The sequence below is a fragment of the Sesamum indicum genome, linkage group LG1, assembly GCF_000512975.1.
Source record: "Sesamum indicum cultivar Zhongzhi No. 13 linkage group LG1, S_indicum_v1.0, whole genome shotgun sequence".
NCBI lineage: Eukaryota > Viridiplantae > Streptophyta > Magnoliopsida > Lamiales > Pedaliaceae > Sesamum > Sesamum indicum.
Window position 1 is genome coordinate 3,890,722 of NC_026145.1, and position 72,089 is coordinate 3,962,810.

At 37.1% G+C, this 72,089-nt stretch overlaps 5 protein-coding genes across 9 annotated transcripts; 1 reads left to right on the forward strand and 4 right to left on the reverse strand.

The window, feature by feature from the left end:
- Window positions 8,536-10,963, reverse strand: LOC105156892. The gene is made up of 2 exons (XM_011073147.1): window positions 10,797-10,963; window positions 8,536-9,949 (listed from the first exon to the last, which is right to left on the reverse strand). Exons 1-2 carry the CDS (start codon window positions 10,961-10,963, stop codon window positions 8,536-8,538), a joined length of 1,581 nt encoding a protein of 526 aa, XP_011071449.1.
- On the reverse strand, window positions 17,988-26,145 carry LOC105156622. 5 transcript variants are annotated; one of them, XM_020694298.1, is made up of 8 exons: window positions 25,996-26,145; window positions 24,497-24,603; window positions 23,938-23,997; window positions 20,441-22,089; window positions 20,208-20,358; window positions 19,965-20,112; window positions 19,640-19,885; window positions 17,988-19,305 (listed from the first exon to the last, which is right to left on the reverse strand). In XM_020694298.1, the coding sequence occupies exons 4-8, from the start codon at window positions 22,074-22,076 to the stop codon at window positions 19,039-19,041; spliced, it is 2,448 nt and encodes an 815-aa protein (XP_020549957.1). In that variant the 5' UTR covers window positions 22,077-22,089; window positions 23,938-23,997; window positions 24,497-24,603; window positions 25,996-26,145; the 3' UTR covers window positions 17,988-19,038. The 5 variants fall into 5 exon arrangements, with proteins under 5 accessions (XP_020549957.1, XP_020549955.1, XP_011071112.1 ...); XM_020694296.1 differs by having other exon boundaries at window positions 24,481-24,603; XM_011072810.1 differs by lacking the exon at window positions 23,938-23,997.
- LOC110012583 (basic blue protein-like) lies at window positions 34,207-35,815 on the forward strand. The gene is made up of 2 exons (XM_020696777.1): window positions 34,207-34,453; window positions 35,309-35,815. Exons 1-2 carry the CDS (start codon window positions 34,291-34,293, stop codon window positions 35,656-35,658), a joined length of 513 nt encoding a protein of 170 aa, XP_020552436.1. The 5' UTR covers window positions 34,207-34,290; the 3' UTR covers window positions 35,659-35,815.
- LOC105156650 (probable sugar phosphate/phosphate translocator At1g12500) lies at window positions 37,917-39,856 on the reverse strand. Its single transcript, XM_011072855.2, has one exon. It carries the CDS (start codon window positions 39,386-39,388, stop codon window positions 38,333-38,335), a length of 1,056 nt encoding a protein of 351 aa, XP_011071157.1. The 5' UTR covers window positions 39,389-39,856; the 3' UTR covers window positions 37,917-38,332.
- LOC105156901 lies at window positions 48,181-49,613 on the reverse strand. The gene is made up of 2 exons (XM_011073161.1): window positions 49,218-49,613; window positions 48,181-48,918 (listed from the first exon to the last, which is right to left on the reverse strand). The coding sequence occupies exons 1-2, from the start codon at window positions 49,611-49,613 to the stop codon at window positions 48,181-48,183; spliced, it is 1,134 nt and encodes a 377-aa protein (XP_011071463.1).

The window sequence follows — 72,089 nt, forward strand, 5'->3', positions numbered from 1 at the left end:
TTGAGTTAATTATCCAATTAAATCAATTCATTTCTTCTCAAATTAAATCCAAATTAATTCCACCAATTCCATAGTGATTTGTATGTCCAACACAAATAATTAATTAAATCTAATTTAATTAATTATTTTTAATTAACTATTAATCGAAAACACCTGTAACCATAGGTGGCCATCTAGAAACGGTTCGTGGCACTAGAGATTAGGTAAAGCTAGCGTGAACATTTAGGCTCTCGAGTTTCATACAGGTCCGGCCCTTCCGTCGACCATTTCCCGACCTTAGTTTAGGGCATGAAATTGAGCATCAGTTCTCATCCTAGACCAAGCAACTATGTTGAATACTTAAGATGCATTTACTCTTTTGATCGATAAAGGAAACCATTTCCTATTCGACCAATCGCTATGACCATAGACTTAGAGAGTCTAAACCATCTCAGAACACATAGGAGATATATCCATCATATACTGATAGGGGACGGATTCTATCTTGAAATCCACCGTCCTCAATATATAATCCGACTACACTGGACAAGGCTTATAAGGACCACATCGAAGACACAGTCATCTCTCGCTAGATCCAAGATATAACCATCATATGCACGTGACTATCATGATTCGTCAAGTCTAAAGACTAATCCTGTAGTATCGGAGCCGGGAATTCAAGTCATACCGACCATGCCTCCAAGGCTTCCATGTGACGATTCCTGCAAGTCAGTTCAATCAGTTAACAACCTTGTCAACTAATCTACTAAAATTGCATAGACATTCCATGTCTGTCGTCGATGAAACACTGCACTCATCCAATGAATGCAATACTTAGTGTAAGTCGCTATAGGACTCTCGATTCCCAGTCTCGAGATCCTTGAGTTGGAACGTTTCAGACCAACCCTCAGAAGTTGGTTTCATAGCTGTCATCCAATGCGCAACCCAACTACATAGTTTATTCAATTGGTTTGTAGGTATTTGTTGTGATGTTAAAACACCGCTCAACTTAAATAATAAGCATAACAAACACATAGTGCTACAGATGAATGCTTATTACATTCAATAAGATAATATAACATTTATAAAGATTGCTAAATGGTTCCCAAAATCGTCAATCCAATTGGCTTTCTGGTCACCCATATTCTAACAATAGCATTAACGTACTCCTGCACCCTCTCTTCGTCATGCGAAGTCTAATTATAATATTTTGGTACAAACCCTTGCAAAAATAAGTGATAAATGACATCTTGGGGTGTTCTGAACTTTTTATTTTTGCACTTACGGTAGGGGAATATTTTCTCCACCCATATGTCTACGCTAACACTTGACCGAGTCTGTGAGAGTCTTAACCTCATCCTCAAATTCTGGTCTAAGACCCGCCTTTCCCTAGAGGTTCTTATCATACATCTATCTCTTCAATTGTTGTAATATATCACTACATATTCACACGCATATATATATATATATATATTTATATTTTGACCTATAAATTTATAAATATTACATTACACTAAGAATACATAACATAAGATAAAAAAATTAGAAAATTAAAATAATTAAACTATAATTTAATTAACAAAAATGGTTAAAGCCGTTGTTACTTCATCAACCAACTCAAGAGATCAGTCATTGCCTATCCAAAAATTAAGCAATTCTACCTAATCAAGTGCATATGCACGAAAATTAGAGAGATATTGAAAGTGTTTGTGGTAATAATCAATTCTAAAATAAATAAAATAAAATAAAAACAACTTGAAACACACATATAAATAAGCTATTTTGTAGCGGCTTTTGTAACAGCCTTTTGAGTGAAAATATAGCCCTTATAATGTCCGCATTTGGAACGACTTTTGTAATATCCGCATAACTCATAACATAGTTTCTACATAGAATTTTTCACGGTACTTTATACGGTTTTTGTAATGGTGCCACCAATGTTTTTCCACGGACCATTACAAATTTATTTGGTCGTCCCAAAAACTATATAAAATTAAAAACAACAAAAAATCATTATCAATTTTTGTAACGATCGTCAATGTTTACAAATTTATATCGACTTCTCATACATCCTTTGGAACAACTAACATTATAAGAAATGTTGGTTGTATCTAATTTAGAAAACAATTTGAAAACCCGTTACAAATTGTAACGGTCAATTACTTGTAATGGAATTTGGGATATTAGTAACGACTTCTTCAACGGTTTTCGCCGTTACAAATAACTGAAATTGTTATTAGCCCCAATATGGCGTTCACAACTTATCTGACCTATGCATATTCGAACTGCTGTAAGCCATTACAAATCTATCATTTTTTTTTTGTAATGTTTTGCCTATAACTAAAATACTACCATAAGTTTTAAGTGTAGCAAGATTTTGTTCTGGTTTGCAAAAACAACATCTAATAATAGCCATTCTGCAACTATAGTTAATTAATATCTGCCATGATTATTTATGTTTAACCATAATAATTAACCATACATAGTATAAAGCCATATTTGTTCTAGTGTTTGAACTTGTCATCTCATTATGTATTATAATATAGGATTATTATACTTAGACCCCATTTAAAAATACAAAACTACACTTTTCTCTAAAGATGTTTTGGAATTATACTTGGACCCGCTCCGAAATTCTCCTGACCTCCTTCCGATAAAGTTTGGACAAAAGATGCTGACGTTAGAAAAAAAATTACGTAAATATTCATATTTGTCCCTCATTTAATATTTTAAGTATATTTTTTATACTTATAAAAATATATATTAGGGAGTGAGGTTAACATCATTAATTATATTTTTTTCTTATAAATACATACATAGAAATATTAAATGAGGGGTAAGATTAAAGTTTATGTATTCTTTTTGCTAGTGTCAACAATTTTCATTCAAATCCTAATGAAAGAAGGTCAGGTGTGAAATAATAAATTTTTAACGGGGGTATAAGTGTATAATTTTGGAACTTATTTGGGGTAAGTATAATTTTCCACTTTCAAAGGGGGTCTAAGTGTAATTAATCCTATAATATTGATAAGTTTCTTATATTTATTATTAGCTAATATCTTGATATGCCAGTATAATTATCACTTATTTAACAAAAGAAAAAAAAAACTTTAAAGTGTTATATATCACCATGAGAAAATATGATATTAGTGATAAAATATTAAATGATAATTTTTTTAGCTGTAACTATATATATATAAAGTGATAATAATATTTATCTTATAACTACATAATTATTAGTGACAAAAATTATTTAAATAGTTGTCTCTACGGATAATTAATGACACATTTATAACAATAATTTTATGCTCAATTTTTCCTCACTAATTCTTGTTGATAGCAACTTTTTACAAAATAATAGTAACTATTAAAATCATAAAATTTATTTTTATTAGAAAATAAAATTATTTATCATTAAATATATATAATTAGTGACAATATTAAAATTATAACTTGATTTTTTGGTCATTGATCTTCTCCTTTTTGAAGTGTACTCAAAGTTGTGTAGTTTCATTGTATTAGAAAATTAATCCCACACGTTTCCCAATTCTTTATTTATTGATACTTTTATTACTAAGATTTAGTTTAATTGACAAAATCCATGTTTCATGACTATAAGGTTGATCCGGGTTGATCACGTTTGGTCACGATCGACGACCACGACCTTCCTATGTCACCAATCCGAACTTGATATCTAAAGATAAAACAAGAAAATTAAGCTAGTTGGGTGCGTCCCGACGATGACACTCTGATGCTTAAGTAAGATTTGAGGTCGAAGGAAAATGTAGCGATCTATGTATATGAGTAAAATAGTTGGGTATCAAGTATCTTTTCCCTTCGTGAGTTGGAGTATTTATAGGAGAAGAATTGGGGCCCACCAATGGGTATGTGTTTCGTAGCCACGTATGCAATGACTAAGCAGCTTAAAGGGGCAACACCTGTCTGGGTCAATCCGCGGGTCGAACCCGGGTTATTCTGACCCGATAGAGACGTCATCAAGCCACAATGGGTGACAAACGACCCAATGACCTCACCATGCGACCTCTTTAATGTCTTCTGTTCACCCTAATTTGCGATCACACATGCGACCACACTCTTCGACCTTCGTGCCTTAATAATGTCCTCATGATAATTCCCCCACTTCTTCCAAATATAATTAATTGCTTTAGGAGAAGTTAAAACATCTTTAGCGAAGGTTGTTTGACAGCTCGCTTGGTCGCTCCTTCCATCTCCCTACATGTCATCTATGCCGAGATTTGAAGTTGTAACGGTCACTTGGCAATCAAAACGTCACCCCTGGTAATCTAAATGTCGCATTAATGAGGGGGTACACGTGTCAAGAATCCGACGGCTAGCTCAAATGTCGAAACGATGCGTGCCACCCATCCGTTCGCTATTCAGGGCACGTCTTTTCATATAGTTGCCTATATTAACCCCTCACTTTCAAAACCGACTCACCCACTTCACTTGCAATCGAGATCGTTGCCAGAACTTCAGCGACCTACCTCTTCGACCTCCACAAGGTACCATGTCTTCTATTAATTCTAGCTTTTCTTTTTCTATTTCTACGACCTCCCCTTTGCATGAGGATCCGCCTCGTTTAGACGATGGACCCTCTAAATTTTGGTTTGGGTCGAGATCGAGATCGAGGTATAGGTCTAACCATTCTGCTAATTTATCTGACGACAAACCTCTAGGCATATTAAATTTCAACAGATGTTAGATCATGGCCCTTGGATTGGTATAGGAAGTAAAGTAAAACACACCATTCACCAAATAAAAGAGAAATATTTTATTCCTCATGACTTTGAAGTCCTTATTTCCCGCTCTTTTGATCGCATGCATACACCTCCTAGAGGTTTCTGTACACTATCAACCGGCCATTTCGAGGCCGGTCTGAGGTTGCCTTTAGCTCTCCATCTCGACCCCACCTTTGACAACTTCTGGTCGCTCTATTCTTTCACTACCTCCACAAGATCGGCCGATAGAGGTTTTTTCTATCTTTCAGCTTGCAAGCACTGTAGGTATCTAGAACCCCTTAAATCTAACGTTAGTCCCTAGAAAGATAGATTTATTTTTGTGCGACCCCCACCTGGCCAAAGATGGCCCTTCCAACTTAAATAGTCAGTAGATAAACCTGAGCCAGTTACTGAGGGAGAGGGCTGGATAAGGACTTAATAAATAGCCTCACTTCTAATCTGTTTTTCCCAAAAAAGTTGCTGGTCGAAGAAATTTTCTGTCTCGCGCGCCTCTCTCAAGCATTTGTCCCAGTTTTTGGGTCATTAGGTGATTGTCACTTCCTTTTTTATCGCATACTTTTTACTCTTTTTTCTCTAACTTTTTTATGGTCGCATGTCCACAGAGAACAAAGTCATGCAAGCTCGCATGATTCAACGCCTTCAAGCTCGCGAGGCACGAGCTGCAAGAGAGCGAGCCCTTAAGAGACCCTCAGCCACACCAACTGCTGAAATACCAAGGGCTGAGGTTCCCATTGAGATTGGCAGCGAGGACACGCATCCTCATGATCTCATTCCTCAACCCACACAAGGTACTTCCCCCAGCATTGACGTGGTCGGGTCATAGGTCGGGGAAGGTGATGTTAGTCCCAGCTGGCCGAGGAAGTGTAAGCAAAGGAGCAAGTGTTTTCATAGGTCGAGGCACGGATAATTGCATTTCACTCGGCGATCTGAGGAGGAAGAGGCAGCTGCTCGTGCTGCAGAAGATCAGAACCTGAGCTACCTCAGGGAGATTGAGGAGTGGGAACGGACTACAAAGGGCGAGCTTCAACTGAAAGTCAGGTGTCTGCTGAACTAACTGGAGAAAAGCTCGTCCCCAACTAGAGGGTCTCCAATCTGAGTACAGTGCTCAACACTGAAGTGTGTCAGGAATCTTTGGAGCTTTATAGGGCTAGCTGTCTACCTCGCGACCAGGCAGCAATTTTGAAGACCCCATACCCAAGATTGGAGCAGTTTGGGGCTCATTCTCTTATGTAGGTAACTTCGCAATCTCGATCGTTTTAGTACTTGATTTCTCTGTGTATATGTTTACTCACGCGACCACTCGATCCTATCAGACTACAGCTTTCATGTGAGCTCTGTTTATCAAATGCACGGCTCTTTGCAGGCGTCAGAAAGAGAGCAGCCAAAAAGTTCGCAACCTTCGTGCCCAACTAAACGAGCTGTGAGCTAAGGAGAGGAGTTGGGATGAAGAACGCGCAAGATGGAATGAAGAACGTGCTGCTCTCGAGGCCAAACTCAAGGAGGTAGAAGAGTCTAAGGCTGCTGAGGTCGCGCGAGCACTGGAAGAGGATTCTCTGTAGGGCAAAGGACAGGATTCTCTGCAGGGCACGAATCAGGTCGTGTCCAGGGTACCATGGAGGGTCCCGAGGAGTTCTTGAGCTCCCAAGAATTTGCTAACAGAGCTCGCGACTGCGACTGGAAGGAGCTCGTGACTTCATCAAGACCCCGGTCTTCCAGGTCGCGATAGAGATCAAGGCTACGACCCATATGAGCTAGGGATTCAACAAATGCAAGGCCCAGGCCAACAATTTGAACGCGTTCGCTGAAGGGTTCAATCAAAGCTGTCTCAAACCTTACCTGGATGAGAATTTCCAGCCTTATGCCTCTGAGCCTCCCTTAGAGATCGAAGGTACTGAGTTCGCGAGCTTGCTGGATGATGTGGAGGCCATGAATGACTGAGCTCAACCTACACACCTGCAAATACTTGGAAGCATTTTTTGTATAAACTTAAGATCATTCAAGGAACAATCCTATTTTTTGTCAAACAGTTGTAATGCGGTTGATCCCCCCTTTTGATGGTTGTACAAACTTTTGATTAACTTGTCAGTTGTTACATTTCTTTAATTTAGATCGAATGTTCCATACATGCAAAAATATCAACTTTTTCAGATCGAATTCGCATGCGTAAGTTCAATAACTATGAACTGAACTCCTGAATCCCTTTGATCTCGTGAACTTACTATCTGTTAAGTCGTGACCTTTCACAGGTTTTGCGGTCTTTTTCAGATCCTGCGATCTTTCTCAGATCGAATGATCTTTCCTAGATCCTACGATCTTTTTCAGATCGAATGATCTTCCACAAATCTTGTGATCTTTCCCAGATCCTGCGATCTTTCCTAGATTGAATGATCTTTCACAGATCTTGTGATCATTTCCAGATCCTGCCTTGTTAGATTGTGCGATCCTTTGGAACAACCAGATTAAATTGCAAGTAAATAATTTAAATCATAGACAGATCATGAAAAAAGGTCGTTATGGTATATAGATGATCTTTTTTAGATACACTTTACATTTGGCCTTTTGCAAGCTCAAAATCTGACCTTCACAGGTACAACCAGCAAGAAAGGGAAAAAAAGTCGCATCTTCGCTATAATTTACATGAGATGGCCTTTTACAGGCTCGAAATTAAGCGTAGAACTTCTTTAGATTTTGGATGTTCTAGGGTCGGGGTAGATCTCGACCTTGCATGTCCTGAAGGCGATATGTGCCCCTTCTCTATATCTCCATTATTTTGTAGGGTCCTTCCCACCCTGGATCGAGCTTCCCAACGTGCTTCGATACCTAAACTCTTTTTAGGACAAGATCACCAACTTGGAGTTGTTTGGGTTTGATCCTTTTATGGTAGCTTTTCAGCACCAACCCTTTATGGTGTAGTATCTTCGCATAAGCGACCTCTCTCTTCTCTTCTATCACCTCCAGGTCGAATGCTCGTTCTTCCTGATTTGTTTCTAGGTCGTACGCAGTTACCCGATGAGATTCTTCCCCTATGTCTGCAGGAATGAGTGCTTCAGTACCAAATACAAGGCAATAAGGAGTTTCACCTGTGGAAGATCGAGGAGTTGTTTGGTAAGCCCATAATACTCCGGATAGTTCATCCAACCATCACACTTTGGAGCTTATTCTCATTTTCAGGTGTTGAAGGATTATTCTGTTCGCTACATCGACCTGCCCGTTTGCCTGTGGATGACCTACAGCCGTAAAGTTCTGTTGAAATTTCAACTCCTTGCACCAATCTGTGATCTTTTTCCCTTGGAACTGAGTGCCATTATCTGAATCAGAATCCTGGGAACTCCAAATCGACATATAATGTTCTTCCATATGAAATCTATCACAACCCCTTCTGTCATCTTAGCTACAGCTTCTGCCTCAACCCCCTTAGAGAAGTATTCCACTACAACTACAATAAATTTTTCTGAGATCGCGCAGGAGGAAAGGGTCCTAAGATATCCACCCTCCATTGATCAAATGGACAAGCAATCTTAATTGGTTCCAACGAGATTGCAGGCGCGTAAATTTGGGCTGCAAATCTCTGGCAGGCTTCACATTTTCTTACTAACTCCTTTGTGTCTTTCACCACTGTGGGCCAAAAGAATCCTTGTCTAATCACTTTTTGGGCTAGTGATACACCACCCGAGTGATTTCCACAACTCCGTTCATAGATCTCCCTCATCACATACTTAGCTCTCTTTGCATCCAAACATTTCAACAAATGACCTTCTATAGTTCGTTAGTATAGTTGCATGCCAACCAGCGTAAACTAAGCCGCATTCATTTTAAGTCTGCGCGCATGTATGGGATCATCTGGTAGAACACCATCTCTTAAGTATTGAATGATCTCATCTTTCCAAGATGGTGTTTCATCAACAGCATTCACCTCTATCTCCTTAGTGATCACAGATCTATCTTGGATCATTACTGTTACCTTGCGATCTCGAACACCAGACAAGGTAGCTCTAAATTTCGATAAAGAATCCGGCTTATCATTCTCACATCTCGTAATCTGATGTACTTGACATCTATCAAACTTAGACATTAAGGATTTAGCTTTCTTGTGATACAGTATCATGTTCTTTTCTTTAGTTTCATAAGTCCCCTCAATCTGCAAAGCTACAAGTTGAGAATTTGTGTATACTTCTAAATCCCTGGCACCTGCTTCAAATGCTAGCTCTAACCCCATAATTAGAGCTTCGTACTCTGCTTCATTATTCGTGGTCGGAAAAGATAGTCGTGCTGCGATCTCAATTCCAACATTATCAGGACCTTGAATTAATATTCCAACTCCCCCATTGCCAACATTAGAAGATCCATCTACATGCAACATCCATTTTCCCGATTTTTTACTAACCCTAGGGTTTCCTCCGAGCTCGATCACGAAATATGCTAATATCTGCCCTTTCAGGGTTGTCCGGGCTTGATACTCTATATCGTATTCCCCCAGTTCAACTGCCCATTTCACTTGTCTCCCCGAAGCATCAGGTCGCGCCAGTACATTACGCAATGGATGATTAGTCAATACGATTATGCGATGAGCCTGAAAGTAAGGTCGCAACTTGCAAGCTGTTACCACTAATTCCAGTGCTAACTTTTCGATTTCAGCATACCTTTTCTCAGCTCCCTGCAGCATTTCACTTACGTAGTAAACTAGATTTTGCACCCCTTCCTCTTCCCTTATCAACTCTGAACTGGCCGCATTTTTAGAGACGGCCAAATACAAATGCAACATCTCATTCCCCTTCAGGTTTGCAAGTAACGGGGGCGAGCGAAGGTAGATTTTCAAATCCTGAAACTCCTGCTCACACTCCTCCGTCCATTCAAATTCCTTGGCCTTTCTTAACACTTTGAAAAAGGGAAGATTTCTATCTGAAGATTTGATGAAACGGTTAAGGGATGCAAGTTTACCTGTAAGTTTTTGAACTTCTTTGACAGTAGTTGGTGACTTTAACTTCAGAATGGCCTCTATCTTTTCTGGATTTGCTTCAATGCCTCTTTCGCTGACCATGTACCCCAGAAACTTTTCCCTGACACTCCAAAGGTACATTTTGCTGGGTTGAGCTTCATCCTGAATTTTTTGAGTATTGCAAAGGTTTGTTCGAGGTGAACCATGTGATCTGGCAAGCTCGAGCTCTTCACTAGCATATCGTCTACATAAACCAATCGCTGATACATGGCACCTACGTTTTTTAGCCCGAAAGGCAACACATTGTAGCAGTATATCCCCCCTTCAGTCACGAACGAGGTCTTACTTCGGTCTTCCTCTGCCATGAAAATTTGGTGGTAGCCTTGATAAGCATCCATCGTAGAGAATAGTTCATACCCTGCCGTTGAATCAACTAAAGCATCTATTCTAGGCAGCGGATATGGGTCTTTTGGGCATGCCTTGTTTAGGTCTGTGAAGTCTATACAAACTCCCCATTTTCCCCCGGGTTTAGGGACAACGACTATGTTAGACAACTAGTCTGTATACTGGATCTCCGAGATAGATCCAGCCTTTCATCAATATTTCTACCTCCTCTTTGACTATTTGATTTTTCTCAAAACTAAAGTTCCTCTTTTTTTGTTGAACGGGTCGCATAGTTGGGTCCACGTTTAGTCGAAGAACAATTACTTCAGGGCTCACCCCTCGAAAATCGGATGGGCTCCAGGCGAAAACATCAGCATTATTCCTCAATAGTGCAACCATCAGAGTTTCTAACTGTTCACCTAATTGCAACCCAATTCTGGTAGTTTTTGACGGATCACCATGAACCACCTCTATCGTCTTATGACCTTCTATTGGCTGAATTCTCTCCTGCTTCTTCTCAGTTATTTGGTCACGTTCACATACCGACTCCAACTTGCGTTTTTTATCGCCATTTTCGCCCTTTTTTTAGGGACAAGTTATAGCATCTTCGTGCCTCTTCTTGGTCGCACATGACCTCACCGACCCCTGCTTTAGTCGGAAACTTCATTTTGAGGTGGTAAGTAGAGACCACTGCTCGAAAGGAATTAAGTCCTGGTCTTCCTAGTATGACATTTTACGCGAATGGACTATCCACTATCAGGAACTTAACCATCAATGTCTTTCTTTTTGGCTCGTCACCCATTGAAACTGGCAAGTCAATGGTTCCTAATGGTTCTATCTCAGTGCCTCCAAAGCCAACTAACGGTTTTCTCACCGGTTCTAATTTTGCATCATCCAAGCCCATCTTAATTAGGATATCTCATAAAATGATGTCTGCGGAGCTCCCATTATCCACTAGCACTTTATGAACCGCAAAATTTGCTATGTCTAGTCTAATCACCATGGGGTCGTTCTGCGACGCTAATCTCCCGATAGCATCTTTATTCCCAAATATAATTTCCTCTTCCAGCTCTACGTTAATAACCAACTGACCCCTCTGGCTCATCCTTTCTTGTCGTTCCTAGTTCGCCGCGAATCGCCTCCCTCGGGTCCACCTGAAATGGTATAAATCACACCTTTCACAGGCGCGTTATCTCGTGGATTGGGTTCTTTTCTAACTTCTTTTCCTCTATCTTGATCTCTACTGACTTCTTGACCGACTTCTGCGAGTGTTATTTTCACCTTTTCTATTCCGCAAAATGAGATCTTTAAAGTATCCTTGCCTGATCAGCTTTTCTATTTCGTCTTTCAGCTGGAAGCATTCTTTTGTGTCATGCCCACGCTCCCGATGAAATTTACAATACTTGCTCGAGAATTTCTTTGCCGGCGTAAATCTTGTATGACGGGGCCATTTCAACACATCAGATTTCTCCACAGTCAACAATGCTTTAGTTCGGGTCGTGTTCAACGAGTGTATCAGTGATATTTAGGTTGATATGGAGGCTCCTAACCTCGATCAATTTTTTGCTTGTTCGCATCTCCCTTTCCATGTTCGTGATCGCGATTTCTGCTACCACCCAACCATTCCCCATCCTTCATAGCGTTCATCTCTTCTTCATTGATATATTTCTGTGCCAAACGCATGAGTTGTTCTACATTTGTGGGAGGATCCCTAGCCAAGGCAGAGGCAAACGTTCCTTTTTTCAATACGTGGATTAGGATACTCACCATCATGTCAATCCTTAAATCCTGAACTTTCAAAGTTTCATTATTAAACTGTCCCATGAAGTTTTTTAGAGTTTCATTATCCCTCTGTCTTATGTAAACAGGTAGGTAGCTGATCTCTTTTGCTTTCGTTTACTTGGAAAGTGGAAAATAAATTTTTGGACCAATTATTCATGAAAATCTATACTTCCAACCGGTAAGCTGGTGAACCATTCTTGAGTCTTTCCCGTTAGGGTAGCGACAAACAACTTCGCTTTGATTGAATTGGACTGCCCGTTAAGTTCATCACCAAGTTAAAGGCAGACACATGCTCTTCCGGGTCTTTCAATCCATCATATTTTGGCAAATCCGGCATTCTAAATTTCGTATTTACGACTTCCATCAAAATTTTATTACAGAATGCCCGAATATTTATTTTGTGTGACCAGGTCTCCTTTTCGTTTTAGCTCATCTATCTGCTTTCCCAGCATTTGAATTGTTTGCCCATGCTATCAACTTCAGCTCTCGAGATCGCGGGCTTGCGCCTTTGACCTCCACTCCGAGCACTTGATCCGACCTCAGACGAAACGATTACGCGTGTCATTTCTGAACTCACCCCTTTAGATACTCTTTGGATCTCTCTCTCCCGTACCACCCTTCTCCTCATGGTTTCATTTTCTGCAGGTAGGGTGGTTCTTCATTCATACTCCATGATGGTGTTCCTTCCTGCCTCTTCCATCATCTTTTGTAATTGGCCTTGGGTTATACTGAATTATTTTCTCCTTCCCCTTCGATGTTCCTTCTATCACAGGCATGTTTTCCTCCGAATGCTCCATGTATAGAGTGTTGTTTTATCCCCAAATGATTCCAACAGACGGCGCCAAACTGATCCGGGTTGATCACGTTTGGTCACGATTGACGACCACGACCTTCCTACGTCACCAATCCGAACTTGATATCTGAAGATAAAATAAGAAAATTAAGCTAGTCGGGTGCGTCGCGACGACGACACTCCGATCCTTAGTAAGATTTGAGGTCGAAGAAAAATATAGCGATCTATGTATATGAGTAAAATAGTTGGGTATCAAGTACCTTTTCCCTTTGTGAGTTGGAGTATTTATAGGAGAAAAATTGGGGCCCACCACTGTGTATGGGTCGTTTCCATAGCCACGCATGCAATGACTAAGCAGCTTAAAGGGGCAACACTTGTCCGAATTAATCTGTGGGTCGGACCCGGGTTATCCTGACCCGATAGAGACGTCATCAAGCCACAATGGGTGACAAACGACCCAATGACCGCACCATGCGACCTCCTTAATGTCTTCTGTTCACCCTAATTTGCGATCACACATGCGACCACAATCTTCAACCTTCATGCCTTAATAATATCCTCATCAAAGGTTGTGGGTTCGAAACACACGTTCAAATCCCATCAAGCATGAGTACTGTTATTCTACTTTAATTGTAGTGATTTGTTTATTTTAATAACAGTTGCAGCTTAGTTATAAATATTCAATATATTGATTGTTATAATTGTTGGTGATTGCAATCATAATATGATTGTTGGATTTACTCAAAGAAAAAACAAAAAGAAAAGAAAATGCATATATAGTAGTATATTACCAACTATACAAGGATTTCACACATTCTTGGGAGCAAACAACAATACTCTTGATGCTGTTTGCCGGCTACTTCGTGTCCCTTGTTCTTGTCCAAATATCTCTCTATAAACACAAAATATACTCATAAATTTATGACAAAACATATCATCAACAAATCCTGACTCCATCATCATGATTCACTTATTTTCCTCGAGATGAAAGTCTAATACACAGTTCTCATATAAAAATACTTTCACCTACGTTTCTCAGTAAAATCTAATCGAAGATCATCTCAAATCATGACCTCGAAATTAGCTTTCCTGATTATGATTATTCTCGGGATGGTTGCAGCTCTGGCGTTGGCGTTGGCGTTTGACGAAGATGCCGATTGGAATCCTGATGTTAACTACGACAGAGGGGCTGCGCCTGCTAGGAGAAAGTTCTACGTCGGCAAAACAGTATGTTACTGGTTTAAAGTGAAAAAAGTATTGGTAAGAATACTGTATAAGACTGAAAGTATTATGTGTTTTCTGATTTATCTATTTATTAGACATATGATTCATGAGGGTTGAGATGGAACATGATCTCGATTTGGAATTATTGAACAATTACGTTTCAGTTTTTACTTGATTTTTCCGAACCTCAACTATTAGGGCAAGATGGTGATGAGACGACGTTGTTGTGCTGTCAGTAAGATTGAGATTTCAAAATTCTTTAAATTATAAGAAATGCTAATTGTGGATTTTTGACACATGTCTTACATGTGAATATTTTTCTGAAAAGTTCTGAAATTTTGGATAGAATTCAGGTCGAATACCTATAAGATCGTATCTTGTGGAGTAAAATTACACGTAAAATAAAGTAAAACATTAAAAGTGAAATTAAACTAATTAATAATTAGATGAACAATACATTTTTCCATAAATGGAATATATCATTGTTACATTATGAATGCCAATTAACAACTTATAATAGTTATAGATGAATCTTTAATAATTGTTATTAATTATCAATTTATGATCAATTACGAAAGTGAAAAAGAATCCACTTGACTTTTAATTATAATTAATATTTGGCCTCGTTCAAAGAAACCACTGTACTAATAATTATTATGTAATTAGTATTCATCATAATTAATAAATTACTTCATTTTAACGAACATGGGGAGTAAATTGCAATTATTTTCTTTTACAGAGGAGTAATTTACCCATTTAGAACATCATAAGAAAATAAATTGCATTAAACCCCCGAATAAATTGTAAAACTAGCTAGCTTAATTTCAATTGCATTATATATGCATTAATTGTTCTCATTTTTATGTAATCTCACTTGATTGTAATATAGTTAGATAATGTATGTATTATTTTCCACATGAAAGTATAATGACATTAATATATATCTTATTACTGAGCACTTAATGAATTTTAATTTATGACAAGAGTTTCCTTCAAAGGTTGACAAATTACAAAAAGTAAATACGAAAAATAAAATAGTTCTTTAAGATGATATTACTATTTTTGGTCGAGAACCCTAAGGAAATGAGGTATCGAGTAAATGTTGCAAATTTAGGGGGTTGTCGGGTTAAGCATACTTAATTAAGAACGGATCATGAGTAAAGGGTTGTGTGTAATAACAACTACGTACACAAAAGATGCTTAACAGCAACGCTAATGCTTAATAGCGACGGCTTTTCTGATGAATCTTCTGATAGAATAACGGAAAATTTGTATTTTTCTATGAATCTTTGGATGGAAGCGCTTTAGTCGCAAAAGATGATGTCGGAAATAATTTTCAACAGCGTTCCAACAGAAAACCAATCCGTTGGAAATAGTTTCCAACGGACACCAAAAACTGTCTGAAAAAATTCGTCGTACAGATGAATAAAGAAATTAAAAAATTTCAATCCAACAGGTTTCCTAGCGCTTTTTATTTTTTAATTTGGACTGAACTTTCCGACGATTTTTTTTATTTTTAGACGGAGATGTTTCGACTGTTTTTGTTATTGTGCCAAAATTCGCTGTTTTTTTCAATGACAGATAGGGGCAGGTGTCGGGTCGGGTTAATCGGGTTCGGATACCCGATTGCAATGGTAAAGAATCACAAGAGACATTCAAATTTTTGCAAACATCATTAGCAAACAACATCAACAAAATAATTCAAGTCATTACATTCTAATCATCAATTTACAATGACGTGTGAAGTACTAGATCCAAAATAGTCCAAACTCCAAAGTACTCTAGTAAAATATCAATTATGGTTAAATCAACTCCCAATTTTGTCAGCTATACAAGAAAACAAACAAAAAAACAATTGAGATTAATATAAATAGAAATATATAGAATTTAATGTAAAACAAAGCAAAAGAAAAACTAAAAAGTACCTTGCTCAAACATTTTAATTTCACTTAAATCTTTTTCTTTATTGGCTTGGAATCTTTACGGATCCAATCTTAAGCATAAATAATAGCTTAAACAATTTTAGGAGATAGTGAGCTCCTAAAAGCATTAAGAACACGACAACCAGTGGTAAACGCGGTCTCTAAAGCAATAGTCGAGACATGAACTGCTAATATATCTCAAGCCATCTTTGAGAGAATCGAAAACCTTTAAATGTTCACTTTCCACCATTTTAATATATCAAAATTTTTCCTATACTCTTCGACATCATCACTGAGATACTTCTCTAACTCTGATTTCACGTGATCTTTTCCCACTGTCATGTACATCATGTAATCTTGTTGTAAACAAAACCTGCGAGTCTCGTTCTCTTCATCATGCATGAACATTTCCTTTGATGAGGAAGAAGATGAAGAAACACAATTAGATGATGAACCCGGGCTTTCTAAAGTTTCTTGAAGAGTGTATCCATATCTTAACTTGTAATCATTGAACAACTCATGAAGACCATCCCTTACTCTCTCTTGCATTGCATCACTTTGTTCAATACCACCATATAATTTATCAAAAAAAAATTCGACAGACCCCAATTTGTGACGTGGATCAAGAATCACACCATAATACAAAACCATATTCATCTTTTCAATTGATCCCCAATACTTTTCAAATTTTTCTTTCATTTTTCTTGTCATCTCACTTAATTCAACATCATCACTATTCAACCATCTTCAGAGAAGCAAATAAACTTCACATATTTCATAAAACACAATATTAGATGTGATATATGAAGAACTGGAAATGCACAATGTGAGATTGTAAAAATGCTTCAAAAACTTTAATAGCATTTTTGCCCTATCCCAGTCTAATTCAATAGGAACCCCATCAAATGGTTTCTTTGAAAGATCAGTCTTATAAGCAAGATCCATATCTTCATAAGCATCAAATGCCCTTTTAAGACATACATCAAGTAGGTGGAGTTCCTTTTGGTAGGTACATCAAGAGATAATTTTGTTTCCATAAATTCAGCGCATTTTTGAAAATTTTTGTACCTAGCCGGGGAGTTTCTCATGTACCTAACTGTCCATCTAATACGAGATATTGCCTCATGCTCATCCTTTCCTTTCAAACCATGTTATATGTGTCACACACCTCATGTTCACATATTTTCTACCTAAAATATTTTGACCCCAAATTTCAAGTTATTTTTTTCAAGTAAACCATAGCCCCATCATTAGAGATGCATTATCAACAGTAATCGTAAAAATCCTATCAATACCCCCATTCAAGCAAATATTTCTCAACACCTTAACTAACTTCTTCACTTTTTGTGTCCGACAATTGGATAAAAGTTCAAAATTCTCTTATATAAATTCCAATTATTATCAATAAAATGACAGTGACACACATGTAATTGACTTTAATGTCCAAGTGTATGTTGTAATGCAAACCCTTTGAGCATGATTTTTAATAAATGACTTTAATTTTGCTCTTTCATTAACATACATATAGAAAATGTCTTTTGTTATTGTCCTTCTTGATGGAATAACAAACATTGGACAAGCCACTGACATGAAATATCTAAATCCTAAATTCTCAACCATTTTAAATGGGAGCTCATCCACAAATAACATGTAAGACAAAGCTTCTCTAATTTTTTCTTGATCAAATCTCCAATTGACAAGAGGGGCCTCTTTTTCGTCTAAATAAACACATTTGTATTTTTTCAACGCTGACCGTCAAAAAATCCATAGGAAAGATTTTTTGTATGATTTTTCTTGAACAAGATTTTCCAATGGCTACTGTCCGAAATTCATCGGAATTCTTTTAATTATTATTTAAAAAATAATATTTTATTCATTAAATTAATATTCCCTAATACTTGTACTTAACTGTAAAATAAAGAAAAATAGCATTATGAAATAAATTACTAGTAGTAAATTAAAAAAATATAATTGTCACAAACTTAAATTAAAATAAAATAAAATTCTAATCCAATGAATCAAATTCCTGAACATCGACGGAAAGTAGAGTCTTAGTTTTCCGGATTGGCTGTTGTGCTAATCCATCGGCAGAGGCATCGTCTGTCGGGGGTGGAGGGAGGGGGCAAGCTGTGTCAGAGGGTCATGACACAACCATGACACCAAGTCCCACGGTCTTATCAGTATGAAGCCCTCATTACCAAACAATAGACCCAAACTCAGCAATACTAATAATTAAGTAGGAAAACCCCAAAATATGAGCTTAAACATTCGCAGCGGAGAAACATAAATTTCAAAGTTATAACTCTAGTAGTAAGTTTTAGTAAAAAACTGTTGTAATTAACTCTAGTAATTTAGCTATCTTAAATTATTGCAAAAACACAACCATCCTAACGAGCTTGTGTATGATAAATCTATGAAATATCCATAGCAGGCACAGAGACCAGCACCTCAACGGTGGAATAGGTTATGGCAGAGCTCCTTCACAATCCAACCATTCTCTCCAAGGCAAAACAAGAACTCTCCGAGATAATCACACCTGGAGGAATAGTTCAAGAACCAGATATCATTCGACTTCCATATTTAACTGCAGTGATAAAAGAAACAATGAGGATGCACCAGACATCGCCACTCCTCCTGCCCCATCGAGCCGAGCAAGATATAGAGTTTTAGGGATACACCATCCAGAACACACTCGAATTTGGGTGAAAGCCTGGTCGATTTCCAAGGATGCTTCATACTGGGAGAAGCCAACATGCTTCATGCCGGAAAGGTTTCTAAATGTGGACATTGATTTCAAGGGCAATGATTTCAGGTTTACACCATTTAATGCTGGATGACGTATATGCCCTGGAATGAATCTTGATTTGAGAATGATGGCCCTGATTGTTGTTAACCTCATTAAGACGTTTGATTGGAAGCAGAGGAATGGGATGGCACCTTAAGACATGGACATGACGGAGAAATTTGGTGTTACTCTCCGCAAAGCTGAATCACTTGTTGCCATTCCCTTGAGAAAAACAACCTGATGCAAAATTTAAATTCCATGCTTCGGATATTAGAGTAAACAATCTTCTTCTTCATGTTGTATATGTGTTGCTATTGTACCACAATAGGCTCGCTCTCCGTTAAAAATAAATGTTGTTGATGGTACAAACTGGGTAATTTGATTTTTCCTTCTGAAATTTGGTTGCAAGTTCAAATCCAGATTGTGCTTGCAGAAACTAGAGGGCAGAACTTTTCTCAATCCCGTGGTGATGTTTACAGGCGTGCGTTAATTCTGTTCAAGCTTATTGAGCCTGTAATCTCAGGCGATGCCGTTTCAACAACCAATTCAGGTTTTCTCTTGTCAGTATCTTGAGAAGAAAGGTACAACAAAGACTGCAGCCATGAAACCAAAGCCGGCTTCCGTATAACATCGTCAGAGTCTGCAATCTGTTGATACAATTGATTCAGGAGCATGTCTCGGCCACTCAGTGGTAGTCGGACAATCAACTGGGCCAATAACTTCATCAAAATTGGTAGAACCTGCAACAATTTAGTCTCTGTATCTTACTAGCTTTTGGAAAGCAAAATAAACAAGCTAAAAGTGGAAAACAATCACAAAACTATTTTAACGTAATAACCAATTTTGATCCCTATTCCTTAAAGTTAGAAGCACAATCAAGGGTATTGAAATTTCAGACGCTGTTCACAAATAGGGTGATATTTATAACGAATTAATGCACCAATAAATGGTCAACGCAAAATGGAGCAGAGAAAACAGAGCATGAGAACGTTAAAAACTTCCATAGGTAAATCTTTGTTTATATTCTAGCACCATAACTCACAAATGAAACTTGTCATAAGAAAGTCATCGTACCTGTATATCAACTAAGGCAAGTAGCCGCAAAAGCAGATCCAGAACTTTCTTAGAAGGCTCCAACTCTCCTTCCCAGTTCTTCCATAGATCACTGTCATGACTACTGACACTGTTGCTGAGGCTAGTAGCTTTTTCAACAAGACTATGAATGCAATAGAATATAGCTGGACTTCCAGCAGGAAGATGCCTAACAATTGCAGCAACTCCAGAAGCCACTCCCTCGAATGGTGTAATCCCAGGATATCCCTATATTTCAAAACCACAGAGAGACTTGTCATCGGTTAGAGTCTAATTAGAAAAGCATATCATTCACATGAACCATTACCTCTAACGATCTCTGTAAGTAATAAAATACAAGTTGTTCTTTCAGTAGAACTCTTTCATCCTGACTAGGATCTTTCCCAGAAGATACAAGAGCTACAAACACTGAATGTGAATATCTGGCAACTTTTCCATTGGGATGTCCCATATATCTAATTAGATGCATGTATAAGGAATCAACAGTAATCAAAATTTATTAGTGTTAATGCCTCAAGAATCTGAAATTTAGTGGTTTGACATAGGATACAGGAACATAGTGGGAGCCACCACTTTCCTAAATACAGAGGCTGGTAACCGATCAATACAAGTAGGAATAACACGCATATAAAATATGATGCGAGCAGTCTGCACCTCATCAGCGGACCACATGTACTCCACTTTTTGCAAGTGCAAAGGACCTACAAGGCATATATCAATTATAGGTCGGAGGATTCCCTATATCTGAAAAGAAAAGAAATAGCATAACATTGGAGTTAGTACCGTTGTGATTGATCAAATCATTGTAGGAAGGAATGGATTCTACAAATGCGATGCAAGCTGATCCATGCTCCTGGACGCTTACAATAACAGCTCTAATTGTATCCATATACTCAGGTAACCGCATCCGACGGAAATATTCCATATAAGAGAATGAAACCAATATTCTTACTGAGACTTCTAATTGAGTTTCAAGGTTTGTTCTTGTGTCTAGCCTGTGCTTTGTTACTCCTAGTGCAAAAACCACAACCATAAGGAAAGCAGATTCAGCAATTTTCTCAGTCTCCCTGATTAGTTTATCTCCCCTGCCAACAAGCGTCGCCTTTGCCTGTCGATGCCACAAGTAAACTTCCTGACAGTAATCCCATATGAGATTCTCTACTGTACTCTGACTGCATTCATCGGCTGATGCATACTGATTGCAGAAAGCACCAGTTATAGCTCCAGCTTCCTTGAAAATAACACTACTTAGATGGTTTTTTATCTCATCAAGTACTGATGTCCAATTTTCTTCAGGAAATTTAAGAACCTTATTATAGATGCACGGCAAAGGGAATACTTCAGTTAACAATGCCAATGCAAGGGACACCATAACAGAAGATCTGTAGGAAACTGAGCCACTTCGAGCCAAAGCTAGTGCTATACACTGCGAAAGAAGACTAACTCTAGGGTGATTTCCATTATAGTCAAAACCTTTAGTTATAGAAACAAAATCTCTTGCCACAATCTCAATACGTTCCTCAGCAGAATTCTTAAGATGCATGAAACCACTTGATCCAGATCTATTGATAGCCCTCAGTAGTCCAGCTGCAGCCATGACTACAACAAATGAACAATGAGTTGGGTTGACACTTTCCAAAAGCTCTTTTACAATATCAATTTTATCCAAGGAACGCAAGTTCAAGAGACTAGACATAACCCACTCAATCAAATGCAGTAGCATTAGTCCCTGTGAAATGCTGCCAGATGGACCACCTTCTTGCCCCCAAATACTGAGCAAAATATCTAGAGTTCTTCTAAAATATGTGCTCACAGAGGAAGAGAGAGCATAACCAGCACCTGCTAGAGCACTGGAAGCTAGCTCATCAGACAAGAAAATAACTCTATGTCCTTCTTCCAGTAACTTACAAAGCAACTCCAAGCAAAGCCTTTTAGATTTCTCAGATGCAGAAGTTTGGATAGAAAGGGCACCCAGCAGAAGAATCCCTTCAGAGAAGAAAAGAGAGTTTTTGTCGGCCTGAGATTGCTGAGAGAAAAGGGGCAACAAGATCTCGATTGCAGAATCAACCAGAGAAGTTTGCCTCGCCTTCCTCACCCAAATATATAGAAGTCTAAGGAATAAGGGATAAGATTCTTGTGGGAGAAATAGACTTTGAGAAGATAAAATAGAAAATATAAGCTTTGCTTGTGGATCTGCGACATACAGGTTAGCTTGAGAACTGACAAGGACTCTCAAAGCTTCGAGGTGATGAGTATGAAAGGCCTGATGCTGAAAAGAATCTCTAAGATCAGCCCAAGCCTGGATTATTGCTTGAGCAGATGAAGAAGAAGAGTGCACCGAACCACTCTTGTTGCTGCCAATGACAATAATGCTTCGCAACCATTCTTCAAGGAAAAAGGACTGGGGTTGCTTTGCCATTCTTCAGTATTAACTGCAGTGAGATGTATACTTACAAAGTCTATCAGCATTCATAAAATAATTCTTCTCCCAAATTCGCACCAAAAACTCATAAGGATTTCTGTATCATATTCTCATAAGACATAGGCATCTATTTAATTCAAAAAAGTGAAAGTACTAGACGAAAGTTAAAAAGAAAAAGAACATAATCAAAACAGGTGAACAAGAATGTTGATGAGCAACTAATTTTCTTTCTCTGCATTAGGAAGTGTAAAAGCATAAGTGCATATTTGATATATGATGGATGCCATATGTTTCAGTAAAAACTCTTACAAGAATTTATGACATGTTTAAAGAACTGCAATGTCAGTGAAGATCTAATCACCCTTAAAAGATATACTAACAGAAAATATGTAAATGAAAATTTTCTAAATTACGCTTCATCAAAGTTTCTCAAGAAATAAGAAACCAAGCAAGTCTTCAGTGTTTATCCAAAGACAGCAAATTAGAAAGACATGTATGAGTGAAACCTTTGCAACTCTACTACTGGGAACCGTGGGAATCAGAAACCACTGATACCACACTCCAACTAAAGAAATTGATTTGAATAATCAATGCAGAATACATATCCAGGCACTGCAAAGATTCAGACTTCAAAGAGAAGTGTTAATATTAAAGGATAAATTGCATAAAACCCCCTTGTGTTTTCAAAATTGAGCTAAAACCCCCCCTGTTTTTAAAACATAGGCAAAGAAAACCCTATGTTTTTCAAAAAATATTGCATACTCTTCCCTTCCATTAGGTAAGTCATAACAACATTGATTTTTTATTGAATTGCCCGTTATACCATTTTTATAACAACCATTAATCTTCAATTGTAAAAACTGAACGGTCCAGATCTTAAGTAATTTTTAAATATATTTTTTATTTATATATTCATATATATACTATAGATACACTATATAATATATATATATATATAAAATATACTATACATACACTATACATATATAGTATAATATAAATATATATACATCAGTAGGTGGCGACGGCTTCGCCACGTCGACCAGATCCAGGGCGACGTCACCCCTGTAGCTTAGACTTGGGCGACCTCCGTCTCAGGCACCACATGCCGGCAAAGGAGAAGATGGTTAAAAAAAGTAAAACTCTATTTTTTTAAAGTAAATTAAAAATAATTTACTTTTTTCAAATTTTAAATATGAAATAATTTAAATATTTAATTTAGAAATTATTTATAATAAATAAAATAACTGAAAATAATTGATATCAATTTTTTGGTATTTTTATGTTTAATTAGTATAGTTTATGAATAAATAAAATATATTTAAAAACTAATAGTAATTTAATTGAGCTAAAAATAAATAATTATTATAATTTATTTTATATTGCATATAAATTTTTAATTTGAAACGTGAATTTTAGTATATTAGACTTGTATCGTGTTTTTTTTATAAATTTAAATTTTTAAAAAATATAGATACTCTTTAGGTGTTTTTATATTAAATTAATATATTTCATAGATAAATATAATTTATTGTAATATGTTTGGACTCAATAGTTAATTTAAATTAATTAAATATTTAAATAAAATAATAATATAAATAAATCAATTTATAATATATTTAAATGTGAAAGAAACAGGCAAAATGGACATTATACACTTAAAGTAATCCAAAAAAAGGCCAAAAAATGAGGCACACTCGCATAATAGGCAAGTATCAGACACTCTCCGTTAGTTTCTAATGGAATGGGGGGTTTTTTGCTGTATTTTATAAAACACAGGGAGTTTTTTGGCTATACAATTAACACAAAGGCATTTCTTGCTATTTCACCAAAACACTAGGGGTGTTATGCAATTTACCGATTGTTAAATGGCAAATGCTCTAATCTTCTACCCCACATGACTCCATTAGTCCATTTTCTGCATCAATGATCAAACAAATACACATCCCCTCTTCATTTTTTTCCCATTACACAATTTACAATTCACAGAAATCAGAATCACAATCACAATTAAATTTACACAAAAAGAAAGACACATGCATAGCCCTCAATCTTCAATTCCATGAAACAAACAATAAAAGCCATATTACCAATTTTTTTGCAAAATCCTCATTTGTTGACCAAATCTTAACCAAAAAAGAAATTCTGCAAATCTTAGTTCTTATCTGTGCAAAACTCTGCCGATGCAGAAAAAAGAAAAGGGCGAGGGGTTTTAATTTGATGCAAAGATTTCAATTTCTACCCCACTTTCAAAAAAGTCTTCCTCCGCGACTTTGATCACCATTTTATTTGGGCGATTTCAAACTTCTACCCACTTTTCAGAAAAGAAATCTCTCTCAGTCGCAATTTCAAACACCAAGCTTTCAACCATTTTATTTGGGCAAGAAACCATGATTCATACATTCGCAATTTCGCACCTCCGCCTCCGTCGATTATCTATCTCAGTCGCTCCGCCTCTATCTAATCTTCTATTGCAGTCACTCGCCCACCTCTCTGCTGCTCACGTCACGTCGTCTCGCCGTCGCTGTTCAGAGAAACGAGAATTCAATTGTCAATTACTGAATTTGTGAAAGTCTGGAATCTGATTTCTGAAAGAGTAAAGTGAAAGCTGATTTGGTAAAGTGGGATAGGGGTGTAAACGGCTACCATTTTGGTTGGCTCGAACTCAGCAAATTGTTTAGTTCAAGCCCACCATAAACCCCAATAGTCTCTCCTTCACATACCAAATTAGTTCATATCCATTTTCATTCTTTGTAGCACCAAACCAACACAGAAAATTCAAATTGGAGTATAAGAATAATATTCTAGCATTCAAGAATTACATATATCTCCAATAACAAAGATTTAACAATGATAAACATTAAATATATGTTCAAAAACCAAAAAGAAAGTGCTGATTGTAGATTTTATTTTTATTCTTGCGAACTCCCAAAAGGGTTTTTCCAAAATAGCTCGAAATGCAATTGGAGATTTTTGGAGAATTCAATAATATGAATTAGTGCTGATTGTAGAACAAAAATACAAACAAGTATAAAAAGACTAGAACAAGAACACAAATACTAAAGAACCATTTTCTCCTCATAGGCGCAGCCCACACACACACACACAAGCCTATGGTGAGACCAAAACTATGAGATGTAATGGCAAACCTGTTCGACCTTCTTGCTTGGCCGACACAACAGCAATCGCCTTCCTCGTTGCTGTTGGTAGATGGATTGGGCCTTGCAATTGTTGGTTTGGGGCTATGGTTTTAGCCTTCTAGGATTTAGATTTGGAAAATGGGGATAACGGAAAAAAAAAAAAAAAAACAGAGTGGGAAGAAATGAGAAGAGTGAGAAATGCAGGTTCTGTTGGGGTCCCTTGTGTGGTGAAGCCTACTGAAGATGATAATGGTTCTATTATTAATGATCTGCGAGACTTGGCAAATTCAGGAGCACAGACGATGGTGCAAACCAAGAAAGTGAAGTTGAGGGACTAGCAACAGCAATTTGGATGCCAGGACGTGTTATTCTATAGGCAATATGTGGTGGCTGATTCGGACCTTCAAGTTGCCTTGTGACCGAGTAGCAGTGATAAAGAACATGGAGTGATGGAGGTGAGGGTAGTGATGTGAAAGGGAGAGTTGGGCAAATTGGGAATTTCAGAATTGATGGGGTTGCAGATTAAGCATATACTTCAAAAGATCTATACCGCTACTACACTAATTAGGAACAAAAGATCATCTCTAAATCAAAAGAACTGTGTAAAAAACATAGATACTCACAAGAAAGATAACAAAAATCCAGCCAAAATCCAACCACAACCAAACAAAATCAACAAAAATTCAATCAGGCATTTCATCAAACACTTGAAAGCAAACTTGTTCAGAAAATTTCTTCATAAACTGTAAAAGAAATTTACAAAAAGAAAAAATCACCTATTAATGGTGGAGTCGGAGCGAAGGAGTGCAGTGTGCCGATGGATTCATGGACGTGAAGTAAAGTTCTGGAGTTTCTGCAATTTTTTCTTCACTTCGCGCGCGACAGAGAGAGTCAGAGAGATAAGAGTTCACTTCTCAATAAATAGGCAATTCTAAAAACAAGCTTAATTAATATTTTGTTGTAGTGGATATATATATAAGACTATATTTCATATATATTATATTAAATATCTATTTATAAAAATATTATTAACACGTACTAAATTATTAATTAAGCTTATTTTTAAATAATACAAACCAAAGTATTATATTTTAATATCATCTAAACTAAAATATGATATATATAATTTTAATTTATGGTGAATTTTAAACACAATATTTTGTTTTATGGATATTAAATATGTATTTTTAAAATAATATCAAAATATGCTAAATTATTGATTAAGCTTGTCTTTTAATAATATAAATTGAAATACAATATTTTAGTATTATCTAAAACTAAAATATAAGATATGGAATAATTCTAATATAGTATTATCGGAACGTACTAAATTATTTATTAAGATTATATTTTTAGATAATATATACCAAAATATCATACTTTAATATCAGCTAATACTAAAATATGATATATTGATTATTGACTAACAATTCTAATATATGGTAATTTTTGAAATAAATGCAGTTGTTTGTAGTGGATATCAAGATTATAACGATAAAATTCATATGCATTATATATTAAATATTTATTTAAAAAATTATTAAAATATGCTAAATTGTTGATTAAACTTGATTTTTGGATAATATATATCAAAAATCACATATTCTGATATCATCTAAAACTAAAATATGATATATTAACTAAAAATTCTAATATATGATTAATTTTGAAATAAATATATTTTGTTCTAGTGGATATTGAAATTATAACGATAAAATTGATATGCATTATATTAAATAGTTGTTTATAGACAAACTATAAAAATATACTAAATTGTTGATTAAACTTGATTTTTAGATAATATAAATTAAAATACCATATTTAATATTATTTAAACTAAAATATAAGATATTGATTAATAATTTTAATTTGTGATGAATTTTAAATATTTATTTATAAAAAAAGTATCAAAATTTACTACATTGTTAATTAAGCGTTTTTTAAACAATTATATAAACATAAATACTGTATTTTATTATTATATAAAATTAAAATAAGTGATATATTGACTGATAATTCTAGTATATATTGAATTTTGAGTATAAACTTAATATAATATTAAATATATATTTAATAATATTTATAAAAAATAAAAATAAAATAGCTCACGAGCTCATAAACACGAGGAATATAGCTCGAGCTGACTCGCCAGCATTCGACTTGCACCCATAGTTGCAGCTGATGCTGATGCAAAGAAAATTAACAACGGGGTTAAAGGTGAAAGCTTTTCTGTTTCCAAGATCTAGCTGTGGTCCAAGAAAGGTAAAATTCCAGAAAAAAATAAAAAATGAGAAGAGTGAGAGAAAAATTGAGATTTTAAAATTTAGAATTGTGAGAAAGAGAGTGTATATTTTTTTAACAAAATTGTTGGTGAGATTTAAATTTATTGGGTTGTATATTTTTTTAATTATAAAATTATATAGTTATAAATAAATGTAGCTATTAAACATATGGTATAATAAATAAATATAAACTACTAATCAATTTAGTAGTAATATAATTCGTAAACTTCTATACATCAAATTATTAAAATACTTGCATATAATTTTGTATATTTGTTCATATTAATAAAACAAGGGAGATAGGCTTCAAACCTTAGAAAGCCTGTCAGGATTCTTTTCAAGAATGACGATGTCAAACAAAACCATGAAAAAAATCATGCGTTAAAACTCCAACCTCAGTCTATATGATGGATTTAGGATTGCAGGAATTGGGAGAGTCCTCAACCAAATAGGGTTGAACTAAAAGAAACATCACATAATCTATAAAGTAAGTTCATGTGAGTTTGTTATTCCCATGGAGTTTACGGGTAAGTGATGGAAATGCAGTTTATTCCTAAAGAAGATATTTTTGAAGAATTAAGTAAGGTTAGAGAAGAGGAAGTTGTTACTATGGAATGAAACTATATAGGAACTATTCAAGTACTAATAAAAGCAACTTTTAAGAATGGAAATGATTCAAAAATACATTTATCTATAATGGATAAAAGAATCAATAACTTAAAAAATGATTGTCTAGGGACAATGATAGGTAATATGTATGCAGGAAAATTATTATTTGGTATTCATCTTATGATTGCATAGAACCTAGCAGACCAAGATTTTAGTAGAGTTTTGACCCTTAATCAAGATTTTAAAAGAAAAGATCTTATGAAAAAAGGTAATAGATTATATTCTAAAACCTATAGAATAGCTTATGCCGTTTCCAACACACAACATTCTTATTTGTTTCTTAGGAAAGAGTATATTGAGATTCCCAAAATTTTCAACGAATTTTCCAAGGTGATGACACCAGACCCAATTAAGATACCTAGAATAGATGGTGTCTACATCGTAATCAAGGATCACCTAGTTTTAGATCGAACACTTAGCTCTAGAATTAAGTTTAATAGTAGGATGTCCTTTTCACAAGATAGGATTACATACTACAAAGAAAAAGAGAACAAGTTAATAAAAACATTTACTCAAAAAAATTAGGATGGATAACGTAAAACTTAGATGTCCTAAAGGATAGAAAGAAATACTAGTTATATTTGACATCACTAATAAAGAAAATCATTTTCACTGTGATGACTTATATCATCCTGTTATTGGTAAATATGAAGGCATGCTAGAAATAGCATGCCATGAGATCATGGTTGCAGGAAGAAAGAATGGGAGTATAACTTTTGGGTTAAATTTCCTCGAAGATCATAAATCATGGGGAAGAATAGGTAACGAAATGGAATTTAGTCTTGATGGTGTTACAATACAAATTGAATGACCAGTCCCTTTTCTATATACATATTTGTTGGTATGTTGTATGATTAATATAAGACGGAATGTTTTGCAGCTTATATTGATTCAGGATCATGAATTTGCACAGCAAAGCTGTGAGTTTTTCCTAGAGAAGCTATGGAAACCTTACCCGTTATTGCAGACAGGGAGTTTTTACAGAAAATTCTAATACTCAATAAGGGTATAAGAGAGGCGAAAACCATGACTGGAGGAGCATTTGGGACACCTTGCTCATATCTTGCTAGGTAACAATTTCATTCAAATATTTACAAGATATATGAAGGATAATCATAGGAATCTGTTAATTTTTACTACTAACTCTGGTAGTGAGATACAAGTTTTGCAAAGAGAAAATGTATTTAACAGGATAATACCTATGAATTTTCACAACAAGCATGGTGATTTCGGTGCCAGATTAAATCATCTGAAAATGCAGGTTAAGAGGAAATTTGGTAAAGTTCTTTTGTCTTTCAGACAATAAGGACTCATTGATAGCAATAATTTCTACAAGAAATTTGAAGAAGAGATTAAGAACCTCAATGAAGCAATACAAGAGATAAACTCACTAGATAATAGCGAAGAAAGCAAGCTCTCTCTTAAGAATGTCAAGAGACTTATCTAGAGGAACTTCAGTGAAAACCCTTTGACATGATGGGTTAGGAATAAGATTTAAGCTACTTTAAAAGTTAAAGAAGAATGCAAGTACGAGTACGTTCGATACAAGCCTATCGAGATTAACATGTAGGATAAGAAGTATATGTAGGTAATTATCAAAGAGCATATAAATCTTGAACTCATCGAGCTTAGAGTCTCTACCTACAGTAGTCCTATATTTTTAGTAAGAAATCATAGTGAGATAAAAAGAGGCAAACTCAGGTTGGTAATTACCTATCAAGGTATTAATAAAATATTAAAATTTGATGGTTATAACATTCCCAGTGGAGAGTACTTAATTGATTGCACTAAAGATGCAAAAGTATTTCATAATTTCAATTCGATTCTGATTTTTATCAGATTAAGATGGAGAGTGAGTCAAAGAAATTTACTGCATTTTCACACCACGTGAACAATATGTCTGGAATGTGCTCCCAATGGGTTTAGCTAATGCACCAAGATGTTTTGAAGAAAAAAATGTATAATCTTTTTAAAGATTATTTTGAATTTATATTTGTCTACATTGACGACATATTGATTGCATCTAAGAATATGAAAGATCATATTAAACATCTTGAAATATTATCTGATCATGCCATAAAGAAAGTTTAGTGATTTCTGAGAAGAAAGCTACAATGGTTGTCAAACAAAATTGAATTTTTAGGAATTCTTATTGACAAAACAGGTATTGAGTTACACGATCACATTGTGGACAAAATTTGGAATTTTTCAGACATACTCAAAGATAAGAAGCACTTGCAAAGCTTCTTGTGAGTTGTTAATTTTGCAGGTATCTTTGTTAAGGATCTTGTAAAATACAGAAAAGATTTTCGACTACTCTTAAAGGAAACAGAAAGCTTAAAGTGGAAATGAAAGAAAATCCATACTCAAAGGTTTCGTGAGCTGAAACAGATTTGCGGTAACGTGCCAAAGCTTGTCACAAAACAAGATGAGGATGAATTGGTAGTTTACATGGACACCAATGACTATAGATTAGCAGCAGTGCTCATGAAAAAGACTATTATAGAGGAAGAACCTTGCATATATACGGGATGGTTGTTCTAAGAACAACAAGCCCAAGTGTGGCACATCAACAGGAAAGAGTTCTTTGCAGTCTGGAAGGCTTTTAAGAAATAGCCTCATTTTTACTTGCTAAAGAATTCACATTGAAAGTTGATAACACCAATGTCAAGGCTTTCCTGAAAAATAAATTAGAATCTAAAACTCAGAAAGATCATATTATCAGATGGCAAGTTGAATGCCAATATCATTGTTATAATATTGTCATTATAAAATCTCACGAGAATATTCTTGCAGATTTCCTGATAAGAGATAGAAACATATGTAGCAAACTCCATCATGTTGAGGCTAAAGCACCTCAGAGAAAATCCTGAGGAGCTTGACAAGAAATTCGATCAGCTTTGAGTAAATGCCCGACGAATTCAAAGAGCTGATTTAGACACGATCAAGGTTTCCATAAGGAGTTCTTTGTTAGCATCCACCTTGCTATGGAACGACCTACAAGAACCAATTCGGAAGGCATCACCTTTAGGGATGACTCACGAGTTGAGGGAGCATGCCTAAGCATACCCTTAGAGAATAAGGCTCTAGACCTATAGTGTTGGATTCAAGTACCGGTTGCACGACACCATCGTCAGACTCTGGTGAAGAGACAACAATTGGGTCACAGGAAGTGCAAACTCCTGATGATTCAAGTTAACCCACCACCTCCGGGGTAAAAGGAGAGAGATTAGCCTTAGGCCGATGACAGACACCTCTAAGGCTAATACTAATGGTTTGATATCTTCTTCCTCTACTTGGCAGGTATACCTGCGAATGTGGAAAAAATTAATTTCTCACAAAGGCGTTAATCCTGATAAGACCATCATCGAAACATCCGAAAAAATACAACAGAATCTAGATTTTAGAAGGGTCCAAACCAGAAGATATTCGAGAATGAAATGATTTTGGAGCCTTGGCTTCAGATACTATGTCACCAAATTTTCAGAAATTTCAAAGCTTTCGAAATGGATTAGTGGGGCAGTCTATGAATCTTTGCAAAAAAAACCTCCACTTAAAAAGAGCAGATATTTTGGAGTTAAAACTCATATTAGCAGCTCCAGAAATAGCAGGAAATGGGTCTCATCCAGCCTTCCATTTCAACAAGCTGCAGAGACCAGGACATGGTAGCTTTTAAAAAAATTGAAATTGCCTCAGGAGAAGCTCCACTAGCATCAACTATTAGTGAAAAACAATGTCTCTACCAGAAGAGCTTGGGGGTTATGGGTCTGTTTTACTGAGATGGACAAAATCAAGTATCCATTTAAAATTTTTTCAAACAAAGTGAATGGATCATTCCTGTTAAACTCCATGATAGGAAAAAGTATTGGGTTTGTAGAAAGCTTATTTGAAAAGAAGAGGATGTTGATCTGGAAATATAAGCTACCAGTAATCGGAACAACAAGGATGAAGACGTGCAACATGCTTCATGTTGGGCAATGACATAACTATGTATGCCCTTGCTGCTAGAAACAAGAAAAGCTCCTGTTCGAGACAAAATTTGGGTTACCCAAAAAAAACCCGAATCATATCAGGACAAAGGTAAAAGAAATAATTTTTACAAATGAAGTAAAAATTGGAGAATGTAGAATTTAAAAAATGAGATTATCGATAGAAAACAACAGAGGCCAATGGTCAGTAAAGTAGGAAATCCAACTAGCAATCACACGCCCGACAAGCCATCATGACTACCAGCTGGAAAGGACATAGGGATAACAAACACAATGGCATCATCCGAAAAAGACAAAGTGATGACGAACGCAATGACGCCATCTAAACATAAGTTTGAAGTCCGTATTTGAAATCACGAACGGTTATAAATCAGGAAGCAACGAAACATATAAGGATCATCAGAAACTTTCTTTAACTCTTCAAAGCATAACAGTTTAAGCTTTCAAATCTTTGTAGTTTTATTCTCAGTTTTATGGGGATTTCCCAACGAGTCAAGTCCTCTTTCATAGCAGAGGCTAAATAGTTGTCTCCTCCAACAGAGAAAATAATATATACATAATATTACATATATTTCTTCAATAAAAGTTAGGCTTCTGTTCAAATTGTTGTACAAAATTCTATTAAGTCCCTATATTGGAGTGTCTTCTACACCATAAGGTAGGAAACAAAATAGAGTTGCATTTTTTATTGTTTAAGGAGCCAAGTGTCTGCGAACTATCTGCTGCAGTAGTGTGGTTAAAGGAAGTCCATAAAATCGAGTACTTGAAATACCCGAAAATAAAGCGGTCAAAAAAAGGTACGAATTTACGAGGGCCTAATTTATTTCGAAAGCATGTTGGCCAAACTAAAAGCATGTAAATGGACTATAAAGATTTTATCACAAAAAGGACAAAATGGTCATAATTTGGTCAAAGGGCATAATTCGCACACAATTCGAAAGATACAGGGCAAAAATGCCACACCGATAATTACAGTTCTTATTTTGCCACTATCCCATAGATAACAGTAATTGCATTTAAGCCTTACATTATTTTACATAATGCGTCAATTATCATCATTACACTTTTATACCGTACTTAAGTAAACTTTCATCTCGACCAAAAATCATTTCATCTCATTTTCTCTCACCGAGATGAGATGAAACCACACACAATCAAAACCAATATGCTCGTTGCAAAAAGAAAATAATCATTCCTTGCACTGTAAGTCACTATACTTAAAAATGATAGTAAATTGACAATATTCACCACAAGCAAACAAAAATGATGTGAAAATTTAAATTTTAACTATAATTAATTAACGAAAAAATGCAAGCAATCCCCTATGGATATTGCAAATGAGCAAATTGTCCCTCTATGTACAGAAAAACCAAAAAAAAGATAGCAAGTGACCTCCCTGTGTTTTTAACAATGCAGCAATTTACCACCTGTATTTTTCAAAATGAAGCAATTTACCTCTTTAGATAGGGAGATAAATTGCTTCATTTTGAAAGTCACTGGAGGATAAATTGTTATTATTTTTTTTTATAGAGGAGGATAATTTGCTCGTTTGTAATAACACATGAAAATAAATTGAATTAAACCCATTAATTAACATTTATCATGATTTTACCTATGACCAAAATATTTGACATGATTTTTAGCTGTAGCTGATAATGTAATCGTTTAAACAAAATAACAGTTAATAACCGTGCGCAATAGTAATCAATTAGTATTTGCTGTAAATTTTTAACTTTTAACAATACAAATTAATTATAATAAAAAATAATACTTCTTGAGGTATCTTCTCATAAAAAAATGTCTTCTCAGCTCCATTGGCGTTTGACACTATGACCAAGCTCATAGAGCACAAAGTAGACAGACATTTGCCTAAAACCTACGTTGTTTGTGCTTTCCTACCTTAGCACGCATATATTCGGACAATGCCATTTTACATTGCTAGGGAAATATCTTGGCGCATAAAACTATGAAATGCCGCTGTCAGCCGGCAGCTGGTTTTTTAACATCATTCACAATATACTATAAATACACAAATGCATCAACTCAATCTCTCATCTTCAGCACACACAAACACCAATAATCTTGATCATCTTCAACAGATAATTAAGTCAGACCATTTCAAAGTTCCATAATGGCCTCCAGAGCTTTCTTGATTACGATCATCGTCGTCGTTGCAGCAGCCGCTCCAGCTTTGGCCACGGATTACATGGTTGGAGACGACGCCGGCTGGAATTTAGGCGTTAATTTCACTACATGGGCCGCAGGGAAGGACTTCCGCGTAGGCGACACTATCAGTATGTTATATGCTATTTAATCTTTTTATGTTTTTTTTTTGAAAAAATGCAAGTAATCCCCTTGTGTTATCACAAATGAACAAATTACCCCTTATGAAAAAACAAATAGTGATTTACCTTCCTGTATTTTTTAAAATACAATAATTTACCCCCCTATGATTTTTAAAATGAAGCAATTTATCTCTCTATATAAGAAGCTAAATTGGTTCATTTTATAAAGTTCAGGGGTTAAATTGCGATTTTTTTTCCATAGGGGGGTAATGTGCTCATTTTCAATATCATAGGAGAGTAAATTGCTATTCACCCGTTTTCTCCTAGGTGAAATTTCACTGTGAAATAAGTGAAGATTAGCGACAAAGAGAATAAGTGTTAATTGTTGCTAAATATATGCATTAAGTGACAAGAATTCCTGTTCTGTTACAATAATGAGTTTCATGGTTTTAATAGAGAGAAATGTTTTATAGAAATCGTCATTAACAATAATAAATTGTACATAAAGTTATCATTAAAAATAATTAGCGACACATGTTGGGTGGAATTCTGTTGATCACAAAAAATTTTTGTTGTCTCTAAATTCAAATTATCATTATAAATATGTTACTAATTATTAATAATCCACTAATGCAATGTTTTGTCACACAGTGACAGAATCAAAATTATTATAAAAAATGTTTATCTTTATTAATAATTTTAAAATTGTCACCCAATATATTTTACCATTAATATCATCTTTTTGTTTATTATTTTAAGAAAATTATAACTAGGAAAAACTCTAGTGAAAATGGAAAAGGTAAATTACCAAAAGTACCCCTTGTTAACACAGTAGTACATGGCTTATGTGTTGATGATTTGCAGTGTTCATGTACACACCGGGAACTCACAACGTTTTGAAGGTGAACGGAGCTGATTTCAAGCAATGTGTTTCCTCAAATGCATCAGCAGTCCCTTTAACGTCAGGAAATGACGTGATTGCCCTTTCCACCCCAGGGAAGAAGTGGTACATTTGTGACGTTGCCGACCACTGCTCCAAGGGGATGAAGCTCGTCATCACCGTCTCCGAAGCTGAGGCCCCGACCCCCGCCCCCGTGCCCGGATCGCCCTCCCTAACGCCACCAGCGACGTCGACGGCCGGTGGAGTCTCTCCATTGAAATCTTGTGTGTGGATGGTGACGGTGATGGCTGCCTGTAGGATGATCATGGCTTAAGTAGAAGAGAGAAATAAGCTTTATTTTGGCATTGGACTTTTCATCGATTCTTTTTCTTATATCTTTTTTCGTTTTTAAATTATTTTTGGGATTTGTGGACAAGATATTGTTTTCTTGTTCTTTTTTAAATAAAAGTACAAATTATTTTATATAATTATTTTTATTCATAAAAGTATTTCTTTTAATGCTTTATATGTAAGTTCAAATGCATATTTTTCAGGAAAAGAAAATGTAATTTTGGTCCACTAATATACGGATGGTGACACCTTCCGTTCGAATCAATTCAAGATTTGTAATTTATCAAAAATAATAATTTTGATTAAAAAGAAAAAAAAACCCTAATTTGGCTTAAATTTGTATCATGGCCCGGAAGTGGCGTACCTAGAAATTAGGGATTATTAAACTCTCCCAATCAAATTAGAGTTTTTGGATCAAATTTACTATTTTTTATAAATTACAGCCCTTCATTTTAAATGTCAAATTAGTCAGGACTAAAACTGCTACCACTCAGATGTTATGTGGACCAAAATTGTATTTTTTTTCTAATACAATTTTGGTATACTAACATAAGGGCGGTGACAATTTCAATTCAAACCAATTTGAAATTTGTAATAAAAAATTATAATTTATAAAAAAAATAATAATTTTTGTTCGAAAAGCCTAATTTAGTTGGAATTTGTCACATGACACTTGCAAGTGCACCTAGAAATTTGGAATTTTTAAACTTTCAAGTCAAATTAGCTTTTTTTCTTTTTTTTTTTTTTTACCAAACTTTCCATTTTCATAAATTACAATTATTTATTATAAATATCAAATTGTTCTGGAATGAAACTACCACCAACCCTATATTAATGGACCAATATTACATTTTTCCTTATTTATCACACATTTACAATCATACAAATACATAAAATATATAAAAAAATAGATCGAACCCAAACCAGCAAATCGATTATAACTTCAAAACCCATCCAAACAGAGTCACCATCCAAGACATCCCTAATTTTGACTACGTTACATTTTCCATTATCGTTAATAATACCCACGTCAGATATAGGAAAAAACCAAGATGGTGTTCATAAATTGATAATTAAGTAGGAGTTTTTCGAAAAAGTCGAAACCTCAAGGAGGTTGAAGTAAATTCGATAATTAAGTGGACATTCTTGTCAAAAGTGTAAACTTTGGGGTGGTCTGTGCAATTATCCATACATTAAATTGAGCAAGTAACTTGAGGAAAAGTCCCAACCACCAAATAAATTGAAGAGCAAGTTGCTTTTGGTTTTCTCCCATGTGGACCTCAATCCCACTACTCCGGCAGATGAATATCAAACCACCAGTAGGCCCCCATTACACAGCAACAGCAAAAAAGCTTCATCTCCTTCAACTAAAGTAACACAAAGTTGTAAAAGTCTATACAACCAAAACCTAATCTTGGAAGGCTTTCTTAGAATGGAATCCAACTGCTAACACTTTTAACCTAAACTAGATCTACTTACCGTTTGAACGCAAAAATGTGATACAGTTACTCTGGGCTGATTGAATTTTCTATTTCAAATCCTGCAGTATCTTCTGTTTCATTCAATATATCCATGCTTCGTAGTTAATGTTTATACAGTTTTTATGATAAATGGAACGGAAGATGCAACAAGATTTGACATAAAAAAATCCGATCTGTAAACTAGGTAAACATGCTAACTAGATGCAGCCATCATGTCCATGTAGTCATTTAATCTTTATGTTGGTAACACAGTTATGCAAGAATCGTAGTTGTTAAGGTTGTAATAATATCATGGGGTTATGCTAAACATGGTGGTGCATGCAAGAATGTAGGCCCTCATTATTTGAGCTTGAACCAGAAGCTTGGCATTTCCAAGTTGTAAGCTATTCACTTTGGAGAAAACAGCTGTGAATGATTCCACGACAGATTACTTTCCTTGATAAAAGAAATGTACTTCTTCATTTAACAGCATATTTCAGATTCAAAGTGATGATCATTGTGTTATGTATTCTGCCATGAGCTTTTGTTTCGATAGCATGCCTAGGTCTTTACTTCCGTGTTCCCTCGGATACATGGAATTATCCATCCAGTCTTTCCCCATTGTAATCTCTTGATGCATTTTCCTAAGTGTAGTTCTCCATTAATTGATTTCTACAATCATATCAACGTCGAATACGGAGAAAATTGAAATCTAGCAATCACAAGATAAGTTGTCAAGAGTTGTAAGAGTTTCTGAAACAAGAAATGTTAATAACAGATGGAATGCAAACAGAGAAGAACTGATTCAGGATTGCATCGAACCAGGTAACAGAAGATATGTTTGACAATGATGTGGGGGGCAACTTTTACCTCCACAAATTACAACAACAATTTCCAAAGAATCATGTCTTTATGCGAGTTCTAATTTCGTGCAAAAACGTATAAAATGACAGCAAGGGGAAAGTAAAAGAGACAACTTTATTCTCTTAACCAACCCCTATTCAGAACAATTATACAAAAGCAAAGCAAAAAGAGAAAGCAGCATTAACGCGGAATCCTTTTGCCCCATCCCGTCTTTCCTGTACAATATCTTAACCTTTTGATCCCACAATTAACTTCTAAATTGAAGGCACAAGAAAGGGTCATACCGATATAATTGTGTGTCCGGCCTCATAGGTATCAATCAAGAATTTGCTGTCAATGAGCTGTAGCTTTGGATCTCTTCTTGGCCTCGCTGTAAAGAACCACTCCCATTATCGTGATGGCGAACCCCATCATCCCCATCACCGTCACCGGGTTCCTAAATATCAATACCGACACAACGGCAGCCACTGCAGCCTTAGCGTTCCCCAACACTTGCAACGTCAATGCACTCGTATGCTTTGTGACCAAAAAATTAGTCAAATTAACCAAGTACGCGACCGTGGCATTGGCAATCAATAGAAACACCATAAATCCATCTCCCCTGCCCTTCTCCAAGGTGACTGCCAACACGTTTCCTTCGATATACAAAGTAAAAGGCAGCAATATCATGGCTGCCATTGGAGCCATGTACAACAAAAGATTCATTGAGTGCAACTTCTCACCTTCAGAAGTTAATAACAACCCCTGAACCACAGATTTCAATGCTCTGCCAGCAGTTGAGCCAATGCACATCAAGAACCCAAACAGATGGAACAGGGGTTCGCTGTTACTAGCCAAAACTATGCCCAAAACCACCGGCACAAGTGCTAAATAAACCTCGGCAGACTCCTTCTTACAAGTAATTACAAACGCAAAAATAGCAGTGAAAAAGGGGGTCGTTGCCCCAATAGCCTGGTTGAACGAAACGGGGAGGTACCTCAAAGAAGTATTTCCACAAACAACTGAGAAGCAGAATATGATACTCAAAGCAAGAATCTTGAAAAACTGCCTGCGGCTATGTATTTGCTGGAAGGGCACGATCTCGAGCCATTTTATTGCGAACAAACTATAAGCAGCACAAGACAGCATGTGCAACATTGTCAAGAAAATGGGGTATCTGTACCCATAAAAGCTGAGCAAATACTTGTTCAGCAGCAGCACTCCAATGTTTGAGAAATACCACGATGCTATAATGGCCGCGGTCAGAAAGTTGGGAGAGATCAAAGAACCATACTGCTGCTGACGGATTTCAGCAGTTGGGGTCACCGGAATGTCCAAGACTTGGTCATTGTTGGGCTCAAAACGGGGGTTGCTGCCCCTTCTTGTCGTCCAAGACTGTACCTCCACCATCACAACACACTACCCACAAGCTCAAAAAGAAAAGAAAAATGTAATCTTTCCACACTCCTCCGTGTATACTATACTGCGTATATTTTGCAATGCCCACAGATCTAGAGAGTGAGGTAGCTCGTGTTAGTGTGTGTTTTCGGCAGGAGGGAGTGTTATGTGTATGTTTTGAGCAATGAGCAGAGATCTAGGGGGGGTGGTGGTGGGATAAGATAGGGAGTATGAGGGGGTTGGATCTGAATGGAGGGTGGAGATCCAGATTTGTGGGGCAGACAAACTGAGGGCTGTTGGATGGCGAATGAGGGACCTAGACATTAATAAAACATCATTAGATTTCTCGTGGGTAGGGCCAGTCAGTGTCGGTATACTAATCTATAGAGAGTTGTATAGCATAGTGTGTGTGTATGTGTGTAAAGAGTGTGCCGGGCTGAATTCTGATTCTTGATTCTTGCTAAGAAATAGTAGTAATGAATGAGTGTGAGGAAATCGTTGGAGGGTCATAGTTTTGGACCAATGAGAGGGCTGTGTTTACATTCTATGATTTCTGTGCCATTGTTCTTGTTGGTGGAAGAACACATGTAGATACAGTTGAAAGCCAGTGTGTGATTTGTTTTGCTCAATTTAGTCAAGGTGTTTCCACCGTTGGTCCGTCCGTCCGTCGTTTCGACCTGCATCTTTTATCATATTTTTATAATTTAATATTAAGATAAATTATAATTATATTTTTAGAGAAATTGAATCGGACATTACTATTATACCATTATTGATTTTTTTAAAAAAATTAAAAAAAAGTAAATAAAGACTAAGGGTGGAAAAAATAAATAATTCATAGGAATATTAGTCCGTACATATTTTAAATTTTTTTAAAAAGTATATAAAATTATAGTTCATAATCTAAAAGAACATTTTGATCGGTTTTATCATAAAAATTGAATAAAAACTTAAGGGATAATTACATTCTTCTCCCTTGAAATTTGATGTAATTATACGTAAATTTTCTGTGGTTTGAAAAATTACATCTAACACACCTGAGTTTGTTTTTGTTTAACAAACAAATCATTTTAGGCAAAAACAAACCTTATGGATGCTAAATATAATTTTTCAAACCACATAGGATCTATATGTAATTATCCCAAAACTTCACGAAAGCTAATGGAATGAGCTTGTTGTTAGACGTATGTTAAACCTAAGGAGGTATTTGTAATTATGTCAAATTTGAGGAAAAGTGATTGTGGTTTATTAATACATATTTTTTGAAATAAAAATAAAAACATCATTTGATAATTAAAAACTTAAAATATATTAAAAATAATGTTTGTGGTGCACCTATCAAGTTGTATTTTACCAAATTTAAGAATCTTGGGAGGTTTTTTTTAAATATTTTCTAAAATATATGGGGTGAACTGCATTTTACCCGGAATATAATTGCTCCAATATCACCCTTTTATTCAATTTTTTGTTTTTGTATACACTCTTCTCGTTTTATTATTATTTTTATAAGTAATAGAAAATAAATTATAATAACTCATCTTAATATATCGAGTAATACTTTTATTCAATAATATATCAATATGACTAACAACAATAAATGTCAATGATGCCTAATTTAGTTGGCGAAGCTGATGTCCCATGACGTTAGATGTCATGGTTTCAAACCCCGCCTTATATTTGATTTAGTGTATTTGATATTATTGATCATAGTATGACTGTTATAATAGTTTATTAGGTATTGATATCCGAATGCTATAAAAATTTAATTTATTTTCAATTAATAAATATTCATTGCTTTTACTTAAAAAAAAAAAAAGAACGATTAATACACTACAAAGAATCACATAAATTAAGACAAATACTATAACGTTATTAGTTGATTATATAGAAAAATAAAATGGATATGAAAATAATAAAATGCATTTTTTTTTTTTTTGTTCTGAGTGAAAAAGACATATAAAGATAGTCCAAAAGATATAAACGTCATTGCACCCGTAAGCTTAAGCTTTTGAGTTCGGAAGTTTAGAAGAGTAGGAAGACAAATAAATAAATAAGCTCAATTGATCAAAGATATCTGCGTTTTTAGTTCACTTATCCATTTATATATTTACTAAAGGAGAAATCCTTGCAATTTTTTTTATCGATTGATTTTATTAATAATTTTTTAGATGCACAATTTATTTTATTAATTTTGATCAATTGTTTATTTTTTTATTTGATTAAATAAATATAATAAAAATTTATTATGTATATACGTAATTGAATGTGTCACAATCTCCAGTTGATTAAGATGTCCAAGACATGAAGTATTGTAAAAATAGTTAAAAACTTGGAATAGAGGGTTTGATCTCTTGGACATCCTCCTCATTTTCCCTCCATATACATTCCTCATCCCGCCGTCCCCGGATCGAATTGTGCCTCCTCCTAATCGATGCCTGGCATGGAAAAATCTGGTGTTTCCATCCCTGTCCTATATTCCTGAATCTTCCGCCATACCTAAGTATTGGTTTCTGCCACCATCTCACTCTTCCAAGCCTCCTCAATCACTTTGCCACACTCCTCCTATTGTAACCATTTTGCTTCAAATATAAACTACGCCTTTGTTCTAGGTCCCGTGTCACTCCTTCAGGATCCCAGCAAATAACCAGCATGGCGTGGACTGAGTATGGCATTGATCTATGAGTTAACCTAGTCTCTGGAAAGCTTACACACCAGTTTGGGTTCCCATACGCTCTTTCCAGCCGAGCCCACACCATCTCTGGATCTACCCACTGATTACACCATGTATACTTTGGATCTTGGTACACTAGATCGCACAACTGACTTTGCTCCAATCCCACTCTGAAGTCATTAATCTGGCACTACGGTCATTGACACCCCATTTTTTCATGTTGAAAAAGAATTTCATTATAATCCCTGGTACATAAACAAGGAGCTTCATATTGCACATGCAACTACTTCAGCTTATCGCAAACTTTTTTTCTCTTTGATACTTAGCTTCCCCCTACAATCCTATAAATCTCCAATTTATTGACCGATCCACCAATATCACTGATCCGGCTCGAATTCAGCGATCCCGAGACACGAACTCGTCACAGATAGCTAACTCCTCCAAGATCAGATTTTGGGTTCCCTGAGAATAAGACAAGAACTGCGAGCTCGTCGGGCACGTCCCCGACAATGACCCTCCAATGCTCAAGTTAGGTTGATCGAGAGAAAAGTGTGCGATCTCAATTACGGCGTTTTGGGTCTATTTATAGAGCACAACTGGATACTGTTGATAGGGCCACGTGACCTTATCCTAGTGGCTCGCGTCCTGATCGGACAACTATGATTATCCGGGTCTTGAAGGGTGGTTTTTCGACCCGGGTCGGGTCTCCTGCGACCCGCCCGGCAAAAAGGCGTGGATCCTCCTGTGGAAGGATATTAATACCCTTATGAAGGGTGTTTTCGTCATTCCGCCATGTATTGTAGCAGATACCCATCATTACTCCCCCACTTTTTCAAAGTGCAATATTTTTGCTTTTGAAGAAGTTGAACGATTGCATCCATCGATCTGTATCCCTGGTGGACACGTGGCGTCATCCCGTGACCTGATCTGCGGCGCGTATCTCCAGAGGAGTAAATCTATAAATACCCCATTCATTCAAACATCTTTCCCTGCCCCATATATAGACTTTTAGCGACCAGTGCTTATAACTCCAAGTTCGCATTCGATCTGCAGCTTCCAGAGCCATCCTGTTCTAAGGTACGATGTCTTCCAGTTTTAGTTCAAATTCTGGTTCGAGCTCTAGCTCCGGGTCGTCTGCGACTCCTTCTGGGTCTGCTCATGGTTCTATTTCTACTTCCCCAAAAAGGAACAAAAAGTTCCAGATTTCCAAAACCTCTAATAAACAAGCTGGGCCTTCTACTCTTAAAAAATAGGCTTGCTAGAAACCCTTGGGAAGCCGTGGTCAGTAGCGTTAGAACCCCTATTCGTAAGATTAGGGAAAAGTATTACATACCCCCTGAGTATGAGATTATCCTTCCTGCCACTTTCGATCATATGCACCGTCCTCCCCCTGGCTTCTGTGCTTTTTCTATCAAACATTTTGATGCTGGATTACGATTCCCTTTAGCTACTCCTCTAGCCTCAATTTTGAATAAATTGGAGATATGCCCTATGCAGATTTCTCCCAACTCTATTACTCACATTGTTCTCTTCATTGTAATAATGCAATACTTAGACATAGAACCCAGTTTTGACAACTTTTGGAGTTTGTACTCTTTCACCACTTCCAAACGATCCGGTGATAGAGGTTTCTTTTACCTTTCTGCCAAGCCTGACTGTAGGTAACTGAGTACTTTAAAGTCGAACGTATAGGCTTCGTTAGATCGCTACATTTTTGTTCGACCTCCTAGGGGTATCTGGCTCTTTAAAACTGAATGGAGTAAATATAAACCTGTTCCCAAGAGAAGTGGAGGGGGGCTGGAGGGCAACCAAATAAATAGTTTAACTGTTTATAAATACGATCCCAAGAAGCTTCTCACTGATAAGGTTTTGCAACTGTCTGGGCTATCTCCAGCATCCCTCCACGTCGAAGAGTCCTTAGGTGATCTTTCATTTCTAGCATGATGTTTTCTTTTATCATTCTGCTTGAGTTCGCTGACACGCCTCGGTTTTTGTAGATAGCATCATCATGAGCTCCCGTCACGCTCTGCGGCAAAAGGCGGCTGAAAATAAAATGGCCAAAGCAAAGGGAAAACAGGTCGCCCTCCTACTGACCTTCCTCCGAGCTCTCCTGTGCCTGTTCCCTCGCGAGCCCCGCCGATCGCCAGCTCATCCAAATTGACAGTGAAGAGACTCCCTCCCAACCTTTACATGGATATAATTCTAGCGACCTAGAGTTGAATCTGGACAATTTGAGTGGAGATCAGGGGGGTGAGTCTGAGAAACACGATCTCGAAAGTGGGGAGAGATCGAAAAAGAGGAAGCGGGCCTAGCAAAAGCACGGGCAAGGGGATGATATGAGGGAGAAAGACCAGTGGAACCCTCTAGGTCTTCAAAGTCTAAATCCCATCGACTCAAAGCCTTGAACAGGATGGCTAGGGAAGCTGCAGATAAGACTAGACAGACGGACGAACGCGAAAGGTTCCTGAGGTTAGAGCAGCTCGTTTCGCACTGGGAGGAGACCAGGGAAGCTTTGAGGGGTCATCAGTCCCATTTGTTTGAACCTTAGGGAGGTCGAACGAATCCCAGGTAGGATAGTTCTTCCAGCTCTGTTCTCTTCTCAGAAGCAGGGGGGGAGGCCCTCGACCTGTACAACTCTTTCACCCCCCTCCGCGACCAAAGTTCCTTGGTAATGAACAATCCCGTTCGGATCGAGGAGTATGGGGTTCATGCCTAGTTGCAGGTAATTTCCCATTCTTGGCTCAGTTTTGATGCTCGAATCCACATAACTTTGATGAATCTTGCAGGCATTAACGTTTTTCCGGAGCCTGTCCATGAAATGCACATCTTATCGCAAGAACTACATATTGTCCGATAGGAAAGTGAAGGAGCTCCAGGCGCAACTGGTCGAGAGGGATAGGTTGGACCAAACCCATGTGGAAGAAATGCAGACTTTGATCGAGAAGATCAAGGGTTTGGAGGGCGAGCTTGATGCCGCCAAGAAGGATAAAGAGGTCGCCTTATCTGAGGGTAAAAAAGAAGGATTCGAGGTTGGCCGGGAGGTCGGGCTGATCGAGGGCCACCAGAAAGGATTTGACGAAGGTCAGGCTGGTCGCATTACACTAGAAGAACATCATCAAATCCTGGCCAACTCTCGAATGTCCACAGTTCGCGATTTATTGAAGACAGATACTTTCACGATTGCCGTGGAGATTAAATCTGCCGACTCTTTCGCTAAAGGCTATAAGACCTGTGAGGCTCAAATCGAGAAGCTTGGCGAATTCCAAGAGTCATTTGACCAAAGTCGGCTGGACATTACACTTGATGGCGACCTTCAACCCTATCCCGCTGAACCCGATCTGAAGGAGGACGAGTTCGCCGCTCTAAGAGAAGAGCTGGAAGCTGAGGCTGATGCTTGATGCGATTGGGTTTCCAACTTTTTGTAATAGAATCTTAATCTGGATTTTGTTTGAACAATTCCTCCCATTGATACTTTTGATGATACATTTGAACTGTAAATTTGAAGGCTGACCCTGAGGGGCATAGTTTTGTGATGTAGCTTTGTAAATGAAACTTCATCAATGGAATATCTTTTGACAACTTGTGTACTTTTCGTTTTTCCCTCTCGTTCACTGCATGCTTCTTGCTCTTTTTATGAGATCGTCGTCTTTGTTAGACGTTTCTCAAATCGCGGTTCGTTGAACGCCTCTTTTTCAGTTGGCGTGTGGAGTGCATGTTTTTCAGATTGCACTTTGGGCTGCGTCTTTTTCAGATCGCAGTTCGTTGAACGCCTCTTTTTCAATTGGCGTGTGGAATGCATCTTTTTTCAGATTGCACTTTGGGCTGCGTCTTTTTCAGATCGCAGTTTGGGTTGCGTCTTTTTCAAATCGCAGTTCGTTGAACCCCTCTTTTTCAGTTGGCGTGTGGAGTGCATCTTTTTCAGATTGCAGTTCATTGAACGCCTCTTTTTCAGTTGGTGTGTGGAGTGCATCTTTTTCAGATTGCACTTTGGGCTGCGTCTTTCTCAGATCGCAGTTTGGGCTGCGTCTTTTTCAGATCGCAGTTCGTTGAACGCCTCTTTTTCAATTGGCGTGTGGAGTTTTGAGGGATTCGATAATAGATAACAACAAACGTAAGGTAACTTCCGAAACAATATAACATGAAAAAATGGATTGGTCTTTTAGAATTGCATGAAATAATTTACAGTTTGTACAAGTTCTTTCAGGTTTTGACCTGTGCATTAAGGGCTGTTTTCTAATACAGAAGATTTTACCTTCCTAACCTACGCGAACTTTTGAACCTACAGACTCCAGGATAGTGATCACCGGGCATTCGACGACTTTTCACAGGCACCAGAAATAGCGTTCTCTAACCAGTTGATGGCCTTTCACAGGCACCAGAATAAGCGCTCTCCAGCTAGTTGACGGCCTTTCACAGGCACCAAAATGCGATCTCTCCATAGTCGATGGTCTTTCACAAGCACCAGAATAAGCGTTCTTCAGTTAGTTGACGGTCTTTCACAGGCACCATAATGCGATCTCTTCGCAGTTGATGGCATTTCACATGCACCAGAATAAGCGTTCTTCAGTTAGTTGACGGCCTTTCACAGGCACCAAGTCGTGATCCCTCGTGCTCATGCGTAGAACTTCTTCAGATTCTGTATGTTCCATGGTGGTAGATTTCGTCCCTGCATATCTCGTAGCCTATACGTACCCTTTTTCCTGATCTCGACCACTTTGTACAGCCCTTCCCAGGGTGGTTTTAGCTTACCCACATGTTTGGAGGCTTCTCTTTTTTCAACACAAGATCTCCCACCTGAAGCTGTCGTGGTCGAATTTTGCGATCATGGCTCTTCATCATCAACCCTTTATGGTGCAGGATTCGTGCGTATGTTGCATCCTTTTTTTCCTTGATCACAGTGAGATCGAAGCTTCGCTCGCCTTGGTTAGCTTCAGGGTCGTACAATGCGACTCTTTGAGATTCCTCTCCGATTTCTGCCGGAATGATAGCTTCTATTCCGTACACCAAGCAAAATGGGGTCTCACCCGTGGCAGATCGTGGAGTTGTGCGATAAGCCCACAGAACTCCAGGCAGCTCGTCGACCCACGATCCTTTGTTCTCGAGGCGCATCTTCAGGTGCTGCAAGATCATCCGGTTAGTCACCTCTGTCTGTTCGTTCGCTTGTGGGTTCGCGACTGCTGTAAAGTGTTTCGCGATCTTGAGTTCCTTGCACCATTCTGTAATCTTCTTTCCCTGAAATTGGGTGCCATTATTAAATTTTAGAACTCTAGGTATTCCAAACCTGTAACTGATGTTCTTCCAGATGAAGTTGATGACTTCCTTTTCGGATATCTTGGCCACGGCCTCCGCTTCGACCCACTTGGAAAAGTATTCTACCGCCACAATGATGAATTTCTTCTGAGCTTGAGCGGGGGGAAAAGGTCCAACAATGTTAATTCCCCACTGGTCGAACGGACACGCTATTCTGATCGGCTCCATCGGGGTCGCAGGTTGGTGTATCAAGGGCGCGTATCTTTGGCAACTTTCACATTTTCTTACCAAGTCTCTGGAGTCTTTTACCAGGGTCGGCCAAAAGTATCCTTGCCGCATGATCTTTTGTGCTAGCGACCTCGCGCCAGAATGGTTCCCGCAGCTTCCTTCATGGATCTCACGCATCACATAAAGGGCTCTCTCCTCGTCTAAATATTTCAAGAGGGGCCCGTCCACCGTTCGTTTATAGAGCTGACCTGATAGCATGGTGAACCGTGCAGCTCGGAACTAGACTCTTTTCGCAGCAATGGGATCGGCAGGCAGGGTGTCGTCCTCAAGATACTTCACAATTTCATCTTTCCATGACTCAGCTTCAGAGACTACTTGCACCTCCATTCTGTTCGAAACAGGGTGTTGTCCTCAAGGTACTTGACAATTTCATCTTTCCATGACTCAGCTTCAGAGACCATCTGTACCTCTGCTCTGCTCGCGAGAGTTGATCGCTCACGGACCAATGCTGTAATCTTGCGATCTCTAATTCCGTCCATTGCAACTCTAAATTTAGATAAGGCGTCTGCCTTGTCGTTTTCTGTTCTAGGAACCTGTAAAACTGAGCATTTGTCAAATTTATTCATTAACTGTTGGACAATTTCCTTGTATGACGTCATTGTCTTTCCCTTGTCTCGTACGTTCCTTCGATCTGTAGGGCGATCAACTGGGAATCCGTGAAAACCTCCAGATCTCTGGCGCCGGCTTCATGTGCGAGTTCTAACCCCAGTATGAGCGCTTCATATTCTGCTTCGTTATTGGTCATAGAAAAGGATAGACGAGCTGCCACCTCGATCTCCACATCCTTTGGCCCTTGAATCAATATACCCGCTCCTCCATTGTTTGCATTTGAAGAGCCATCCACATGTAACATCCATTTTGAGCCTTGCTCTCTATCAGCAACAGGTGAATTGGGGTCACTGGAGATTTCCGTCACAAAATCGGCTAATATTTGTGCTTTCTGCACGGTCCTGGATTGGTAATCCGCATCATATTGCCCCAATTCCACGGCCCATTTAATTAGTCTCCCGGAGGCCTCGGGTCGCGACATCACGTGTTTGAGGGGATGATTCGTTAGTACCACCACTTTATGCGACTGAAAGTAAGGTCGCAACTTTCGAGCTGTGATGACTAAAGCAAGGACTAGCTTCTCCATCTCAGAATATCTTGACTCAGCACCCTGAAGCATCTTGCTAACATAATAGATCGGGTATTGGTTGTTTCCTTCTTCTCTCACCAACACTGAGCTGACCGCATTCTCAGATACTCCCAAATACAAAAGCAGCGTCTCCCCTTCCTTCGAATTTGCGCGCAGGGGGGGCTTCGTAAGATATTCCTTCAACTCTTGTAGTGCCTGCTTGCATTCCGCGGTCCATGTGAAGTTTTTTTATTTTCTCAAAACCTTGAAGAAGGGTAGACTCTTATCTACCGACCGAGATATAAACCTGCTTAGTGACGCGATCTTCCCTGTTAGCTTCTGCACCTCCTTGATCGAGGTTGGCGACCGCAGGTTCATTATGCCTTGGATCTTTTCCGGGTTCGCCTTAATTCCCCGTTCGCTAATCATGTACCCAGAAATTTTCCTCCTCCTACTCCAAAGGTATATTTGTCCGGATTGAGTTTCATTCCATACGACCTCATTATGCTGAATACGTGTGCGAGGTCCTCGAGATGATCTTGCGACCTCTTGCTTTTGACCAGCATATCATCACCGTACACTTCCATTATCTTTCCCAACAGGTCACCAAACATCTTGTTTACCAGCCTTTGATACGTCGCGCCCGCATTCTTCAGCCCGAACGACATCATGTTGTAGCAATAAATCCCCTTGTCGGTGATGAACGAGGCATTGTCTCTATCCTCTTCTTCCATGTGGATTTGATGATACCCCTGATAAGCGTCCATCATTGAAAACATTTCGAATCCGGTTGTGGAGTCTACCATCAAATCAATCCTCGGCAAGGGGTATGGGTCCTTCGGGCAGGCTTTATTCAAATCTGTGAAATCAACGCACATACGCCATTTCCCGGAGGATTTGGGGACTAGCATCACGTTAGAAAGCCAGTTTGTATATTGGATTTCAGATACGTACTCGGCTCTGAGCGGTTTTTCGACTCCTGTCTGATAATTTCGTTCTTGCCATTTCTGAACGACCTCTTCTTCTGCTGCATAGGTCAGGCTCTCGGGTCGATGTTCAGACGATGTACAATGACCCCCGGGTCGATCCCCGTAAAATCTGAGGGACTCCATGCAAAATCATCCATGTTCTTCCGCAAAAAATCTATCATAGCCATTTTCCCATCTTTCATGTTCGCTCCTATTCTGGTTGTTTTGTCCGGCTCCTCGAGCGCAAGCTGCACAACCTTGTATTCCCCGCTGGCTTTCAAATGCTCTGCCTTATAGGGTCGAGGTTCGGCATCTTCCTTGGTCTTCCTTTTCTTCTGCTCGGGCTCCCCTTTCAATGATAAGTTGTAGCATTTTCGGGTCTCCTTTTGGTCGCACGATACCTCTCCAATCCCGTATTCCGTGGGGAACTTCATCTTCATGTGATAAGTGGAGATGATGGCTCGGAATGAGTTCAGCCCTGGTCTGCCCATGATAACGTTGTAAGTAAACGGGGTATCAACCACCAGAAACTTGACCATCAAAGTTTTTCTCCTCGGCTCGTCTCCCATGGACACGGGCAGCTCGATCGTCCCCAATGAGGCTACCTCACTTCCCCCAAAATCGATCAGCGGGGTCTTCACTGGTTCCAACCGAGCGTTCTCTAGACCCATCTTATCGACCATGTTTTTGAAGATGATGTCTGCGGAACTACCGCTGTCGATTAGCACTTTATGGACAGTGAAAATTCGTGATATCTAGCTTGACGACCATCGGATCATTTAGGTCCCCGCTATCTCCTGGTTTGTCTGAGCTATCGAAGAAAATGGCTTCTTCATCTTCGACTTTCAATATAAATTCTCTTTCCCGGCTTGATCCTACAGTCCTGGCGTATCTTTTCCGCGTTCGATTCGAATCCCCGACGCTCAATCCCCCGGCGATCGTGTATATCACTCCTTTAGTCGGCGCATTGCTCCCGTTGGGTGGGACTTTATCTGTTTTTGAAGGGCCAGGATTTTGATCCTGGCTTCTCGATCTGCTTCTCCTCGTCTCTTTACTAACTTGCAGTTTGGGGGAACTCGATCCCGAAAGTACCCCTGCCTAACCAACCTTTCAATCTCGTCCTTGAGCCGGAAACACTCCTCCGTGTTGTGCCCCCTCTCACGATGGAATCTGCAATATTTGTTAGAAAATTTTTTAGAGGGGCTGTACCTGGTGTGCCTCGGCCATTTCAAGACATCTGCATTTTCAGCCACCATCAATGCTTTTTCGCGAGACATGGCCAATGGAGTATAGTTGTGGTACTTGGGTTGGTACTTGGGCTCTCTAGGCTTCTCTGGTTTTTGCTTACTCCCCCCTCCTCTACCTTCGTAGGGTCGCACTGTCACTTGTTCGCGCTCTCTCCTCTCAGAATCTTTCATGGCGTTCATCTCCTCCTCGTCTATGTACTTCTGAGCTAGAGCCATCAGCTGTTCTACATCGCCTGGAGGGTCGCGGGCGAGCGCTGATGTGAAGGGTCCTTTCCTCAGCCCATGAATTAGAATACTGACGATCATGTCAATCCTCAGCTCTTGCACCTCTAATGTCTCATTGTTGAACCTCCCCATGAAGTTTTTCAAGGTTTCATCTTCTCTCTAGCGGATATTGAACAGATGAGTCGCCGACCTCTTTTGTTTCTTCTTGCTCGCGAAATGCAAATTGAACTTTTGTACTAGCTTTTTGTAAGATTCAATGCTCCCTCGGGGCAAATTTGTGAACCATTCTTGTGGCTTCCCCGTGAACGTAGTTGCAAACAATTTCACCATGATAGGAGTTGGTTGCCCGTACAAATTCAACACCATTTCGAATGCGGCCACATGTTCTTGTGGATCATTCATCCCGTCGTATCTCCGCAAATCAGGTACTTTAAAACCCGGTTCGACTGTTTGAATCAGAATATCATTACAGAAGGGAGAATTCTTGTTGTGTGAGACTATCTCTCCTCGTTTCTTGAGCTCATCAATTTGTTTATTCAAGCTCTCTATCTGCCTTCCGACGCTCTCAACCTTGGCCCGCGATATTATAGGCTCTCTTCTCTTTGCGCGAACATGGCTGCTAGACCCAGCTTCCGATGAGGCCGGTCTCTTGCTGTGACGTTCCTGTTGGCCATGCACCCGTGACTCTCTTGGGGGCTCGGTGTTTTCGAATAGCTGTCTCCTTGCGGTTTCTTTGACCACCGGGGTCGCAGTCCTCCTCTCATATTCTACAATGGCATTCCGACTCGCTTCTTCTATCATTCTCTGCAGTTCCACTTTCGTTATCTGGATTGTAGTTCCTCCTTTTCTAGGTGTCTCCTCTTTCCCGACGTTCCTTTTCTATGAACCTTCTATGACGGTAATTCTCAAACGTTCCTACAGACGGCGCCAACTGATCTGGCTCGAATTCAGCGATCCCGAGACACGAACTCGTCACAGATAGCTAACTCCTCCAAGATCAGATTTTGAGTTCCCTGATAATAAGACAAGAACTGTGAGCTCGTCGGGCACGTCCTCGACAATGACCCTCCGACACTCAAGTTAGGTTGATCGAGAGAAAAGTGTGCGATCTCAAAATTCGATTACAATAAATGCAGAACAGTTCCCTCAATTACGGCGTTTTGGGTCTATTTATATAGCACAGCTGGATACTGTTGACAGGGCCACGTGGCCTTATCCTACTGGCTCGCGTCCTGATCAGACGACTACGATTGTCCGGGTGTGAAGGGTGGTTTTTCGACCTGGGTCAGGTCTCCTGCGATCCACCCGGCAAAAAGGCGCGGATCCTCTTGTGGAAGGACATTAATACCTTTAACGAAGGGTGTTTTCGTCATTCTGCCATGTATTGTGGCAGATACCCATCAATCACATCAACAATAATATGGTTCATAGAGAAAGTTCGCAGCTGTACAATGATACTCTTATATAGAAGAATGCAAGTGTTCCCGATCTTCCCTTTAATAGGACACAAACACCAAACATCTCTAATCGCTATAATACGCTCAAAACGAACCTAGCCACATTTTTGTTTCTGAAAAGAACACCAACAAGGGTTGCACCACTCAGACACATTCCATTTCCGAACTGTAGAAGCCACCCCTAATCCATGACAGTTCCACATAATTAGACTCATGGCTCCTGGCGGGGCTAATCACCAGCCGCCGCCGATTAAAGCAATTCACCAGCCGCCGCTGATTAATGCAATTCCATTCTGTTTGCCACCACCCGCACGCTTCACAACTCTCTTAGATCCCCCACATCCCCATTTTCTCTTTCTCACTACTCCCCTTACACCCCCCACTCCCTCCACGTCGACCTGGGACACCCTTCCTTCTCTTCTAGCACTGAAGCAACCCTCTTCAGTCGAACCCCCAATTGCAAGAGAAGATACAACCTGCAAAGATCTATAGCTAGAGTCCGTACCTAGGGTAGATTGGATTCGAGGGAGTCTTATCAAAATGCCCATTTTGCCCTCTTTTTCAACTCGCAACCACTAAGATGACCAGGGACAATGTGATGACAAAGTGAAGAAGACATTAGATCTCGCTTAGAGGATGAAGAATTGAACTCAAAGAATTAGCCGTCTTTACCCATATCAGATGGATTTTATGGGCTGGACTGTAATATTGCCCTGATGAATATGATAAGTATTCTTCCTTAGCATATGTGTCTGTTGTGCTCACCAAATTACGTTAAGGCATTCGAGTGGATCAGCCCGGGAATGCGCAAGTGGAAGTTCGAGAAAATATGCATAATTAAAACTTAATTCGCTCCAACCAAGGGATGTACCCTTGGTGTTCCCGAGTGTTCATTGTAGTATGTGGATTAAGAAATTTAAACAACAAATCCAAAAATACTAGGCTACAGATTAATAAAGAAAAGAGATGCAGTATGTAAATGAACTTTACCTCTTTTGTTTGTGTTTGAACTTGCAAATGCATGTTCGACCCCTTGTTTACCCTAGGCACTAATGTAGAAACCCTCTAGAGATAATCTGCAGTACACCTAGAGAAGATGGATTTGGTCTCTTTGCTAGAAGAAATCAAAATCGGTTGAAAGAAATGATCAAAGAGAATTATACTATTAGTTAGTGTATTATCTTCATCAAAATTCTCTACAACTCCACACTTAATCATAGATCAAAGAGAGCAAGAATAATAAGAGGGAGAGAAAGAGGGGCCGAATTTCGCATTAATTATTAGAGTTGTGGTGTACACAATATATATATTGCTTGTATAGGAGAGTAGAAATGTGTTTAAATACATTTTACTCAATCACACTAGGCAATCCCTTTCCTATATAGTATGATCCAATAATACCATATAGATGGTGTATATATGTATATATATGTATTGCTTGTATAGGAGAGTCAAAATGTATCTAGATACATTTGACTCAATCACATAAGGCAAGCCCCTCTTTCTACGTGGTATGATCCAATCATGCCATACAGAAAGAAGGGTAAATTACAACGCCTCCCCTGAGATTTGGCATAATTACGAATAATCTCTTGTTGTTTGAAAAATTATCAATACCCTATTGATTTTAACGACTGTCTAACAATTAGGTCCATCTATTAGGTTTCTATTATTTTCTAAAAAAAATTATTTTTTTAATGGATTAAGTAGATAATTTTTAAAATTTTTCCATCCATCCTATTTGATTTTTTTATAAATTTTTATTTTTAAAAAAATAGAAAGATACAGTAAGGGCAAAGTTGACAATTTCATACCTCAATCCAAAGGTTACATAATCTTATCAATCATCAGGGGGGTATTTGTAATTTTTCAAACAACAAGGGGGTATTTGTAATTTTTCAAACAACAAGGGGGTATTCGTATTATGCCAAACCTAAGGGGAGGTTGTTGTAATTGTTACAATTGGTGACCAAAAAGCTAATTGGATTGGCGGTTTTGGAACTATTTACCATCTTTATAAATGTGATATTATCTCGATGAATGTAGTAGCAATAATCTGTGGTATGTGTTTATTGTGCTTACTAGTTACGTGGAACGGTGTTTAACTTCACAACGAATGCCCACAGACCAATTGAATAACCCATGTAGCTAGGCTACACATTGAATGACAGCTATGAAACCAACTTTTGAAGGTTGGTCTGAAACATTCCAAGTCGAGCACCTCGAGACTGGACATCGAAAGTCCTATAGAGACTTGCACTAAGTATTGTATTTCATTGGATGTGTGTCGTGTTTCATCGGTGACAGACATGAGATGCCTATGAAATTTTAGTAGATTAGTTGACGAGGTTGTTAACCGATTGAATTGACTTACGAAAATCGTCATATGGAAGCCTTGGAGACCTGGCCGATATGACTTGAATTTTCAGCTCCGATAATACAGGATTAGTCATTGGACTTGAGGAATCATGATAATCCCATGCATATGATGGCTATATCTTAGATCTGGCGAGAGACGACTGTGTCTTTGAAGTAGTCGTTTAAGCCTTGTCTAGTGCAGTCGGATTATGTGGTGAGGATGATGGATTTCAAGATGGAATCTGTCCCTTATCAGTATATGAGGATATATCTTCTATGCGTTTTGAGATGGTTTAGACTCTTTTAGTTTATGGCCATAGCGATTGATCGAATAGGAAATGATTTTCTTTGTTGATCAATAGAGTAAATCATCTCAAGCATTCAACATAGTTGTCTGGTCCAGGATGGAACCGATGCCCAATTTAATGCCCTAGATTAATGTTGGGAGATGATTACGGAAGGGCTATACCTGTATGGGACTTGAGAACTTAAATATTTATGCCAATATTCACCTAGTCTCTAGTGTCATGGATGCTAGACGACCACCCATGGTGACGGGCGTTTACGATTAATGGTTAATTAAAAATAATTAATTAAATTAGATTTAATTAATTATTTCTGTTGGACACAATGCCCATGTCTAGTTGAGGGTGAACCTAAAGAGTCACACACAAGTCACTATGGAATTGGTGGAATTAATTTGAAATTAATTCGAAAAGAAATAAATTAATTAATTGGATTAAATTAATTTAAGGAGAATATATAAATAATTGGATTATTTATTTAATAATTCATTTGATGGATGAGTCAAGAATTAATTAATTAGATTATTTTTGGGTTTAACACCATTAAATTAATTAGATTAATTTATTAGGTTTGAATTAATTAATTGATTGGATCAATTAATTAGTGTTTGAGTTTAGATTTATTTAATTGGATTAAATAAAACTTTGGACTTAGTTGGGCTAAAATTAATTTTAATTAATTATTATCCAATGAATTTTGGTTGGGCTTGATTTAATTTGATTAAATCAAGCTCAGTGCATACTTGAAGTCCAAGCCCATTTGAGGAAGGTTGGAGCAAGTTAAGGAGTTGAAACTCCTCACCAAGATGAACATAATGGAGTGGTTATTTGATCATAGTTGAAGGTTATATGCATGTTTGTGTATAGGTGACCTTGGAGGCAAACTTGGTAGTTATTGAATTTTGAATTCAATTGTATGTAATATACAAAAATACACACATATCCTATTTAACCTAACACCCAAGCCATGAAATTTGCTCCCATTTCTCTCTCAAAATATTCTCCTTTTGTTCTATGTTGAATTTGATTCAAGTTAGAACATAAAACAATCCAAAAGCACTAAAAAATGGTGTTTGTTTGGAGTTGTTTTTCTTCTTGTTCTGTGTTCTATCTAGCAATAGAAAAAGAACTATATCTATTTCATAGTCTGATGTGGACAAATTAGAGGGGTTCTAATTTGGATCCTAAAGTGAATGAAAGAGAAACAAAAATAAAAACAACGCACGTTACTACTCATCTATAGAAACAAAAGGTAAAGTTACATGTCGTATTTCTATGATTTTGTTTTATCCTTCAGCCACATATCTAGCATGCATATATATTTGTCACTATGCTTTTGTCAAACACTGAACGTCCGAGAATGTCAAAGGGAATACCCCTTTAAACCGTTTTAATTAATTTTTTTATTTTAAGCTTCCGTTGCGTTCCCGGGATATACCGATTCTTTCAGTAATTTACCCTAGAAAGAATAACATATATAGTCAAGTTGCACTTTCCAAAATTGTAAAGGAAGATGGTCTTGATCTCTTTGCTAGAAGAAATCAAATCAGTTAGAAGAAATGATCAAATAGAACTATACTATTAGTTAGTGTATTCTCTTCATCAAAATTCTTTACAACTCTACATTTGATCCTAAATCAATGAGAGCAAGAGAACAAGAGAGATGAGATGGAGAGATATAGAGAGGGACAATTGCGTATATAGCCAAGTGGCACTGCAATTTTGAAAAGTGCAACTTGGTAATATATGATATTGGGAGAAACTAGCTTCCAATTATTTAATTATGGGCTATCCATCCAATGGATCCCCATATGTGAGTAATCGAATTAATTAAATCTTATAGAATTAATTCCAAATTAATTCCTTGTTCTTTCTCGGAGATTTGTTTGTAACTCTTTAGGTTCACCTTTCAACTAGACTTGGTTTGGTGTCCAACACTATCGATTAATTAAATATAATATAATTAGTCATTCTTGATCAACCCTTGATCAAGTAAAGCCCCTACCATGGGTGGTCGTTTAGCAACAGTCCATGACAGTAAATATTAGGGTGAATATTTGTGTGAATATTTAGGCTTCTCAGTCCATATGGGTATGGTCCTTTCATCTACCGTCTCCAAGCCGTAGTCTAGGGCATAAAATTTGATGTCGGTTCCCCTCCTGGACTAAGCGTTTATGCTTTAATACTTGAAACAACATTATGCTTAATTCCTCGATATAGGAACCTCTTTCTCCTTTTCGACCAATCACTGTGGCCACAGGTTCATGAGACGTAAACGCGTCTTCAAGTATATAGGAGATGCCGCTGTCACATACTAACAGGGGACATATTCTCTTCTTAAAATTCACCATCCTCGCTACATACTCCAACTGCATTAGACAAGGCTTATGATGATCATGTATGTGCATAATAACCCCTCTCGCAGATCCAAGATATAGTTATTGTATGCATGTAACTGTCATGATTCCTCAAGTATGATGACTACTCCCGTACTATAGGAGCTAGGGACTCAAGTCAGACCGACCAACCTCCGAGGCTTTCATATGATGATTCCCGCGAGTTAGTTCAGTTAGTTGACCACCTTGTCAACTAACCCATTGAAATTGCACAAACGTCCAACATTTGTTGCCGATGAAATACGACACTCATTTAATGAATACAATTCTTAGTGCAAGTCTCAATAAGACTCTCGATGCCCAGTCTCGAGGTCTTGGACTTGGAACATTTCATATCAACCCTTAGAAGTTGGTTTCAAAGCTGCCATCCAATGTGCAGCCTAACCACATGGGTTATCTAAGTGGTTTGTGGGCGTTTGTTGTGACGTCAAAGCAATGTTTAATATAATTAGTAAGCACAACACATACATGTACCAAAGATGAGTACTTATCATATTCATCGGGACAATATTACTTAAATGAAAATCGCTTGAATAGTTTCTAAAACCGTCAATCCAATTGGTTTTTTGATCACCTATTCCAACAATCTCCCACTTGACCTTAAAGCTAATTACCCATGTTTTCAAACTAACCTGATTATGAGTAATCTGTGATATCAGTTAGGTCTTATTGAGGTACGGCAATTTTTATCGATGTTCTACACGTCAACTACACGTCACATCTTCCTACCATCGCTCCAAGTAGATGGTGGTGTCTAAGAATTTTTCTTGGATCTGTGATAAGATCTTGAGCCTTTCAACTTGTACTGTAACCTAGTTGTCATTTTTCAAGGTAACTACTGGGGAGGCCATGCTAGGTAGCACACCCAACAATTTACTGTAGTTTTTCAATCCTAACCACTTTTCATTTCAATTTCTAAAGTTGCCATACATTCAACTTTTATGATGAAACTCCTTGCGGTATTCCACTTGTAACCTTTTCAAGTCACCACATCATCATAAAGCCTGATTGTACACTCATTTTAAGATTAAATATTATTCATATAATGTTGGAAGCTACAATCGCTATAACCTTCTGGAATCAACTCCCCATTGATGTGCGTCCAGAGCTCTTATTTAATCTTTATTTAGGTTCTAAAGATAGCTTTTTTACAGCTGTTTACTTCCTCGTCAATGCACACCCAATATCTATTTTTATGCTTAAAGCATGAACAACATCGAGGTTAGTGCATGGAGCAACATTTTCATGTTGCATACGGTAGAGACATAGGTGTCAAACATCTAAGCTCCTCATCAGGCTACCACGACTGAATCTTGGACAACTTATCCCTGATAAGAATCCAATTCCTGTACAGAGAGTTTTCATGAATAATATTCGTGTTTTAGTGTTTCATAACATCTTTCTATCATTCCAAAATGATATACATGTTTTAACATCTAAAACACTAAGCTCCCACTGATGTTCCACCTTGACCAAGTCATGTTCCTCATGAATCTTTCAAAACAAGTATTCCAGATAAAGGTTGTTCAAACCTAATTTGAACTCCATAGCGTATATTATGGCTCGATGCATTTATCCGGATCAATGTCTGACATCACTTCTCCTTATCTAGTTAGATTAAATAACTCATACCTTTTCGGTAACTTGAGCTTTTTGATCGTCCCCTTCAGAGAACTGGAATATAGTCAATGAAGATTTGATTAGAAATGATGTTTCCATTATTCTGTAATGAACCTGTACAAATCAGACTCTAAGTCTAATTTGCCACCCACTAGTCTCTTGACGTATACAGGACCATTCCCACACTCAAGAACTTTTGTAGGATATAGGATTACCAATGCATATCAGATATTGTATCTGGATCACGAATTTAAGAAAATGCCATATTTTTCAACTTGACAATTTTAGAAAATCCATATCCAGATGAGCCATGTAATTCAATGAAACACCGATTGAACCATGTGGTTGGATTTCTTCCTTATCAGAGATAATTCAACATCATCTCTTCTAGGAAGAATTTCACTGAATGAGAATTTCATTCTCATTAAGATACTTCAAGAACTCCCACAAAATACACACTACCTCGATCCAATCGAACGGTTTGACTAAGTAACCAGTTTGGTTCTCCACTTCAAGTCTAATTCCCTCAATTTTCCAAAAGTCCTTAGACTTGTTAACCCTCCACTAGTGTTTGTGTATTTAGTGACCTACAGATGTCTAGTTGGATCTAATCTAACAGATCACTTGGCAAGCATACTTTGTCCCATAAAGCGCTTTCGTGGCTTTCTTCCTTCTTAGGAAGGATTTATAAGTTAGTAAACCCAAATTGTCTATTGCTAGATTCTTTGAATCTACCAACCTACTTATCATAACTAGAGAAATATGGCCTAACTTATGCATGCCATTCTCTGTAAGTTTTGATTCATGGTTATCTATTAAGCTATTTGTTTTGAGTGTGCATAATCAAATTATGAATGGAGTATAACAAGTTATTTAATCCAGCAAACTCGTCATCAAATAAAGAATATTTTATTGATTAAGTATGCTGGGTTACGTAATTGTATACTATCCTAACATGATTAGTAATGGTTAAGTGCATTTAGTCTTACAAATTTTGCAGCAATGGCCTAGCTTTAAGACTATATGTCTTAGCCTTCTGTCCCGTTTTATTTCTGTGCAGAAATGTGATTCTAAAACAAGTATCTAATATTGAAGGAGTGGAATTAGCAATTATGTTGCTCAGCAACAAATGCAACAGCTTGAGTGGAGAGGAGTTCATGACACTCCCTCCTCCAATTCCCTTTTTTTTTGGCAATTTATGCAAACAATTTTTTCAATTCTTGACTGCAAAACCATTCTCCTATTTCCTTTACTCTCGCCTAGCGGGGTAATAGAAGCGCTTGTAGTGGCTGACTCTACTCCATCATTCTTCTTTATCTAGCATCCAGTACCCTTTCCTTTTTGTCTTGAGGTCGAAGCCACCAAATCCAATACCGATGGCGTATATTCTTCAATCATTGCCTCGTATTGATCCAACCAAGTCTATCAACTCATGAATGAGTTTCTCAAGCCCATTTAGAGTTCATGATATACAGGTTGAAGGAGGGATGAAGGGGTTGAAGAATCACGTCGATGTACATCTCCTTTTCAAGATCAACACTGAGGTTCTTGAGCTTCTCCACAAGGGATAATATCTTAACCCCATGTTTATGTACAGACAACCCTCAGTCATCTTGGCTCCGAAAAATACTTCCTTTGCGGCATATCAATACGCAGATTCGGTGCCGCATAAACTCATTTTATGTGGAGCATTATCAAACCAACAGAATCTAGTCTATCAATATGCTCATTGGTTATGATAACAAGTATGATGCTGTGGACCTTGCAATTTTTCTCAGCATTAATCCCGAACGTCAAGCATTCTTTAGGCGAGGACCCCTTCAAGAAGTCCGATGGAAGTGGCTTAACCATGATACAAGCCAGGTTCTGAAAATGGAGGACAATCCTCAGATTTTGTAGCTAATTTATCAATGTGTTCTATAAAATAAATCTCAAAGCAATATAATAGTAAATAGATCTTAGACATACATTCAAAATGCAAAGCAGGAAAAACAAGTAATTTATTGGAATATTCTCTTTGAGCTAAGACTTGGTCTTTTAGTCAATAACGTCTCCCACTATTTCTATAAAAGCCCACCACTTTCAAGTGGGCTCTCGGAAAATTATTTTCTATTGGGCTTGGGATCCATAGGCACAATCTATCATGCGCCCCTTTTACTATTTACATGGCAAAAGGTTCATGGGAGCTATCCAATACCATTCTCATTTCATGAGATTCCCAAAATATTTTGTCTCACTTCTTCACATGATCCCGAGGATTTCAAGCAAATCATGCTATTCGTTGTTAAGTCCAACCCATCAACAAAATCACAGCTCAACTGTCACCCACATGACTCGTGAGACAGGAAAACAGTGAGCGTGTATTTTATTCACAACAATAGTGCAGTTTGTCTCTACTCCAAATGTGCCAGGACTCGTGAGATCACATTTGGGTAGCAGTAGCTTCCTCATAATATTGTTATGGATGGAAGCCTGGACAGGTCGAAAAACCATTTAGCTCTAAGTTTATTACAGGCCTAATATTTATTTAGTGTTAGGCTTAGCCCATCAAGCAAATCACACCTCGACTGTCGCCCCTAATGAATCGTGAGATAGAAAAACCATGAGCATGTTTCTTTGTTCACAATAATGGTGCAGCTTGCCTCTATTCCAAATGTGCCACGACTCGTGAGACCATATTTTGATAGTGGCAGCTTCCTCACCACATTATTATGGATGAAAACCTTGGACAGATCAAAACTATTTTGGTCCAAGTCCAATGTGGGGCCTAACACTTTAACTTGGTTTAACCAAGTGAGAGCTAAATTTTAGCATTAACCGAGACCTCATCACATTAGTATTTTGCATGCATAACTATCAAATATCTAAAAGCATTAGAAATTAAATGCACCAAATGCAAATAAATCTAGCATTCCCCTGTTGGATGATCACGAGCCCAATCTATGAGACTCACTAAGCCTGCAGTAAGTCTAAGGTCTGTCAAAGGTGGCCTTATGCTATTACAAAGAAAATTACCCATTAACACACTAATGGGCCTTGTAACTCCTTCTTTCACTGTGGGCCTCCTTCTCTATGGGCTTGCTTCTCCATCTGCTTGTTTTATTACAAAATTTAAAACCTCACCAAAAGATCCTATTATACTTGCATTACAATGTAAAAAAACCTAGATCAAAAGTCGGGGGGAGTATATAATTGGGGAGAAAAGCAAACCTTTATTATTCCAATGCATAAAACGAGAGAAAGAGAGATATAAAACAAAGGGCATATGGGGCCATCCAACATAAATAAAATAACACATACAAACGGTAAAAGGCTCCGTGATCATCTGTTGCCATTCGACTAGCATTATAATCTAATTAAGTGTGCTAGACATATATCATACATCCCATGCATAATTAAAAGACATGATATTATTGTATGCGTTTTCGCTTACCATTTCCGTTAATACGTTCCCAAGCCATACCACGTGATCCTTTATTTAGTTCATTCGAGTAGGATTTCTATGTTTTTACAACAAAAATTACATTTTTTGTGTACTTGAAACCAAACCCGAAGCCCAGACTTGGGGTTTTCTTAAGTTTTTTATTATCTTTTTTTAAAAATATGTTGTTGAGTGAGTGTTTTGTCTCCCATTGTGTAGTAAAATATTTGTTGTCCTAGATTTTAAAGTATTTTATTTTAACTCTAATTTTAAATTTGAAATATTTGTATCACAACTTGTTGCTTAGAATTTTGCTGCTGAAATTGCAATTGACTTTTTGAGGATATTTATTGCCTTGGTTTTGTTTCATTCTGTTGTTATTTCTTGATCACGAACATTTTGAATTGATCCTGCGCACGTACTAGTGGAAAGAATCACCAAACTCTACAATAATTAGAATGTTTTTGGTTGGATTTCTTAGTACCTCGGGAGGTATTAAATCCTACCAGAGAGGCAAGTGCTAAGTGGATAGCTACAAAAATTGAGAGTGTGTTGAGAGAAAATCCGAGGATGAAGACTAGAGGTATTAAAAATAAAGTTAAAAAATTTGGTGTCATCTTTAGCACATGCAAATTTATAGGACTAAGAAGAGGCCTTGGAGTCAGCAGAAGGTAGCTACATTGAGCCATTTGGAAAGATGCCTTATTATGCTAATCTTGTCTTGGGAAAAAACAGGGGGAATATGTCGCATCCACAAATTTTTAATACATAATTGTAGGACTAGTTATCGAAGGAATTTGAATTAATTAGTAAATAAATTATAAGTTGAAATTCAAATATTTTAGAATTTTAAGGGATCTGATTGGAACTTTATAAAGTTTCAGAGGTAGATTATATAAATTTAAAAACGTAAGGGACCCAATTGTATTTTCATCCAAAGTTATATATATATATATATATATATATATATATCTTTAGAATCCTTTAACAAAGTCATACACACTTATAAAAGGAGTTTCGTCATTGTCAAGAGCAGGTAAGTAATTAATCGTAAAATACTATTAACTTATATATTATATTATTTAATTAGTGTCTTTACTAAATGTAATTTATACTATTCTGTTTAATGTTTAGTCGGAAAATTTTAAGAGTTTGAGCCATTATAAAGTAATGATCGGTAAATGTCTCAATTAAATTTGTTATAATTAAGAACTAAATTACTTAATCTATTAGATTTACTCATTTCTATAGTTGATTTGTTCAATTTCATCGAATTGATTAATCATATATTTGAATATATGGGTAGGTGTTTAATTTGTTTCTATAATTGTGAGAATTGATAAAAATGAATAGAGATATTAAAAAATGATATTTCAGAAATATTAGGGAGTTGTAATTGAAAATATTATATTTACTAAAAGAAATATGAGAGTTTTGAGATAATTAATCCATAAATGTTATAAAGAACGATATGAGGGTTAAATGAAAATTATTCTCATGAGTTAATTAATAAACTATATACATCTTTCAGAAGCTCAATTTATCTAGTTATTTAGAAGAAATGAAACGGGGATTTGTATTTTATAGAAATACAATACTAAAAAATTGTTGGAAACTGTACAAATAATATTTTTAGTATTCTATCTAGAATTATGATATATTGATTATATGAATTATAACTTATTATAGGATACTAGGATAAAAGACTAAAGAACTTCTTATCTGCTAGTTAAATCTCTATAAGATCAAGATAAGTAAATAATTAGTATTATATATATTTTTCTTTTTCTTGTGACATTACTTTATGTAAATCTATGATTCGTGTCGTGGACCAATCTATTTTGAATTATATGAGTTTTTCATGATTTAATTTGAATGATTATATCGTGAAAGTGAAATGAGAAAATGCATTGAAATATCCATTTATTGAATGATGTGTTCTTGGTGCTTGCAAATGAAAATGTGTTGATTTGCGGTTTTGTGTGATTAGTTGCTTAAAATAACGGTGATATGTGGAAATGAGCGACTGATGGAACTTGAATATAATTGCGATATTGAATACCCCTTGATGTTGTTTAATAGCTTATGTGGCAAAATATGAGAAGAGCTTTGATGTGATTTAGAAAGAGCTATGATACGATATGAAAAGAACTTTGATGCAAATTGAAAGAGCTATGATGCAAAATGAGATTGATGAGCCAGTATGGCATGTCAAGGGGATTCATTTAAACTTTATTTAATAAATGATGAGGTTGAGTTGGTGGAGAAAAACCACTATACCACCTACTGGTAAGCAGCCTAGGAAAATGGGAGTTTAATTGTTTGTCTGGCTATGTGTTGCTTATGTTATGCAATAGAATTTACCGTATTGGAATTAAATTGATTATATTCTACATATATTGCTCATTTTGTCTTGTTTGAGACTATACTAGATGTACATGTATAGGTGATGCTGTTATTTACTTACTTAGCAGTAGGCTCATTTCTCTTCTCATATTTTTCAGGAGTAGATCTTGAGGTGTCTACCCATCAGGGACTAGATCCAAACCTTACTTTTCAGTCAGACGGGGCCAATATGTAGTTTTCTCCTCATTCATCAGTAAAAATACACTCACGTTTTGGAGATGTATAAAGAGGGATAAAAATGTGGATGGTGTGAGAACTAAATATAATAGTTTTACTTGTGTTTATATATGCATATACATATAATTTTGTGGGTGAGAAGCTGATTGTGTTTGTTATGTCGTTAAGCTTATGTGTATATATATTCAGCAAGCGATTGAATTATGTGCATATTTGTGTATATATAAATATGATTTATTTTAAGTATGATATTTAGGAAAAATACAGCCGTAGTCCCATTGGAGGAGCTACTAAGTATGGTAACCCTTTAGTGTAATTTAGATAAGTTAGAGGTCATCCCTTCTGTACCTATTTTTAAAAGATTTTTCTTGGAGTTGTCTGTATCGGGAGATGGGTTTTTGGAGGGATGTAGTCCATTCCTAGGCTTTGATGGGTGCCATTTGAAAGGGTCATTTGGAGGCTTGTTACTAGCTGTCATTAGGTTAGATGGGAATAACGGGTTATTTCATTTACCTTTGCTTGTTGAGTCAAAATTCAACATTGGAGCTTTTTCTTTGAATATCTGTCAAGGATGGTGGGAGGCTTCTCTATTGACAAGCCATGGATATTTATGTCTAACAAACATAAGGGATTGCATTCTCATCTTTTTGTTTTTTGTTTTACATGTACTGGAAACTAGACTAAAATGTAATGCATGTAATTTCTAAGGGTGTATTTGTTATGTTATGTATAAAGATGGACATAGATGTAATACATGTAATTCCTAGAGGTGTATTTGTTATGCAATATATAAAGATGGACTGAAAGAGAATGCATATACTTTCTATTACTATTGTTGAAATGTAATGTTGTAATTGATATATATTCATTATTAAATTAATATGAGAATATATTGATTGTTTAGGGATTGGTGAAATAATAAATGAGGTTGTACCTCATGCTATTAACAAGAGGTGTGCATGTTAGAATAGGTGATCAAAAAGCCAATGGCATGGCTGTATTGGGAACCATTTAGCAATTTTTATGAATGTGATATTATCTTGATGAATGTACTAAGCATTCATATTTGGTACCATGTGTTTGTTGTGCTTACTATTAATGTTGGACAGTGTTTCAACGTCCCAACAAATGCCCACAGACCAATTGAATAACCCATGTAGTTGGGCTACGCATTGGATGAGCTATTGAAACCAACTTCTGAGCGTTGGTCTGAAATATTCCAAGTCGAGGACCTTGAGACTGGGCATCGACAGACCTATATAGACTTAGACTAAGTATTGAATTTATTGATGAGTGTCGTGTTTCATCGGCGATAAACATGGGATGTGTATGCAATTTTAGTGGATTAGTTGACAAGGTTGTTAACTGATTAAACAGACTCGCAGGAATTGTCATATGGAAGCCTTGGAGGCTTGGTCGGTATGACTTGAATTCCGACTCCAATAATACAGGATTAGTCCTTGGATTTGAGGAATCATGGTAGAACATGCATATGATGGTTATATCTTGGATTTGACGAGAGATGACTGTGTCTTTGATGTGGTCATTATAAGCCTTGTCTAATGTAGTCAGAGCATGTAGAGGATGATGAATTTCAAGATAGAACTCATCCATATCAGTATATGGTGGATATATCTCCTATGCACTCTAAGATAGTTTAGACTCTCTAAGTCTATGGCCATAGCAATTTGTCGAATAGGAAATGGTTTCCTTTGTCGATCAATAGAGTAAACGCATTTCAAGTATTCAGCATAGTTAACTATCCAGGATGGAAACCGACACCCAATTCCATGCCCTAAACTAAGGCCAGAAGATGATTGACGGAAATACCATACCTGTATGAAACTCGAGAGCCTAAATGTTCACGCCAACATTCACTTAGTCTCTACTGCTATAAACCGTTACTAGATGGCCACCTATGGTGACGGGCGTTTTTTATTAATACTTAATTAAAAATAATTAATTAAATTAGATTTAATAAATTATTTGTGTAGTATACAATGCCAAGTGTAGCTGAGGGTGAACCTAAAGAGTCAAACACAAATCACTATGGAATTGGTAGAATTAATTTGGAATTAATTTGAGAAGAAACGAATTAATTTAATTATATTAAATTAATTCAAGGAGAATATATAAATGATTGGATCATTTATTTAATAATCCATTTGATAATTAATTAATTAGATTTATTATTTTTTAGCTTAACACCTTTAAATTAATTGAATTAATTTATTGGGTTTGGCTTAATTAATTGATTAGATCAATTGATTAGTGTTTGGACTTAGATTTATTTAATTGGATTAAATGAATCTTTACACTTAGTTGGGCTAAAACTAATTTAATTAATTATTATCAAAGGGACTTTGGTTGGGCTTGATTTGTTTTCATAAAATCAAGCCTGGTGCATACTTGAAGTCCAAGCTCATTTGAGGAAGGTTGGAACATGTTAAGAAGGAGTTGAAACTCCTTACCATGATGAACATGATGGAGTGGTTATTTCATCACGATTGAAGGTTATATGCGTGTGTGTGTATAGGTTGCCTTAGAGGCAACTTGGTAGTTATTGATTTTGTATTTAATTGTACGTAATATACAAAACTACACACATATCCAACCTAACCTAACACAAAAGCCACAAAACTTTGCTCTCATTTTCTCTCTCAAAATATTCTTCATTTTTTCATTTATTGAATTTGATTCAAGTTAGAATATAAAACAATCCGAAAGCACTAAAAAATAGTATTTGTTTGGAGTTGTTTTTCCTTGTTCTTTGTTCTATCTAGAAATAGAAAAAGAACTATATCTATTCCATAGTATGGTGTGGACAAATTAGAGGAGGTTCTAATTTGAATCCTAACGTGAACAGAAGAGGAACAAAAAGAAAAACAACGCACGTTGCTGCTCATCTAAAGAAACAAAAGGTAAAATTTCATGTTGTATTTCTATGATTTTGCTTCATTCTTTAGCCACATGTCTAGCATGCTTATATATTTGTTATTATGGTTTTGACAAACACCAAAAGCCCAAGAATTTCAAAGAAAACACCCATTTGAATCGTTTTTAATTTTTTTATTTTACGCTTTAGCCGCATTCCTAGGCTATCCCGATTCTTTTAGTGCGAGGCATATTTATGCTAATTTCATAAGTCAGTTTGTAGGGGCTGCCCTAAAGAGGTATTTCTGACAAGGAGCCAGATCATACAGTATTGCAGGTTTCAATTTTGTACTTTATAATATCAAAAAGTTGAACCCTGCACATACGAATGGCTGCTCAAAGTCCCAGCTGAGATGTGGTCTAGCCCTGCATTTGACCATAGACTAAGAAATGATCATGTCACCAACAATCTCTATGAATCCTTTAACAATTAAGTAGGGGAACTTAGAAGTAGCCAAATAGATATATGTTGGAATAGGTGACCAGAAAGCCAATTGGACGCACAGTTTTGGGAACTATTCAAACCATCTTTATTCAAGTAATATTATCTGACAAATACGGTAAGTATTCATCTTTGGTATATGTATCTGTTGTGCATCACTTCAATGTCACAACAAATGCCCACAGATCATTCAGATAACCTATGTAGTTGGGTTACGCATTGGATGATGGTTATGAAACCAACCTCTGAGGGTTGGTCTGAAACGTTCCAAGTCGAGGACTTTGAGACTGGGCATCAAGAGTCTTATTGAGACTTGCATTGAGTATTGCATTCATTGAATGAGTGCCATGTTTCATCGACGACAAACGTTGGACGTCTATGCAATTTCTATGGGTTAGTTGACAAGGAGGTCAATTAACTGAATTGACTTGCGAGAATCGTCATATGGAAGAAGCCTTCGATGCTTGGTCGGTATGACTTAAGTCCCCAGCTCCGATAGTACAAGAGTAGTCTTAAGATTTGAAGAACCATGGCGGTCACTTGCACACAATGATTGTATCTTGGATCTGTGTGCGAGCTGATTGTGTCACAGACATAATCATTATAAGCCTTGTCCAGTGTAGTCAGAATGTATAACGAGGACGGTGGGTTCCAAAAAGAGGATCCTATGCTCTTGGAGATGTATTTATGCCTCACAAAATCTGTAGCTACAGTGGGTGATCGAATAGAAAATGGTTTCCTGTGTCGAGCAATTAAGCGAAACACGGTCTCAAATATTAAAGCATAGTTGCCTAGTCCAAGATGAGAACGAACACCAAATTCCATGTCCTAGACTAATGTTGCGATACGGTAAATGGAAGGACCATACCCATATAGAATCGGGACCCTAAATGTTCACGTGGATATCACATAGTCTCTAGTGCCATGGACTGTTGCTAGACGTCTACTCATGGTAGTGGGATTTCTATATCAATGGTTGATCAAGAACGATCTAATTGAATTTTAATCAATCCATAGTGTTGGATACTAGACCAGGTCTAGCTAAAAAGTGAATCTAAAGAGTCACACGCAAATCATTATGGAAGGACTATGAATTAATTTGAAATTAATTTTGAAAGATATAAATAATTGAATTATTTACATGTAGGATGATCCATTGGATGGATAGCCCAATATTAAATTAATTTATTTAATTGGCTTGTCTTAATTAATAAATTGAATTTATTAATTAAAGAGAATTAGGCTTATGTCTTTAATTGGATTAAATGACATTGGCTTAATTTAGTTTGGATTTATTAAATTAGATTTAACTAAATTTATTGGGACTTTGATTTATTTAAATTTGATTAAAATAAAACTTGGTCCACTAAGTTAAGGCTCACTAGCAATAGAGTTGACTTCTATTGTTGAAAGAAGGATGTTCAAATTGCATTTTTGGAAAGTGTAGACTTGACCATATTTGGAGTCCTTCTTATATGGCATGATTTGACCATACCATATGGAAAGTGGGTTGCCTCATAAGTAGGTAGAATGTATCTAGACACATTTTCACCTTCCCATACAAAGTATATATATGTGTGCGTTATCATCATTATTCACAAGATGATAACACATAGTGAGTAGTGTAGAGAACACACACTACCCCTCCTTCTCCATGTAACTCTCTGCCCTCTCCTTTTCTCTCGCTCTCATCCCTCTTGTTCTCTAACTCTCTTTGATCTAGGATCAAGCATAGAGTTGTAGAGAACTTTTGAAGAAGAGAATACATTAATTGATAGTGTAGTTTTCTTTGATCATTTTTTCCAATCGGTTTTGATTCCTTCAAGCAAAGAGATCGAAACCTTCTTGCCATGGTGTGGTGTGGATCATCTCTAGAGGGTTCCTAATTTGGAGCCTAGGGTGAACAAAAGGTTGAACATGCATCCCCGATTCAAATGAAAAATGAAAGAAAAGTAATTTCATTTAAATATTGTATCTCTTTTGTTATTTGTCTATAGCCTCGTATGTTGGATGCATTATTTTATTTTTTAATCCACATACTACATCGAAAATTCGAAAACACCAGGGGTACACCCCTTGGTTGGAATAATTTTAATTATGCATATATTTTACTACTTTTGATTTCCCCACGGATCCTTTCGCTCGTTCCCGGGCTGATCGCTTGTTCTTCCCTTCAATGTATATATTGCAAAACAAAAAAGAGAAGGGCAGCAAATGGTCTAGTATTCTTGTACCTATTGTACCGAAGAAATTGTACAATATTAAGGACGAGCTTAGAAGATGTCACTTCTTAGTCGCTTGGGAGCATGAGTTTGACATTGAAGAGTAAAATATAAAATACAATGTAAACTTAAGGAAAAAAACATGTCATTGTCAGGTTTGGGATTCCCTGTAAACATGTAGCTTTCGAGATAAATCACAGCAGGAAAAATGTAATAAAGTTATTGTCCAGTAGGTTTTCCTTAGAAAAATACATGAAAGCCTACAAATTTTCTATACATCCATTACCAGATAGACCTTTTGGCCTTTAGGATATATGTTACCCACACCAATCTTCTGCTCCAATTATTAAGAGAATGCTAGCAAGCCCAGAAAAGCAGAAGAAAGGAACCTGATGACACCCAATTCAGTCAAAAGATCAACCATGATGAGGTGTAAGTCTCGCAATGAAGTACGACATAACAGAAGAACATGCCCAAGTATTCAGGTATCTTTTAATGCATTTTGTGTTTTACAATATCCCAGTACGTTTCTTCAACTTTAATATTGTTTGTATTTTCTTGGTATTTTATGTTTTAGAATAGTATGTTGGAAATGGATTGGCCGGGAAGTGCAGTGGAACCGCAAAAAATTAAAATTAACGAAATTCAAAGAAAAATTAAACCTGATCAAGGTGTGTGCCCTTGATCTATCTCAGGCATTTGTTGTAAAAATATAATACTAGGCCAAGATAAGAAAAACTGAGAGGTAATAGAAAAGTAAACTGAAACCTCACCCTTGTCGTTTTTCTTTGTATAGCTTCTCGCATTGACTCCTTTTCAACCAATCTATTCACCTTAAAATTTTAGCATTAAAATCCTCTAAAGGTATCCACTCCAATCACCGGGGATCACCTCCTGGTTAAACTGGGTCATAGGCTTGGACTTTAATGGAGTAGGCTTGAAAAGATCAAGCCCATGTCCCATGGACCTTAAATTAAATCCAATTTAACTATAAGCCCATCATTTTAAAGTTCAAGTCTTTTAATCCATTTAAAGAGGTCCAAACCCGCTCTCTCGTTTAATATATAAATTAATCCAAATCGAATTAAATTAATTTCATTAATTTATAATACCAAGCCCAAAGATCGACTAATCAAATTAATTAATCTGTGGGAAAAATCCAACTCATAAATATTTACATAGATGATCCGATCATTTATTCTCTCCAAA

Bases quoted from the DNA above. Each gene is read 5' to 3' on its own strand.
- LOC105156892 (XM_011073147.1), bottom strand. From the start codon at position 10,963: ATGGGCTTGGATGATGCAAAATTAGAACCGGTGAGAAAACCGTTAGTT. The intron at 9,950-10,796 runs GTAAAATGTCAT...TAAAAAACGTAG, and splicing joins ATAGTGGATAGTCCATTCGC to GTGCCATGTATCAGCGATTG.
- LOC105156622 (XM_011072810.1), bottom strand. From the start codon at position 22,076: ATGGCAAAGCAACCCCAGTCCTTTTTCCTTGAAGAATGGTTGCGAAGC. The intron at 20,113-20,207 runs GTATCCTATGTC...GCATCTAATTAG, and splicing joins GTGGCTCCCACTATGTTCCT to ATATATGGGACATCCCAATG. The intron at 19,886-19,964 runs GTAATGGTTCAT...TTTGAAATATAG, and splicing joins ACTTACAGAGATCGTTAGAG to GGATATCCTGGGATTACACC.
- LOC110012583 (XM_020696777.1), top strand. From the start codon at position 34,291: ATGGCCTCCAGAGCTTTCTTGATTACGATCATCGTCGTCGTTGCAGCA. The intron at 34,454-35,308 runs GTATGTTATATG...GATGATTTGCAG, and splicing joins CCGCGTAGGCGACACTATCA to TGTTCATGTACACACCGGGA.
- LOC105156650 (XM_011072855.2), bottom strand. From the start codon at position 39,388: ATGGTGGAGGTACAGTCTTGGACGACAAGAAGGGGCAGCAACCCCCGT.
- LOC105156901 (XM_011073161.1), bottom strand. From the start codon at position 49,613: ATGCTAGTCCCCAAATCCTCCGGGAAATGGCGTATGTGCGTTGATTTC. The intron at 48,919-49,217 runs GTATTCAGCATA...GAATGCAAGCAG, and splicing joins ATCTCGAGGACCTCGCACAC to GCACTACAAGAGTTGAAGGA.